The 70,372-nt window shown below is 49.0% G+C and overlaps 3 protein-coding genes across 4 annotated transcripts; all 3 read right to left on the bottom strand.

Moving 5' to 3' along the window:
- Window positions 1–16,073: 16,073 nt before the first annotated feature.
- Window positions 16,074–43,534, bottom strand: LOC113423557 (uncharacterized). The gene is given in 11 exon segments (XM_087947285.1): window positions 16,074–18,198; window positions 20,949–20,959; window positions 21,178–22,063; window positions 22,793–23,025; window positions 23,750–23,820; window positions 28,349–28,462; window positions 31,084–31,190; window positions 33,031–33,147; window positions 34,090–34,216; window positions 36,687–37,079; window positions 43,407–43,534. Coding segments are annotated over 11 exon segments (3,045 nt in total). The 5' UTR covers window positions 43,449–43,534; the 3' UTR covers window positions 16,074–17,254.
- A 2,862-nt stretch (window positions 43,535–46,396) lies between these two features.
- On the bottom strand, window positions 46,397–56,743 carry LOC113428786 (zinc finger protein 777-like). The gene is given in 10 exon segments (XM_087946006.1): window positions 46,397–46,866; window positions 46,869–46,919; window positions 46,922–46,948; window positions 46,951–47,865; window positions 48,202–48,456; window positions 48,742–48,819; window positions 48,822–48,854; window positions 49,538–49,664; window positions 52,170–52,565; window positions 56,602–56,743. Coding segments are annotated over 10 exon segments (2,073 nt in total). The 5' UTR covers window positions 56,623–56,743; the 3' UTR covers window positions 46,397–46,696.
- A 3,406-nt stretch (window positions 56,744–60,149) lies between these two features.
- Window positions 60,150–66,893, bottom strand: LOC148128728 (zinc finger protein 212-like). Of its 2 annotated transcripts, XM_087946002.1 has the most exons (6): window positions 66,746–66,893; window positions 65,139–65,286; window positions 64,272–64,662; window positions 63,238–63,349; window positions 62,451–62,564; window positions 60,150–62,369 (listed from the first exon to the last, which is right to left on the bottom strand). In XM_087946002.1, exons 2-6 carry the CDS (start codon window positions 65,144–65,146, stop codon window positions 61,462–61,464), a joined length of 1,533 nt encoding a protein of 510 aa, XP_087802128.1. In that variant the 5' UTR covers window positions 65,147–65,286; window positions 66,746–66,893; the 3' UTR covers window positions 60,150–61,461. The 2 variants fall into 2 exon arrangements, with proteins under 2 accessions (XP_087802128.1, XP_087802127.1); XM_087946001.1 differs by lacking the exon at window positions 66,746–66,893 and having other exon boundaries at window positions 65,139–65,429.
- Window positions 66,894–70,372: the final 3,479 nt, after the last annotated feature.

Below are 70,372 nucleotides of genomic sequence, written 5' to 3'. Positions count from 1 at the left end.
ATTTTATTGGCAGAACTCCAACAGAATTTGAGGCCAGTAAGTTTAGCACCTTGAACAGGCCATACGACTAAAATAAAATAAAGTTCTAAATTAGGAAGATATGTAAAAATACCACAAAATCCAAATCCGATATTTTGGAGGGAAGTAACCATTTAATGACGAAGCAACTATTAAAAACATTCACAAGAGCGATGAAGTACTTGATGGAGGCAAGTTGACTGATAAAGTAGCTTCTTCAGTCGAATCAACCAACCCAACCACCATCAACCTGGAAAAAGTATAGTTTGGTTTATTTCTCAAATGAGGAACAGCTTTTAGGAAAATTAATGGATCAAGAACAAAGGAAATCATGAGCACACAGGGTAATCTTTTAGCATACAATAAATTGAAACCTCTTAGTGACTGCTTCAGGGAAAAAAAATATAACAACTCCAGAAGTGAAAACACTAATATATTCTTCCTGATGTGGAGTAAAAAAATAAAGCCACCTTCTGCAACCTGAAATCCTCAGGATATGTTGGATTACATCACATACATCCAGCCCACTTTGCTGTTGTCTAACACATATGGAAAAGCTCAGACCAAGGAAAGCTGAAACATAGCATAGGAAGAATACTGAGTATAAATGTGCAATTGCGAAATCAGAAAATATTTCAGAGATTATATATCCAGATTTAGCTTGCAGCTTGTTTTTCAACCATTTACTGCCTGACCATTGTGAAACTTTTCAGAATATTCTTTCTACAATGACTATGGTTATCTATCACGAGAAAGTCCCGATAGACAAGTGATAAGAATCTTCTACAGCAGGGGACTTGAGAGTGAAAACAAAAAGGTGATTTGGATAAGTGGATGGCAAAAACAGCAGTCCAATTGCCACAAGCTCCTCTCCAATGCATGCCTAACAAGCAAACCTATTTTACAGATAGCAAAGCAGCCCTTACACAATGCAAGAGGTTGCAATTTCCAATACTTATTCAATGGTCAAAAGAAGAAAACTGCCCACCTGATCACAAGAAAAATCAAATTTGGATGTACTGAGGGAGATTAAGAGACTGCAGGTAAGAAGTTAAAGCATCCTCTACATTCCATTGCTAAAAGGAGCAGGAGGTCTTATTCCACAGCAACAACACCCTTTCTGGACAAATCCAATGTTGCCTAATCCTCGAGAATTAGGAAGACTTCCATGCTATCACCATATATCCAAGTGCATTCCTTCACTTTTCTTTACTGCCTTAAAGAAGAGGAATCCACAAAAATAATCTTTGCATTTGACTCAGTATACAGCCTAATGAGGGCTAAGAACTACCTTTGCCTGGCTTCTTTGCATTTTTAACACTCATAGTCACTGAGTCAGACCCCTGAACCTGGCAAGAAGTATTACACTTCTTGCAGTGATACAACTGGGCCCCAGTATGCTTCAGCAACCCCTTGTAGGACAGCCATGAACCACAGATATGGCAGCGGCGACTCCTTGTCCGGCTATGATTCTGAAGATGTTCCAACAGTAAGCCCTCATGGACAAAAGTTCGGTCGCACTGAGCACACCGGAAAGGCCAATCTTCTGAGTGCATTCGCTTGTGTTCTGCCAAAGCTGCTGGATCGGTAAAGTAAACGCTACACTCCACGCACCGGCAAACCTGGCCTGGAGCATGAGACAGTTGGTGCTGGTCAAATGCTGCCGTGTCCAAAAATGTCCTGTTGCATGCAGAACAGTGCAGCGGCCAGTCCAATGCATGAACACGCTCATGCACAGTAAGCGCCTTCTGGCTTGAAAAACACAAATTACATTCAGTACAATGGTACTGTGTCCCAGGTACGTGTATTAGCAAGTGTTGGGACAGCTGTCCCTCAAAAGCAAAACTTCTGTTGCATTCTGTGCACTGGAATTTTCGTTTGCGGCTATACTGGTGATCAGTCAAGGTCTCCTGGTGTGTAGAGTTCTTAGTGCATCTGCCACATTGAACAAGGCATCCTTTTGCATATGCTTCTTTCTGCTCAGGGTCATCTGTGGCATCATGCAGAAGAGCATTCCTACAGGCCATCAAGGATGTTGGAGTCTTCTGTCCCTCTTCTTCTTCAACAGACTGTAGTAGCACTGAGTGCCCAGCTAAGGCAAAAAGGAACCACTCTTAAGGGGAAAAAAATCCCTATCCACAATTCAAAAGATTCCAGTTTAGAAACCAAAGTCTGAAAAGAAGATGTTCTACAATTCATCCTTATCCTAAGGACAAATAACAGACTAAAATCACTTGCAATGAAAACATTTATTACAAGTACTCCTTGGGTTGTAACGATTGAGACTGGAATTCTCATCACTAAATGATAAATTGTAACATCACTTGACCAAATTATTAAATAACAGCAATCCCAGCAGTCCTGATTGCCATTGTTACTCCAGGACTGCACAGTTAAGTGGGAAGAGGTGGGAGACACAGGCAAGGACGGGTGGGGGACAGCATGGGTGCCCCAGATTGGGAGCATGAGTGGGTTGATGGGGATCACAGGCAGGCAGGTGGGTGGAGGGGTGCTGCAGATGGGCATGTGCTTGGAATGCTATGGAGTACAAGATCCCTGGGATCTCCATAATGGGGCTTCTCAGGAGAAATGTGGCAGGAGTGACTTAAAGATACAAACTGTGACCTTCCCTGCCGGCTTCCCCATTGACTTTGCTTGTGGGAAGCCAGCAAAGAAGCTTTCCAAAGGAGATTGTGTCACCACAAGATGCTGCAACAGCTAGAATTTCAAGGACCAGGCTAAGTACCAGTTGCTCAGTGTCTGGTAACTTCAAACAGTCGCTCAACAAGGTCATAATCCAAGGACTACTAGTGTTTCCCCCAAAATAAGACCAGATCTTATATTAATTTTTCCTCCGAAAGGGAGGAAAAAGGCTTATTTTCAGGTGATGTCTTTTTCTTTCATTTATAACAGCCATGTCAAACACAAGGCCAGTGGGCCAGATGGGCTTATATTTGGCCTGAAGGGGTGCCCCAGAGTTGGCAAGGATCCAGCCCCCTCAGCCCTGGAACAGCCCTCTGGTGCATGCACAGGAGGCAGCAAGTGTATGGTAATCGATAGTGTCCGGCAGCAGCTGTAGCCTGCTGGCACTGTGCAACCCATGGAGTGCAAGTGAGTCCGAGCGCTGTGACCAATGGGCCAGCCCTCCAAGCAGCAGGCACCCACCCACTCTGTCCCACTGTCTGTCTTTATTTATGAACTGACCATGCCCCCCCTCTCCAACTAAGGGCAACCACAATGCTGATGCGGCCCTCAATGAAATCGAGTTTGACGCTCCTGATGTACACCAATCTACATTTATTCAAATATAGTCATGTCATCTTCTTCTGGAACATCGTCATAACTCTCCAAACCTTTAATTCCAGCCTGAATTTCTTGCGACTCCATTTCCTGTAGAACCATTGGCCCCAACCTGTCATGTCCAGCAATAGAGCTCTCCTTAAATGAGCACTTCTTGTCCAAGTAGCCTGCTCGTAGTGCATAGGCAACACAGCTGTCAGTGATTTTATCCCATGCATTCTTCACCCAAGTCACGACCTCTGGCAGGCTAGGCTTCACAAAGTTTCCACGCTGATTTCTCTCCATTCTATTTTCAATGTAATCATTGATTTCCATGTGCAAATGGTCCTTGAATGGCTTGTTTATTGCAATATCAAGAGTCTGGAGATAGGCAGTCATTCCTGCAGGAATCATTATTTGATCTATTCTTCTCTCTGCAAGGAAATTCTTCATGTCTTTAGCGCGGTGAGTGCTGGCTGAATCCCAGACTAGCAGACCTCTTTGACCACCTCGCAAAACAAGTGGTAGCATTAAATCGACCCACTCCCTTATAACTGCTTGTGTGCACCAGGGTTTTTTAGTTTCAAGAACGTAAATGCCTGAAACGCATTCAATCTTATTTTTCTTGCCCTTAGTAATGATTAGAGGTGGGGCTTTCTTTCCATTCAGACGAATTGCCAAAATACACATAATACGTGCACTTTCGTAACCAGTGGAGGGAAAGTAGATTGACGAGGCATCCCTCTGATCAATTGTCATTTGAGATCCTTGGCCCATAAACACTGCAGTTTCATCCATAGCAATCATGTTGGAGAGTTGGTATTTAGAAAAGTTGATGCTATCAACAAAGGACTTGAATGCAAGTGCACGTTTAATAATTTCAGTATTTTCCAGCTTGAATAGTGTGGTCGATTTTCTTAGAGACAGTTCATATCGCTGAAGGAAGTCATCCAGCCAGCGTTGTGATGCTTTGAATTCTGGGGATATTTCTAAGTGTGGTGCCATTGCAAGAGCAAATGCTTGAATATCAGCCCTGCGCACAACCAAAGCTTTTGCTCTCCTGTCAGCAATCCATTCACAGATGATGTCTTCCAGTTCAGGAAATAATGGTTGCCGACCTGATCCACACTTGCGCTTCTTAGCATTTCCCTTGTCCAACTGTTGACTGAGGTTATTGTACTCTGCTCGCCATTTTCGGACCATTCGGAGATCCAACTTCTTCTCATTGCAAAAAGCGGTAAGATTCTTGCCCCAAGAGTCCTCCACGATTCCTTTCTTGAACTCGACGGAATAGCTCTTTCTTTTTGCACTCATCTTGTCTGGGGGTGAAAATATTATTCCTTTTAAATCTACCATTAAGTCAGGGGTGTCGAAAAACTCAATTTCATTGAGGGCCGAATCAGCATGGTGATTGCCCTTGGGGAAGGTGCGGCTGTCTGCCTCATCACAGTTGCGGGCAAGCAAAGACCGACAGTGGGACAGAGTAGGCGGGCAGCCACCTGCTGCTTGGAGGGCAGGCCTGGTGGTCACAGCACTCACTCACTTGTGCTGTGCGGGCTGCGCAGCCTGAGCGCATCAGCCAAGGGGCTGGCGGGCTGCAGCTGCTGCTGGATACCGTCGGTCCCTGTGTGCTCACCGCCTATGTGTGCAGTAGGCGGATGGATGGCTGAGCTGGGCTGGGCCCGCAGTGGCCAGTCCTCAATATCTCCAGGGCAGCCCCATGGACCAGATATGGGCCCATCTGGCCTGCAGGCCTTGTGTTTAATATTAAATCAAGTTTTAATTGAAGACTTACGAGACAGGAGTGGCAACAAAAATGACAGTTAAGAATGATGCTCCACACAAAATGATGAAAAATTGCAGGCACGAAAATTTAGAAAACATTTATTTCACACGAATGCATTAACTATGTCCATTACAGCACATGTGCATGTGTCAGTACACTGATTGGTCATTTGGCAATAAGTCTTGACTTCATCTTTTTACGTTAGGTGTTCACCTCTCATCCAAAGGCACCCACTTGTGTATTTACAAATACTTAATTATAATTTATATTATCATTTATTTTAAGTATTAATGTCAATATTATTATTTTCTATTTAATTATATATTATTTTATATTTGATCAATACGTCTGTCGTGTGTTGCAACGGAGATATTAAATGTGTACATCCGGCTGATTATCTTAACGGGCTTATTTTTGGGATAGGACGTATATTACGAGCATCCTAAAAAATCATGCTGGGGCTTATTTTCTGGTTGAGTCTTATTTTTGGGGAAACACAGTATCTGTATTTGGGCTTAACAATGTTTTCAAGGTATGTAACCAAAAAAATGTTATACTTACCACGTGGAATTCATTCTCTACATCATTAAAGACTAAATACTCTTTCAATTTTAGGAAAGCCTGGTTATGCTAAATTGCTGTACTTTGCCATTATTATCCAGCACTCACCAAGTGAAGTCAAACCCCCCTGATCGACACACAATTCCTCTTCTTGTTTAACGGTTACTGCAGCAGGAGGATCTGTGCACAAGAGATACAAATCAGAAAGTTATACTCTGTTCCACCTCCCCAGACCCCAGTACAGCAGGCAGGCAGGTCTTCCACGAGTTCTCAGTAGAAACCAAAGTAGCTTGAAATGCTTGTAGGCTCCACTTTCTTCCCTGCCACAATTTAAATTAAATGTCTGAAATGCCAAAGCATCACTTTTCAAGCCATTCTTTGTCCTCCCACTCCACATCTTTAAAATAGAACACTATGAAGAAAATGGCAAATCAATTTCAAAGTAATCACATACGAGTATGTCAGGCAGTAACGGACAGCAATTCAAATTCCCGGAATATTCCACTCAGATTCCCAGAAATACCAAAAATGTCCACTTTATTATTACACTCACATTCATCACTGCCAGGGCTTCCAGGAGACCATGGTTCCTCCTTAATATGGAGCTCTTCTTTTTCTTCCTTGATATTATGACGAACGATCTGATATTCTTTATGAAATAAAGAGAATCAGACCCCAAATGATTTCAACCGGGAATTAAACAATACCTTTCTATTTGATATAATGTACAGTTTACCTAGTACCAATGTGCATAAAATATATTACTATGATATTCTGGGATCAAATTAGATTTCCTACCTCAAGACTCTAAAAGAGCTGCCTCCACTACAGTTTGGCCTAAATGCTTAAGGAAGAAATAGATCTGTATAAAGTCATTCCTCTAGTAAGATTCTGACCTAAAAGCAAGACTATGTGGTAGACAAATTGGTAAAGACCAAATATTTTTAAAGCATGATAAATCATTACTTGATAAAAACATGTCTGCCTGGCCAAGCAAGAAAGAAAATGTTAGCACATTCTTCCATCTGTTCAAGAAGCAAAGCAGGTATAACAACGTACACGAAGACTGGATCCAGCTAACAACTACCGTATTTTTCGGACTATAAGACACCACAAAGTATAACATGCACCCAGGGATGGGTTTCTACCGGTTCTGTCCACCTCTGTAGAACCAGTAGTTCTGAAGAGCAGCAGGCATAGAACCGGTTCTATGCTGCTGTTGTGGCCCACCCCCGGCCTGGGTTCTTACCTGACCTTTATTTCCTGCCTTTTCAACTGCAGCTGCTTTGCGCGACACAGCTGTGGTTGAAAAAGCAGGAAGAAAGAGGCTTTTCAAAGGCTGTGCACTTGCATGCAGCATTGCTCAGCTGTCTGGGCAGCTCAGCAGGTTGTAAATTGCACTTACATGACTTGTGTGACTCGTGCATGCGACGCTAATAGACAGATCCGGTAGTTATACCAGTCGGATCCCATCCCTGGATGCACCTAACTTTTGTGGAGGAAAACAAGAAAAAAATCTGCTTCTGCCTCTCAGCAATTTGCCTCCTTGCAGCAAACAGGAAACAGCTTGGTCAGCTTCAGCACAGCCTGATTAGCACAAGCAGCTGATTGTCAGCTCCCGACGATTAGCTGTTTCAGGCTACAGGGATCACCACTGCCTATTGCCACCTCCACATCGTTTTTGGCCTCTGTGTGCGCCGTTTTCAGCTCATTCTGATCCCCGCCACCTGAAATGGGCTGAAAATGGGCTGACAAGGCTGTTTGCTGTTTGTTGCAAGGAGGCAAATTGCTGGGAGGCAGAGGCTGAAGGGTGTGGACTGGTGGGTGGGTGGGGTTTTGTCAACATTTGCTGTATGAGATGCACAGACATTTCCATCCACTTTTGGGGGGAAGAAAGTGTGTCTTATACATTGAAAAATACAGCAAAACGGCAACTATCTCTTGGAAGCTTGCAAGCAAGCAGACAAAAGAATGACAGCCTTCTTCCATTGTTGTTGTCTGATAGTTGTTACCAAAAATATGGCATCAGTGGGCAGCCATCGGTCATCAGATTCTCCATTTCTCCAATCTTTTAGAAATAACTAAGTGGTGGCTATTGTCATATCCGATGACAAATTTCATAATTTGATCTTGGCCACCTGGCAGGTCAACACATGAATACATATTACCAGCTTTGGGGACAGGATCCGGTAAACTTGCCACATCATAAGTGGATTTGTGTACGATTTGTTACAATACACTGCAAAAGGATGTGGGTTGATGGCTGAGGTTCAGCGGGCAAATATTACGGGGGGAAAACTCACCAAGGCCAGCGCTATCAATGAAGCTCATTTCATAGCAATTCTCCTGATCGACGAACAGATTACTTTCTTCTTCCGCTTCTCCATCTCCAGAAGAAGCATCTGCTACGTCAACAAACAGATTAGTTTCTTCCTCAGCTTCTCCATCCCCAGAAGAAGCATCTGCCACATCAACAAACAGATTAGTTTCTTCCTCAGCCTCTCCATCTCCAGAAGAAACCTCTGCCACATCAACCGGGGAAGCTGCACGCAGAGAAGGAAAACGACAACAACAAGTAAGGTTAGCAAATAGAAGAGAATATATCCAAGAATTGTTTAGTCCTTGGTTGTTTTCTTGCAGAAGTTTATCTGACTAGGTGAAATCATTGGTACTGGAAACGTTTGCTCTGTTTACACAAGTAGTCCATAAGCAGGTCACTATGTGGCCCCTCCCGATTTTGCAATCTTTTTTTTTCTTTTGAAGCAGCTCTTAAGTAAATACCATAATCACATTGCAAATGCCTCAGTCATGAAACAAATACATTTTACTCAATGGGCACTTTTCAGGAGTAAACACTGGAAACCAACAAAAAAAAACAACCAAAAATCACCATAAATGCAAGCTGGTTGCCAAGTGTCCAAAATAAGATCTTGTGTGATCACAGGGAAGGCACAGCCATTGGAACTCCAGAACCAAACTGGAAGTAGCTCTGAAGAGGTCCGTCATAAGAGAGTAGTCACCTGTATAGGGAAGCTTCCCCAGTCACTGTCAGTAGGAGGGGCATGGTTTTTCCTAATTGAAGAAGTACAAAGGGCAAAGCCCCTCCCACTTCTGACATTGCAAGGCATATTACTGTATATAAACAGAGGGCGAACCCCATTCCCTTTTAGCACTGATGATGTACCCTAGTTGGGTCATGAAACGTCTGCAAGAAAAAAAGCTCAGAGAGCACCAAGCATTCCACAGTCGTCCTCCCATACTCTCCTCCCTTCTAGAACTGATAACGTTATCTAGTTGGGTCACGAAATGATTGCAAGAAACAAGCTTGGACAGCACCAAGAATGCAACAGATTAAAAAATGTATTATGCTGTCAGGTTCTGTGATTGTCCATTCCATCAGAAGCACAGGGCATTCTGAACAAGGGGCACTTTTTTTTTTATTATACCTTCTGTCTCTCAATGCATGTGTGCCAACATATCTAAGTCCATAGTCTGCAGCAATTGGAAAGTAAACAGTCAATAATGGAGTAATAATAATTAAGTAAAATACAAGTTGAGGCCCTGATATAAGAAAGCAGCAGATATAAGGAAACTGCAGTCCAGGAAGTGGTATGGATTGCTCTTTCTCTTCCCACAAACAACAAATCCAGCAATAAACTGGAAAGACCATTTAGAAATAATAAAGCTTCGTCTGTCAGTGCCATTAACATACTGGTGCAGCTGGGATCTTTAGGTATCTCCCTATTCTCCAAGACTTCTGACTCCTCCATGCGGACTTCCTCCCCTTGGTCCATCTGGGATAGGATATCAGGCTTGGAAATGGCATGATCTGTACCATAGGAAAGGAGACAGGTTGTTAGGAAACCAGGCCATTTCAGCAACCCACAGAGAGGATAACTCGGTCAATGTACAGACATGAGATCAAAGTCCTCACCCAATGAGACCAGCATGTCGTAGTTGCTCCTCATGACAGTTCTATAAAGCTCTCTCTGCCACTCTTCTAGCTTCCTCCATTCCTGCTCATTGAAATGGACCGAAGCATCACTGAAGTTCAAGGGCACCTAGAAAAAAAAAGATAGCTAAAGAAATCACTGTGCATCTTCCATCAAGTCAACCCCATTTCCCTTCTGCATTTTCAAATTAGATCCTGAGTGAAATCCTAATCTTCACTTCAGTTCTAAAAACTCAGAAACCTCTAGCTGGCAAAGTATTTATGGATATATTTAGAGAATTTGTGTGGCCAACTACTCACTCTTACTGACTTTGGGTAGCTTTTGGGCAAAATTAAAATTACCAGGCTTTAAGCAAGCAGTTTGTTCTTTGACGGACTATGGTTTACAGGTGTGTTAAACTGGCAGCCCGCGGGCCAAATGCATCACATGCAGGCCACACCCTGCTTCGAGAAAGCAAGAAAGATCACAAAATGTCACATGACATCAACATGACAGCGTGAGTTTGACACCCATGGTTTACAGCTACAGAATCTGAAGATGCCTAAAATTTAAAATAACTCCATCTGTCGTCATTTTTTCCTTCCAGTCATAAATTGGAGAGTGGATGATCTTCCTGTTTTCAACTAGCTAATCTGTCTTGTCCAAAATCAAGAGCAAACTGAGATTCACTGCATAGATACCCTGGCTTCTCATCGTAATTTGGGAGAGATAAACCATAATGCTAACTGAATTCCATAGTTTCGTTCGCAGTAAGGCAGAACTAAAGTTTATGGATGATGGTTCATCTACAAATCCTGTCATGCTTTTGTAGCCTCCTCCCAAACCATTTTTGCTGAGTCCCGACTCTTCTCTGGATCAGGTCACTCCAGTGGGACAGAGGTTACCTTAGGGACTTCTCCTTTAAATCCTGGAGGAAATCGCAAGATCCAGAAGTTCTGGTTCTTCAACAGGCTCTCAAGGTTTTCCAACCTGCGCTGCAACACACTGTTCTCCTCCAAGATGGTCCCCAACATGGCCAGTTTGCTCTCCAGCTGGCTCCCCATTTCCATCACGGTTTTCTCACAGCCCATCCACTTCTGCTCGGCCGCCACCATTCTCTGCTCCAGATGGAGCAACTGGGCATTGGGGGGATCCATTGCGGCCTCCGTGGCTTCTCCTGCAGACATGGCGGACCCAGATGCTTCCGAGTTCCTGACCTTCATTTCTCCATCCCACGCTGGTTTTGAAGTCTCTTAAGGTGGAAGGGAGGCCAACCCAGAGGTCTTGAACCCTGCTTTTCGGGCTAGAGGGAAAAGAGAAATTCACACACCACTCTTCTCCACCAAATTCACACATGCATCATTTCAAGAACTGCAAAGTTCAACTGGGCTCCTTGTCACCCGCTGCTAAGATTTAACCATCTGCAATCTGCTTGAGAAGTTTGTCATCCAACCCCCGCTGCCTGCGTTTTCCAGTTCCCGCTGTTTAGACCAGGGGGTCAGCAACCTGCGACTCTGGAGCCGCATGTGGCTCTTTCATCCCTCTGCTGTGGCTCCCTGTTGCTGGTTGGCTCCACAATTGATAGGGCTTTCTGTTAGGAAAAAGGACACTGTGCTAGGAGACTCTATGGTGGTGGTGGGACCCCTGGTTTAGACAGTTTCTAGTCCTCATGGCTGGACATTTTCTCATTAAAGTTTAGGAAACATTAGAAAAGGCATATTACCATGGCCACATAACTATACATCAAGTTTCTAACCCTCTTCACTCAGAAAATACACAGTCTAATTATCTGACCCCACCCCACCACTGGCATGCTCTCAAAGACTGGGAGACTACAACTCCCATCGGCCATCCATTACAGCCAATGGCAAAAGACTTGAGAGCAGTTGCGAATGCTCTGCTTAATAGACTAGAACAGGTTACTCCACGGGTGTCAAACTCGCGGCGCCACGTTGCCGTCATGTGATGTTTTGCAATGCTTTTTCCCCTTCATAGAAGGGTGGCCTGCATGCGACACATCTGGTCCGCGGGCCACCAGTTTGACACCCTGCCAATACCTTCATTTAGCCAAGTGTGATTAGATACACAAGGAATTTGTCTCTCTCTCCCCTCCCCCCATGCAACTTATGTTGACAGAAAAGGCCCAGGGAGATCCGAGTTTAACTTCACTCCCTCATCTAGCCTACGTTACAGGATTATCGGAGGGGAAAAACTGGAAATCACCTAGGATATAAAAAATAGCCCACAGACGAATGATACCTACCTCTCTTTCTAGCGCAGATCAACCCGCTAATGGAAAGGATTGCGGAGCAAAAACCAAAGGGCACCGCCGGGCGAGACTTAGACCTTTGAGCTGTTTGTTAAATGGACACAAGAAGAAAAAAAAAGGCTGAAAAAACAAATCTGTATTTTTTCAGGAAAACCCTACATATGACCCTCCTTTTCTTGGCTGATGATCCATCAATGTGACTGATGCCTCGGCTCAACGACCAACCCCCCACAAAAAAAACATTCCCAGGGCAGATCATTTACAGAAGGCTAAGCCAGGGAGAGACTTTGGAGGTCTTCTAGTCCAGCCCCGCCCTTGGAAGAAACATTAGGACAAACCCTTTTCTTTAAAAGCTTGAAACCCTCTCCCCCAAAAAGGTGGGGGACAAAGGAGCGCAGGACTCCCGGAAAAAGAAAAAAAGGGGGGGGGTATCTGGATTCGGACGCAAAGGCGAGGACCTGCGAAGCCAGGCGAAGAAAAAAAATGTCCCCAGCCAAAAATGGGAGATTTCCGGGAGAGGCCACGCCGCCGGGCACAATCGGGCAAGACGCGCCCGGTGGATTCGGCGCAAAAAGGCACCCGGGGACCCCTCGAGGTTTTCTACAAGAGCCCCCTCCCGCACTTTTGGGGGGCGGGGGGCGGGTCTTGCAGGGGAAACAACACCCCCAGTTCTTGTAGACTGGCTTAACCCTCGTTACCGAAGGGCATCCCCCACCCCCGCTCTGTCCGCCGCGGAGGATTCTGGGAACACAGACGGAGGGCGCCCGGTTGCCGAGGAGAGACTGGCTCCCGATCCGTAGATTTTGTCCCCTCTCCCCATTCCTCCCTCGGGACTCGCGGCCCCCGTTTTCCCAACCCTTCTTCCCACCCCCGCGCCCCCGTTTTTGCGCTACCTGGCCGCGCCCGCCCTCCCCCGCCCGGACGTTCCCGCGGGGCCCGCCTTTGTCTCGGCTGCCGCAACGCCGCACACTCGGAAGGCTGGCCGCGTCGCGCGCATGCGCCGGCCCGGCCCAGCGAGCCGAGGCGCAGCGGTTAGAGCGTCTCTGCGGGAGACCTCCGACCGAGGCGCCGCTCTGGCGGCCGGGAGGAGCATTGCCTCGAACCAGATAACGTCAGATAATCCTCCACGTATGACTTATGCTAGATAGTCCTCAACTTACCACCGAAAATGGTTGTGTTGTCCTTAAGCGAGACAGAGCTTCATTCCAGGGTTTTGTGCCATTTTACAACCTTCCTTGCTGCCTCGAACCTGACTTGAAGCACTTAGAAAAGATAGTCCTCAACATACGACCGAAAATGGGTGTGTTGTTAAGCAAGACAGACCTTCTGTTGCGCAGATTTTGTCCCGTTTTACAACCTTCCTTTGTCGCCATTGTCCACAGCAAATCACCACGGTTGATCAAAGTCAAGATCAACGGTCATGAAGTTGACTCTGGTCGCCAAAAGGGATTGCGTTCCCCCGAGGAACACAGCGACCGTTGTAAGTCCAAACCAGCGTCTTGCGTTTCGATCCCGTGAACTTACAAAGGTCATAAGTGGGAGTCATGGTCCTCTGGTGACTTGTTTTTGGTGCCATTGTGACTTTTGAAATGGTCACTAAACGAACCGTTGGAAGTCCAGGACTTCCCGTACATGCATCCAGGCATCTTGCACTCACCTCACATGAACCCGGGATGTGGAGGGACCGTCGTAAGGATGAACTGGTTGCCAAGCATCTTTGAATTTTGATCCCGTGACCATAGGGCTGCTTACCAAGCCCGTAAGTGTGAAACTTGGTCATAAGTCCCCCCGGTGCCTTTGTGACTTCGATCGGTTGCTAAACAAACCATTGTAAGTCGAAGACTACCTGTTCGTGCCTCCGGGCATCTTGGCGGACTCCTCCCTTTTTTTTTAAACAGATTAACAGAGTTGGAAGGGACCTTCTAGATCATCTAGTCCAAACCACCCCCCTTACACCATTTCTGACAGATGGGAGTCCAGCCTCTTCTTGAAAGCCTCCAGGGATGAAGCTCCCACAACTTCCGAGGGCAACTTCTATTCCATCCGTTGACTGTTCTCCCTGTCAGAAAGTTTCTCCTTATTTCCAGGTTGAATCTCTCCTCCATCGGTTTCCATCCATTATTCCTTCTCTGGCCTTCAGGTGCTTTGGAGAATAGCTTGACCTCCTCCTCCTCTCTGTGGAAGCCCTCAAATATTGGAAGACTTCTCTCCTGTCTCCCCTGGTCCTTTTGATCATTAGTCAGATTAAAGTCAGAGTTGGAAGGGACCTTGTAGGTCATCTAGTCCAACCTCCTGCCCTCAAATATTGGAAGAACGCTATCCTGTCTCCCCTGGTCCTTCTCTTCACTAGACTAGCCAGGCCCAGTTCCTGCAACCGATCGTTGTATGTTTTATCCTCCAGTCCCTTAATCATCCTGGTTGCTCTTCTCTGCACTTTTTCTAGAGTCTCAACATCTTTTTATAGTGTAATGACCAAAACTGGGTGCAGTACTCTAGGTGTGGTCTTACTAAGGCTTTACAGAGTAAAGTATTAGTACTTCCCTTGAGGTACTAATACCTCAAGTAGTATTAGTACCTCCCTTGATCTTGATTGTATCCCTCTGTTAATGCAATTTAGGATTGCATTGGCTTTTTTGGCAGCTGCTGCACACGGCTGGCTCCTATTTAGCTGGTTGTCCACTAAGACTCCAAGATCCCTCTCACAGTTACGGCTATCGAGTCTGGTTTCACCCAATCTATATGTGTCCTTTTGGTTTTTCTTGCCTAGATGGAAGACTTTACTTTTCTCTACATTGAATTTCATTTTGTTAGATAGGGCCCAGGGTTCTAGTCTGTCGAGATCCATCTGGATCTTGAGCCTATCTTCTTGGGTGTTAGCTATTCCTGCCAGCTTAGTATCATCTGTAAATTTGGTAAGTTCCCCTTCTATTTCCTCATCTAAGTCATTAATGAGGTGTTTCGATCTTGTTTCATTCTTAGCATTTGGATTGTCAGTTTTGAAGGGTGGGTAAAGGTCTTTTAGCACAGTGTGCCCGTCAATGGCCGATTTTTCTAAGTGTCAAATGACCAGAAATTCTCCAGTGTTTCGGGATGTAGCTTAATCTAAACGACTCAAGTTTCCCACTTGAAACTATGGCAGAGTCTGTCCATGTGTTGTTTAATTGCTATTATTATACTTACAGACCACTCAAATAAATTCACTGCCCTCCTTCCTTCTTCTGTCTTCCCTGTAACTAACTTGAATTTTGTATCTTGTCTGATCTTTACTCTCTGGGAGATAGCCCCAGATCTAAGGCTGCCTTCCAAGCTCGACAAGGTGGGCCATCAGTGGTCAAAATGGGTGGCCACAGAGCAGTTGGCCAAACAGGGAAGACAGAGATTGAAATCCATGGAAGCTCCCTGGATAAATCATGGTCTTTCAGGCCACTAGCCCATAGGACTGCAAGAAAAAATAAAACCCATAGCAAAAGGGGCCTTGAATGCAACAATGAACTGGGGTTGAAGCAGTATATAAATGAATTAGCTGGATACCCATGTTTTGCTACGAAACTATGTGGTTGGGCTAAGTTTTTGGGGAGGAAAAGAAGGAAAAGAAAATTTTGCCTCTGCCTACCAGCATCCATCGGTATTCATCTGGCTAGCATCCTGTCAGTGTGTGAGAGTTGAGGGCTGTTTGGAAACTGAAACAGTATTTGCTGGGTGAGCAAGGAGACAGCAAGGAGCCTGGGCGTGGCTTAGCTCAACTGCTCTGTACTAAAGCTGCTTGGTGCTGTGAAACTAAAACTGAAACTGAAACTCCTCTGCTTGTGTTTTGCCGTGGGAACAGATTTCTTTTCAGGTGGGGAGGGGGAGTAGAACTCCTTAGCATCAGAGTGTGTTAATTGCTGTAGAAGAAATACTAATGAAATACTAATGATTCAATGGTCATTTCGAAAAATCCTTTCTTAGTGAGCCCCTAGAAGCCTAGAGGAACATCCGGGCCAAATGTCAAGTTTGTAGGCTTTACGGTTCCGGAGATTTTGTGATGATGCGCGAGTGGTATATTTCGCTTTTATATGTATAGATAAATCCAGCAGGGCTTCACTGGATACAATATTCGTTCTCCAGCATTTTAAGGTTCTCTCTTCTTTTTGTGAAGATTTGATTTTTGACGGCCTGACCAAAGTTCGGGGAGAACAAAACAAAACAAAAAAATTAAAAACCCTATCATTTCCTCGCATGCACGAGCTCATCTTAACTTTTTAATCAAGGGAAAAGAGGAAGCACGGAAAACAGAGACTTTACACAAATTAAAAAAGAAAAAGAAGGAAAAAAAAAAAGCAAAGAACACTTTTCTTTCGGCCACCCATCCCCAAGTTTCAGCTTTTTGGGGAAGTTTTCCTCCGAGAGTTACAACAGCGCTTATAAAACAGCATAGAAATTGAGCATAATGGAAAAAAACCAACATAATCCTAGTCACACTTTGGCTCCTCCTCGGCTCCTTTCTGTGTCTCTCCCCATCCCAACAACCAAGTTCCCACACAAGGTCTCGGAGGCGACGCAAGCAGCTGAGACACAAACGGCATCTTTGGGCCTTGAAATAAAGAGGGGTGGGAAAGCTGCAGAGAATTCAGGAAGTCCAATGGTGATCCGATCAAAATCCTGTCTTGTTCTGTTTACTTGGGAATTGCAGAATAACGAGAGTCAGAAGGGACCGCAGAGGTCTTCTACTCCAAACCTCTGCTTGAGCAGGACACACTGTCCCATTCTGGACAAATGGAGGTCTAGTCTCTTCTTGGAAAACTCCATTGATAGAGCATCCACAAGTTCTGGGGCAAGCCATTCCACTTCTCAAACTTGGGTTTCCGAGCAGACAGGCCCAGGATCTGCCTGGGGGAAGCCAAAACAGAGTCCACGACAACCAGGGAATTCCTTTCTTGATCTAATAGTCACATCTTCACGACGATGAGCCTCCAAGGAAGCCTTCAAAAAACAGCAGCCTCTGCCCTGTTCACTTCCAGGTCCACCTCCTTTTGGGACCTTCTTAAACAATGAAACGCAGAGTTGGCCACAGACTGAATGAAGATGAAGGTGATTGGTCAACCACATTTGACCCAACGCTTAAGGACCTTCCGATCAAAGGCTGACTCAGGATTGTCAATAATTGATCAAAGGGTGATAGAGGACCTTCCAGGGCTGATCAAAGCCTGATTCGGGACCTTCAAGGGATGATCAGTGTTTGTTTGTTTTTCTGTCCAACCGAACAGAATCTTCGCCAGCCTGACTTCCCTAGAAACATAATCCACAAAGAAGGGAAGCTACATGGCACCTGGAGAGTTGAATTTCTGTATCTGAATGACGGTCAAGCGGAACTACAATGGCCCCAGCAAAGGGGGTGAGGTGGGGCGAAGTCCCGGTTGCGTCAGTGGGTCAGGAAGCGGGCGTCCCTTTCAGGAGGGCCAAGGGCCGCCCGGCGGTTTCAGCGGGGGGCACCGGAGGCAAGGTGCAGCTGTGCTGCAGCAGGCGCTGCTTGCAGGCGAAAGCCTTGGGGCACAGGCCGCACTTGTAGGGCTTCTCCCCTGTGTGGGTGCGGAGGTGTTTCTGCAGGTGGTGCTTCTGCATGAAGCTCTTCGGGCAGAGCGGGCACTGGTGGGGCCGCTCCCTTGTGTGGGTGCGCTGGTGCTTGGCCAGGTGGTGCCGCCGGACGAAGTGCTTCCCGCAGTCTGTGCAGTGGAAGGGGCGTTCTCCCGTGTGGGTCCGGAAGTGATTGGTCAGCTTGCTTTTGTCTGTAAAGCTCTTCTCGCATGCCGGGCATTGATGAGGCCGGGCGCCCGTGTGGCTCATCTGGTGACGTAGCAGGTGATCTGAGCGGCCGAAACGCCGGGGACAGTAGGGGCAGCCCAGTGGGTCCTTCGGCACAGGCTCGGCAGGCGCTTCCCGGTGGGTGTTCTGATGGAGCAGCAGGTGGACGTGGAGTCGGAAGCGTTGGTGGCACAGCGGACAAGCCCACAGCTTCTCTCCCGGCGGACCGGCAGATGGCTGCCCTGTCTCTTGAGGTGACATCAGAGGGCTCCCATTCACGAGTGGCAAGGAGAGATTTCGCCCCGAAGGGGTGAGACTTCTGTAACTTTGTGGGCGCTCTTGGCGGCCAATCTGACACTGCCGGCGGACATGAGCAGCTGCTTCTTCCGCCGGACTGCCCTCGTAGTCGGCTGTCTCCCCTGGAGAGTCCCTTGGCCACATACAGGAATCGAAGTCCTCTTCTTTCTTTATAATTCTTTCCACAAATGTCTCTCCCGCCATCATCCAGGTCTCATGGGCTGCAGAGTCGTCGTCTGGCTCCGTTTTGATTAAGATGTGGTTTGTTGCGAGGGCTGCAGGAAATAAGGACAGCATAAACCCAACATTCGTCATGGTTTAGTCCCACCACACATAGGAATGCACAGCACACACACCCAAACCAGTCTTTCTCAACCTTGGCAACTTCAAGACGGGTGGACTTCAACTCCCAGAATTCCCCAGCTGGAAGTCCACCCATCTTGAAATTGCCAGGGTTGAGAAAGACTGCCCCGAACCCTACCATCTTCTTTAAAAAAATGCTTTGTTTATTTAACAATTCACATCAATCGGCCTTTCTCAATCTCAACAACTTTCAAATGTGTGGCGTGCAGCTCCCGGAATTTCCTAGCATGCCTAGTCAGGGAATTCTGGGAGTTGAAATCCACACAACTTACAAGTTCCTGAGAAACAATGCTGGGGAACCATCAACAATCCTTTACTGAGATATGACGTCAAGGGACTCAACAAAACCCAAAACTCTGCAGTGAAAATGGAAAAGACCAAAGAGAAGAATTGGGGTGAATGAAAAAACAAACAAACAAAAAAAAAAACAGGCAGGCATTTAATTCCACATTAGAGGATTCTGAGCGAAGGATTTAGGGGGTGTTTTTTGGAAAATAGCGCTCTCGAATATACAAGACCCGGATACTACAAGGCTGAATGTAGATCACGCCCAGCAAACACAAGTGAAAAGGCCTTCCCAATTTTACAAGGAACTTAGGATCTTGTGCTTGACTTTTATGGATGGTGGCGCACGAGGACCGCTGGATGAATATCCTCAGACTAGGACAGCTCGTTTGAGGACCACAATAATAATTTATTACATTTACAGGCCGCCCAACTCCGAGCGGTTTACAAATTGTTACAAAAAACACTTGGAACGTTTGAAAACATGTAACAATACAAAAAAGGAAAAGGCAAAAGATGGTGAGGAAATAAATCCAGATCGAACAATCCTAGGTGATCTCTGGTTTGGTGGTTTTCTTGCAGACGTTTTATGACCCAAATAAGTAACATCAACAATGTCAGAAGACTTATGTTAGGCTTCTAACACTGATGCTGTTACCTAGTAGGGTCGTGAAACGTCTGCCACAAAACACCCAAACTCAGAGAGGATCGAGGACCCCATAGTCATCATTGCCCTCCTCCTCCTAACCAACACCCTCCTTCCTTCAAGCACTGATGTTGTTCCCTACGTAGGTCATGAAATGTCTGCAAGGAAACCCCCAAGCAAGTGGGGCACTCGGAGCTTATATTGTTTCCGAGTTTGTCTCCCATCCTCCAGAACCAACATTGAAGGACACCAGAAAGTTAAAGGAGCACCAATTTTGGTGGATACAACATAGGCATTTAAGGTCCCACTTTGGCCTTTTGAAAACGATGGACGCAAAGATTTTTCAGCAAATCAAAAGGTTCATTCAAAATACACAATTTGCAATTATTTCACTGGCTGGAGTCACGCTGCAACTCGCATGTGGCTCTGCTCGCTAGTTTGGGTTTTAACTACCACAGGGGGCTGCAACCTTAAACTCTCAAAAGAGCCATTTGGACCCGTTTCCCACAGAGAAGAAACACCGGGAGCCAATAATTTAACAACCGGTGTGACTGGGTGGGCGTGGCCAACTCAACCGTCACTCACTCCCACCCAGTCACCTCCTGCTTTGGAATATGGAGGCCAGGCCAGGCCAGGCCAGGCGAGAAGTGACGGGGAGGGGAGGGGCCAGCCAGTGGTAGGATCAGCCAACAGGGAGCTGCAGCAGAGGGGGAAAGAGCCGCATGTGGCTCCGGAGCCACAGGTTGCAGACCCCTGAACTAGCAGATCCCAGCAATTTGGGGAGCCAAGGAAAGAATGTATGGCTTGTTTAGCCAGTAATGCAACCAGGACTCTAGCTTCCTCTGAGAGGGACAAGCCAGAATAACTGGTTTGTACAACGCCCTAAACCTTTCAGACCAAACCATTTCCAAATTTGCCAGGCTGAAAACATCAGTAGGAAAAATAATGTTACTTTATGACTGTCACATTATGGCTTAATTTAAGCCATTTCCCCCCCTATCCCGCCCCCCCCCCCCAAAAGGACAGTTTTCCTTAAATTGTTTCAATTTGTTTTAAATACATCTATCAGGAGTTGGTTTTTTAAGTGTTTAGAGAATAAAGCGCTTCGTTTATTTTGGAAAAGGATCCTAGGGTAGTTATAAGATGCTCCTGTTCAAGTGGTACAGTGGCCTATAGGGTGGAGCTCTCGCCCTCACAATCAGGGGGCTGCAAGTTCAATCCTAAGTAGAGGCAGATATTTCTCTCTCTGGGCACAATGAGAATATATCTGCTGAACAAAACTCCGGCGACAGGAAGGGCATCCAGCCATTAACCACTTTACTAGCTCCATTCAGTTGCCCAGACTCCACCCTGCAAAGGATGGGGGGGGGCATTAAATTATGATGATGATGATGATGATGATAAGATGCTCCTGTTCATCTAGGTATGTTTACATAATCAAAAAAATTAACACACATGCCCCCCCCAACTCTGATTCACAGTCGGGGGGGGGGGGGAAACAAGAGCCATACACAAAGCCATTTCTTCACATCTCTAGTTTATTTCTCAGTTTCCACAGAACAACAAAGAAAAAAAAGAAATCCAGAAAATATACGTTTAAAAAAAATGTGTCCTGCTCAGACCCATTTGAGTTCACCCAACAGCGAACCGAGAGATCGCCTCTGTACAGTCCCCACGTCTCCAGGACTTTGACCTGGAGACCTTGTGGTTAGGGGAAAACACAATACCTACAGTATTGTACACTGCAAAGAAGACCGAAACGGCAATCCTGGAAGTCCTTGGCTACTACCCCTTTTTGTTAGCTTTTGCCATTCGGAAGCATTAGCTAGAAACCCCGTACAAAAATGTCCTTGCTACGATGGAGCGCCAACGTCTGGGAATCTGAACTCCAGGCTAGAGAGGGGGAGTCCGTCCAGGACATGCCTTTTTGAGGTAGCCTGGCGTCCTCGCAGGACTGGACTAAATGAAGATGGCGTCCAACAGGGCTTCCCGGACAGCTGTACCCATCAGCCTGTTCTGCTCACGCAGGTGGATTTTCTGGTGCTGGAGAAGATGTTGCTTCTGGGTGAAGCTTTTATCGCACTCGTCACAACGGTAGGGCCTCTCTCCGGTGTGGATGCGCTGGTGCCGGACCAGGTCTGAGGGATGGCTGAAGTTCTTGCCGCAATAGAGGCAGGCCAAGGAGCTGCCGCCACGCCCAGAGTGGAGCCGCTGGTGCGTGACAAGGCTTTTCTTTTGGGAGAAACTCTCCGGGCACCGGCTGCAGCGGTACGGTCGCTCACGCCCATGACTCTTGGGGTGCTGCCGATAGGATGATTTGACATTGAAAGTCTTCATGCACTTGGCGCCCCGTACGGTTTGTCTGCTCCCGGCCCCGAGGAAGGGGCTTCAAATTATGGCTTTGCTTAAAGGTCTCCTCACAGGCCACCGAGGTATACCCTCCGCCCCGGTGTGGATGTGCTGGTGCAGGGTGAACTGCTGCTTGTAGGTGAAGCTCTTTTCGCAGGCCGCCGGTGCTGCAGCATGGCTTTTCTGGTGGCACACGAGGCTCTTGTAAAGGCGGAAACGTTTCCCGCAGTCAGGGCAGACGAACATTTTGTCCTCCGGGCGGTCACATGAATCTGTCGGGGCGTCAGGACCGTCGAAGCTGCCTTCTCCGGCCAAAGCCTCTTCTTCCTGCCCGGGATTCTCGGTGTGTCTTCGTTGTTGTACAAAGTACCGGCTGCCGACGGAGGCTGCTTGCGGGTGAGCGTGGAGGAGCGTCTCGTCCGTGCACTTGAGCCCCAAGCTTTCACACAGCGCTCGCTGAGCTTGGAGCACCTCGGCTTTGAAGGCCAGCCCGTCATCTGGGGGGATTGAAAGAAAAGGTCATGGGGCATGCTTCTCCCAACGGACACGGCCTTATCCACCCAGCGGGCTGCCCTGGTCAACGGGCTAAGGAGGACCCTCTTTGTGCACGGCTGAAAGACCCTCCTGCGTTCCAACCTCGCTGCAGCACCGCCTGCCCACATGCTACACGAAGGAACCCAGCCAATTCCCTGCCCTGCAGCGAGCCTGGTTTGCTTTCCTTCTGCACAAAGGAAATGCAGCCAGTTCTGGCTCTGCACGATGGGAGGGAACCGAAGTAGCCCTTTCAAGAATGGGAGCCAATTCTGGGGGGCGCGGGTGCACCCTGCTGTGTTGAATTCTGAACGATTGCTCACGCCAAAATAACCCAGCAGGGAGTCAATTTCAGCCAACCATTCCCAAAGCTCCCTTTAGTGTTGAGAGTTTTGCTTTTCAAAAACTGTTGGATAGACAGGTAGTCCTCAACTTGCGATCGTAATAGATCCTGCATGATGGACGTTAAGTGAAGCACCCACGTGATCGCCTCATAGATGACCCTGCTTGCCATGAAACAACCATGTGATTTGCTAAGCCGAGCACGTGGTAGGTGCCTTGGGAGCTCTAGCACAGGCCTGCTCCAGGCCTACCAAGGACTTCTACAGCTGGAGGAACCCCATGCTACATTTCCCACCCCTCTGGGTCCTTGCAGGGGAATCCCACCTTAGGGTACTCTACACCCTACTCCTCACCATGAGTCAGCCGTTGTCCACTTAACTTTCGATGATCTCCGGAGCTACGATTCGCGAAGCAAAGCGAACCACTCTGTTCCTGGGCCGCAAGGCGCGTTTTCAGAAGCAGCCGCATTTTCGGATCACTCCCAATCCACTTCCCTGTGGAGGCCGCTTCCTGGATCACACCACACGGCCCAGCCGTGGAGCAGCCTGTCCTCCATCCCTGACCTGAGCAACGGAGCTCCAGAGATTGTCAAAAGATAAACTGGGGAAGAGGAGGGTGTAGAACTACATTGGGTGGGAAGCAGTTCCTACCAGTTCCATCATGGGAGCGCGCTTCGCTTTGTGCACAGACTTGAAAACCGCAGGACTTGAACACCAGGCTCTGTATCAACGCTAGTGAGGTGAGCTGTTTTTTAGCTCAGCTGAGGCGCGGCAACCTGCTCGGCCACGTGAATCAGCTGAGCTAACAAACTTTATTGCCACTTTAAATGTACCTGAACTGGCATACATTAAAATGAAATTTCGTTGCACACAGCTCTCAAAGGGTCACCACCTCCAGCATACACAACCTAAACATGACAAAATAAATAAATACATAATGCATATCCCCGCATATATTATATGACAGATATAAAGGCCACAACTGGACTTTCTTGCTTTCTTTCCTTTAAAACTTTTGCTTCTCATCCCAGAAGCTTCTTCATTTCGCTGAACTTCACTTCCTTCTTTGGTTCAACCCTCAAGAATCTTCTGGGATGAGAAGCGAAAGGCTTTCAAGGGATTAAAACAAAAACAAAAAAACCTCCAGAAAGTCAAGTTGCCTTTTGGAAAAATGACATTTCTGGAATAACCCTGACGTGGAGGACTGAGGCTCTCCACTAAACACCGCTAGGGTTATAAGTCGAGGTACTTGTAATTCATAAAGGATTCACTTTATGGGCACATCGTTGGCATCACTGTCTGTCACCTCACCCTGGATCATCGTACCCCACCCGGTCTGGGAACGTGACTGTGTTCCCAGAGAAGAGGGCAAGCAAGTAAGCCTGTTTTAGAAAGTCTCAAATAGGGGAAGATGAAAGGGAGAGAAGCAACGTGGCCGTCCTCTGCCCCCCATCCCAAGGCACCTGGGGGGAAACGTCCGAAAGGGGATTAGCTTTCTCCTTACATGAAGTTCTTTGCTCTCTCAGCAACTCCTTGACCTGCTCCTCCCAGCCCAGGTCCAGGTGGGCTCTAAACCAGCCTTGCCCAGTCTCCGAAATCTCCACCTTGGAGCCTCTTCGGCCATCCTTGCCTCTGGCCCCTGCCACCCTCCGGGGCCATCAACTCCCGCTTGCTCTGCCCTGAGGACACGCCCAAATGTCCCTGCTCCCAAGATGAACCTGCGTTCGGGGTCTCCATCCCAGGGATCGGTTGCCCCCACCCCAAATCGAATGGGGAGGGTGGCTTAGCGCAGTGGTCCTCAACCTTTATGGTTTCAGGAGAAACCTCCTGTGTCTGCTCACAGGAGTCAAGCTACATGCGCCTGCATCGGCCGGCCACTCGCGCAAGTCGAGCTGCGTGCATGCCAACCAGCCACTCATGTGGCCCAGTTCCAAACAAACCACAGCCTGGTAGTGCGCCACAGCCTGAGGATTGGGAACCCCTGGCTTAGCAGGCTGGGACAAAGCCATCTGAATGCATTTATGGTTTCATTTTGGCTGTAATTATCGTGAGAGTCACTCGACTCTCTATTTATTTAATAAATAATGTCAAACTAGCTCGATACCCATGCTTTGCTACAAAACTATGTGGTCAGGCTTAGTTTTTTGGGAGGAAAATAAGGGGGGGGGATTCTGCCTCTGCCTACCAGCATCCATTAGTATTCATCTGGCTTAGCGTCCTGTCAGTGTGTGTGAGTGTTGAGGGCTGTTTGGAAACTGAAACAGTATTGGCTGTGTGAGCAAGGAGACAGCAAGGAGCCTGGGCGTGGCTTAGCTCAACTATTCTGGACTAAAGCTGCTTGGTGCTGTGAAACTAAAACTGAAACTCCTCTCCTCTGCTTGTGTTTTGCATTTGGAAGAGATTTCTTTTCCAGTGGGGAGGGGAAGTAGAACTCCTTAGCATCAGAGCGTGTTAATTGCTGTAGAAGAAATACTAATGAAATATTATATGCTCCGATGGTCATTTCGAAAAATCATTTTTTAGTGAGCCCCTAGAAGCCAAGAGGAACATATGTACCAAATTACAAGTTTGTAGGCTTGACAGTTCTGGGGATTTTGTGATGATGCATGGGTGCTCTTTCACTTATATTTAAAGATTTAATAGATTAGGATACAGCTGCGTGACTCATCCTGGGCCCAACAGATCAGGGTTTATATTTTACAAGGAAGCTTCACAAGATGTCAGAGGAGAGAAAACGACAGGCAAAGGAACACTTGTGGGGTCTGAGTGGGGAAACCCCATACTCACGTTGGCTCAACCAGTGGAAAATATTCAGGGACCACTGGACCCAAATCTAGGCTCTCTTCTCCACAGGTAGCCATAGCAGCCGAAGACAAGGGACTCCCCCTCAACCACAGCATCTGAGCAGCAAAACCACATCAAAAATAGCTCAGCCCAAGGCAAGGGGCCGCGGGGTAGCAAGGAGTGGCAGAAATTCACCCTTAAGTCAGAAAGCGAATGTGGCCAACTCCTGACGACGGATGTGAACTCCAAGAGGCTTCAGTTTCTTCCATGAAATTTAAAGGATTGAATGAAGACAATGGGGGAGGGGGGGATCCGGAGCGGGAGGGAGAATCTTCAGCTAGAGTAGAGGAAGACTACCGAAGCCTCTCTCTGCCTCTCCCCACGTGAATGCGGTCAGTCTGGCAAGATTCTTGTCAAAAGGCAAGCAGCAATCAACAAGCAGCTTGGACTGTCTCATGGCATCGTTCCGGGTTTTTTTTGCACCCAACTTAAACCCGGATAACAAGATTGCCTTTTACTAGCTTGTTCTTGGGAACGCAGACCCACTCCTTCCTCCGTCCTCACCTGGTCTCGGGGGGGGGGAGGAAGGTAAATACACTCTGGGCATAATGTGAAAGTAAGTCCACCCTCTTTGCTTTGGACTGCCCATCAACACTAAAGCTTCCAAGGTAACTGAATCATCACCATCTGTTGTGCCTCTTGAGGGTTAGGGGCATCGTTCCCCAACCTTGACGGCCCAGTGGGGAATAGTTCCTTGTGAGTTAAAGGTGTGGGCACGCAGTTACATTTGAGCCAGTGGTCAGCACTCGCAACTGCTGCTCAAGCAAAGGGAGCCTCCGGCGCTTGCACTTGGGCAAGGGGGAGCTTGGCAGGCGAGATCAAGCGGTGGCTGCCGCTCGCTTGAAAGAGCTTCGTACGCGTGCATGCGCTTGCCTGCCGCCTGTGCGGCCCAGTTCTAAACAGACCGTATCCCAGCAGTGGGCCGTGACCCGAGGGTTGGGAGACCCCTTGGTTAGGGAGATGGCCACACCTCTGGACACGAGTTCTAAACATCGCGATGGGCATCCCAGGAGCGACCGCCGGGAAAAGAGCACCCAGAAAGTTTTAGCCTGTGCAGGGACGCCTCGACTTATGAGTCCAATTGGGACCAGAATTTCAGCTGCTAAGCAAAATGGTTTTAAGACCTTTTGGGCCGTAGTTGTCAAACAAATCACTGCAGTTGTTAAGCAGGCCATGCGGTTATTAAGCAAATCTGACTTCCCCCATTTCCTGTTCAGAAGCCAGCTGGCAAGGTCGCAAATAGGCAATTCTGAGACAAACCCCTCCCCCCACCCCACGGGATGCTACAACCGTCGCAAATACATGCTTGAATATTGATCACACGACCGAGAGGATGCTGTGATGGTTGTAAATGAAAGGACTTTCGTAAGTCACTTTTTTTTTTTGAGCGGTCACTAAATGGATGGTTGTTAAGTCAAGGACTCCCTATATCCAGAGGAAACTAGCGCAACCCGAGCTTGCTCCCACGAATTCACATGAAAGAGGAAAAAGCCGGCAACGGACCACAGAGACAGACAGACACACCAAGGACGGGGACGCAACCAGGCCAAAGGATTCTCGCCTCCCGAGTCTTTGGTCTAGATAGAAGATGGTCAGGAGATGGGGGGGTCAGGATGGGGGGGGGGAGAGCTCCTTGAGGGGTGGGAAATGGCCTACAAAGCAGCAGAAAGAACGACTGCCCTCTGCCTTAAGCCCCAGAGACCACTCTCCACAGCAGACGGACAGACGGGCGGATGGACAACCTGGAAGGAAGAAGTTCAACGGTGACAACCTAAGAGGAAAATCTGCCGGCTGGAAAGAGGAAAACTGCAGCTAGCCTCAAAGCATCAATAATCAGACCCCCAGGCCACCCCCAGATTGGGGGTGTGTGAGGAGATGCAGCCCCGCCCTATGCCCAGCAGCTGAGTGGAATACAGGTAGTCCTCGACGTACGACCACAATGGAGCCTAAGGGCAGGGTGGGGTTTACATCCCATTTTATGACTGTTCTTGCCACCATTGTTCAGTGAATCCCTGCAGGAGTCCAGGTGGCAATGAAGGTTCCCCTCACACATACGTGCTAGTCGTTTCCAGCTCTAGGGGGCGCTGCTCATCGCCGTTACAAAGCCGAAGAGCCAGCGCTGTCCGAAGACGTCTCCGTGGTCATGTGGCCGGCAGGACTAAACGCTGAAGGCGCACGGACGCTGTTCCCTTCCCACCAAAGGGGTCCCTATTTTTCTGCTTGCATTTTGACATGCTTTCAAACTGCTCGTTGGTAGAAGCTGGGACAAGGTAATGGGAGCTCACTCCATTACGCGGCTAGGGATTCAAACCGCATCCCTTTTAGCACCAAAAAGCACTTAGCAATAGCACTTAGACTGATATATCGCTTCACGGTGCTTTTACAGCCCTCTCTAAGTGGTTTACAGAGCCAGCCTCTTGTCCCCAACAATCTGAGTCCTCATTTTACCCACCTCAGAAGGAGGGAAGGCTGAGTCAACCTTGAGCCTAGTGAGATCCGAACTGCCAAACTCCTGGCAGACGGTGATCAGCAGAAGTAGCCTGGAGTACTGTGTTCAAACCCCTGTGGCACTGTAGGCAGGAACATGATTCTTAAGTGACTCTGGCATCTGGCTGGTCAGAAGATCGCAAAAGAGGGACCACATGATCCCCAGCCAGGACGCTACAACCCGTCATAAATAGGAACCCTTGGCCAAGCATCTGAATTGCAATCCCATCGCCCCAGGGAGGCTGCGACCGTCGTTGAATGTGGAAAAACTAGTTGCAAGTCACGTGTTTCAAGGCTGTCAAAACTTCGGTCACAAAAACGAATGGTCGTAAGTCGAGGACTGCCTGCATTCAGGAGCGTGCCCGCCCGCCTAAAGGGAGGTTTTTTTCAGAGTTCGAATGACAGCCAACGGGTCTCAGTTTTAGCCTGGGAACCCTCTAGTGGTTCGAGCCCGGCGACGGGGTGGGGGTGAAATATAGGGGCACAAAATGAAAGGCAGGCAGGATTTGAGCTGTCCTCGGTGTTCTTGCATCCCTGGACATGAAAAACAATCGTGGTTCCGTCCAGCGAGAAACTCACCCATGGTTGGCGGGACGTGAAGCTCGCCTTTGTCCGAGATGTCTGGGGCCTCCATGGTCCTCTCCAGATCTCGCTTCCCTTGAGACCTGAAGGACGTCTGGGCAACTTCGTCATCTGTTCGACCAAAGAGAAGGCGACACTCGTCATTTGGTTTGGGATCATCCACCTCATCCTGCCGAGCACCCGCATCCTTGCGCGCATCCCAAGAATAAAGCAAGGCTCTTCGCGGCAGCCTCCCTTAGCAGGAATCGGATTTTCTAACTACCAAACAACCACAACTGAACGACCGCAAGTGAACTCATTTTCCCTTGCTAAGCGAGACAGTTTTTCAGGTAGTTCGCCCCCCCCGCCGCTTTTACGACCTTCCATGCCACACTTGTTAAGTGAATCACTGTAGTCATTGCGGTCAGCTGCTCGCTTAAGGAGGGTCTCCCTCCCTGTGCGCACCCTCCCGGCCCTGCCACAGCTGGCCAGGGGGTTATGAACGGAGAAGGAGGGGGAGTAGATGGAGTGTCGCCCAAAGAAGAAATAAAAGGAATAGCCAAGAGCCCCAAGAGAGCTGGCTTGGCCCAGCCGCGAGAGAGAGACACACGGAGAGAGAAACAGAGAGAGAGGGGAGAGAGAGAGGGAAAGATATAAACACACACAGAGTGATATACAGAAAGAGGGGAGGGGGGAAGATGGGGAGAGGGGGAGAGAGAGTCATACAGAGAGAAGGGGAGACAGGTAAAGACGGGGGAGAGAGGGGCAGAGAGATACGAGACACAGAGATACAAAGAGATACAGAAAGAGGGGAAGATAGAGAGGTGGGAAGAGAGGGGAGAGAGAAAGGGAGAAAAAGGGAGAGAGAGACAGCAAGGGAAAGAAAGGGGGAAGATAGGAAGAGGAGTAGAGAGAAGGGGAGAGAGAGAGAAGAGCGGAAGGGGGAGATATAGAGAGGGGAAGAGAGGGAGAGGGGAGGGAGAGATACAGAAAGAGGAGAGAGAGATAGAGAGGGAGGAAGATAGGAAGAGGAGTAGAGAGAAGGGGAGAGAGAGAGAGAAGAGCGGAAGGGGGAGATACAGAGAGGGGAAGAGAGGAAGAGGGGAGGGAGAGATACAGAAAGAGGAGAGAGAGATAGAGAGGGAGGGAGGAAGATAGGCAGAGGGGAAGAGAGAAGGGGAGAGAGAGCGAGAGAGAGAGAAGGATTTTGTGACTGAGTAGGCATGGCTAGGGAGGGGTCATGTGATTGGGTGGGAGTGAGTGACATCAAGTTGGCCACGCCGACCCAGGTTTTGTGGCTTCTGGTGGTTCCCCCGGTCCAAATGGCTCTTTTAGTGTTTAAGGTTTCCGACTCCCTGTGGAAGAGCACCTCATTTCATTGCACCCGCTAGCGAGTGTAATGACAAATAAAATAAATTCTTATGTCTTATGTCATTAGTCCCACAGCTGTTAAGCAAATTGGGCTTCCCGGGAGACCCTGGCAGCTGTGGTAGATGAATTTTGATCACGTGACCATGGGGGAGGCTCCAGTGGTCGGAAGCCTGAAAACGGTCGCAAGTCCCCTTGTAACTTTGAACGGCCGTTAAACCAACGGCTGTGACTCTGCCTTTCTTCAACCGCCTTTCTTCAACTACTTCAATATATTTGGTATTCCATGTTTTTCTGACATTGTGAAAATTGGGATGCCGCTGTAACTTCGAACAGACATTAAAGTGAATGGTTGTAAGAGGAATACTACCTCTTACATACTACCGTAAGTCCTCAACTTACGACTACAACTGAACTCAAAAAATTATGTTGCTAAGTGAAACAGTGGTTGAGTGAGTTTTGCCCCCTTTTACGACTTTTCTGGCCACTGGCTGTTAAAGCGAATAACGGCATTTGTTAAGTTAGTCACACAGTCGTTAAGTGAATCTGGCTTCCCCATTGTCAGAATGTCGCAAATGGGGACATACTGTGACTGCCATCAATATGAACCAGTTGCCAAGCGTCTGAATTTTGATGCCTGGACCACGGAGGTGTGCTGCAATGTTCGTTAAGAGTGAAAAACAAGCATAAGCCACTTTTTTTTACTGCTGCTGTAACTTCAAACGGTCTCTAAACCAACTGTTGTAAGTCGAGGACGAGCTGCATTGTAATATATTTTGTGTTCAATGTTTTTCTAAAACGGAAAGCATGTTTTCTTTCGTTTCCAGCTCTAGGGGGCGCTGCTCATCTCTGTTTCAAAGCCGAAGAGGAGCCAGCGCTGTCCGAAGACATCTCCGTGGTCATGTGGCCGGCAGGACTAAATGCCGAAGGTGCAGGGAACGCTGTTCCCTTCCCACCAAAGGGGTCCCTATTTTTCTACTTGCATTTTGTATGTGCTTTCGAACTGCTAGGTTGGCAGAAGCTGCTGGGACAAGGAACTGGAGCTCACTCTGTTACGTGGCACTGGGGATTCGAACAGCCAAACTGCCGACCTTTCCGATCGACAAGCTCAGCGTCTTAGCCTCTGAGCCACTGCGTCCCTTTCTTATAAAAGGGACTTTTTATTATTTTATTATCCCTTCTTTCTTATACCATTTCCTTCACTCCCACACATCCAGAATTTTCCCATGTATCGCAAAATCTTGATCAGCGAGGGAAACCCGAAAGGAAGATTTTATTCGGCATTCGGCGAGATTCTTGTTGGCACAAAGCCCCTTTTTGGGCCTGCAGACCCCCCCCCCCCGCAAAATACCTCAACTTTCCCAACGCGGTTAGCTGCCACTTACCGACGCTGGATGCCTGTGGGACCCTCCGTCCTTCTCCCTGTTCCCCTTCTTGGCTGTGACCCCTTCTTCTGCTGGGGAGGAGAGGCAGGGTCGAAAAACCAGGATTTCTGTGTTGGATGACGTAACAGAGAGGTTGTGACGGTGAGCCGGGACAAGGCACGAAGGGCACCCAGCCAGCTGAGAGGTCAAACTTCCCTTTCATGCTTAAACTCCCCGGCCCCCAACGCTCCCATGTTGTGCAAATCCCGTGGTGGGTTTCGACCGGTTTGCACGAGCGAGCAGTTCTAGTGAACGTTTAGCCCTGCCCACCCCCTTATTCTTTGTTGTGTTTTATTTCCTGGTTGTTTAGCACACCTGATTCACGCGGCAGAGCCTCGGCTGTTTTACTCACTGGGGCTGCAGTAGAAGGTAAGTATTAAGAGTTAAAAATTGGCTTTTTTTTAAGCCCTGAGCACGCGCGCTCACCAAATGTTGTTATACCACACCACTGTGCAAATCCCAGAGCAAAGCTCTCTCTCTCACACACACACACACCAGCCTCTGGCTACACGCAGTCCAGCGAACACTGCTAGTACAAAACAAGAAGTGCAGCAAGGCAAAGGAAAAAAGAAATGAAACCACAAAGCAAGGAAGCAAGCAAGCAGTTCTCCAAATGCTAGATGTCACCAATGGCGCACACACAACTCTACAAATTCCATGTTTGTTCCTGACAAATGCCCCGCCCTGCAGCACCTCCTTAAATCTCAGCCCCCAGGTGTGTCTTGTGAAGAGGGGGGAGGGGGGCACTCTCCTCCGGAGTCGTTGGGTTGGCCTCCACTCAGGGGTGGGATTCTCGCCGTTGGAACCCATTCAGGCGAACCCCTCCCTTCGATCAGCTGGCCGCCAACCGGTTTGCTCCGGTAGCAGGTAAGTGTCCTTAGAAAGCTATTCCTGTGCGTGCGGGCATAAAGCCTGCGATCACTGAACCAGTTCTTACACTAGCAGCCTCCCATCCCTGCCTACGCTGTTCCTGTCTCCTCTCCACTCTCCATGCTCAGGAATCACGAGGGGGCGATCCTTGTCCAATGCTTGAACTCCGCTGCGCCTCATTTTCACTGCTTGCTCTCTCTTGGTCGTCCTGCCCCTGTGCCTCCCTGCTGGCAAGCCATCCCAAGCCAGAGGGGCTCGGGGCTGCCTCGTCCTGCTCTTCCCTGCATTCCTTCAAAGCCAACAAGGCCGTTTGATCGTAAAACTCACTGCAGGTATTCTTTTATGGGTAGTCCTCAACTTAGGGCCACAATTCAGGCCAAAACCTCTGTGGCTAAGCACATGAAGTGAGCTTGGCCCCATTTTACGAACGTTCTTGCCACGGTTGTTAAATGACTCAAAAGCACTGATTAAGTTAGTCGTGCAGTTGTTGAGAGAATCTGGCTTCCCCATTCTTGGTCGCAAAAGGGGATTGCGTGACACCCGGGACAGTGCAACCATCATAAAATTGAGTCAGTTGCCAATTTTGATCTCTTGATGGCGGGGATGCGATGACGGTTGGGTGAAAAATTGTCGTGCGTCCCTTTTTCCAGTGCCGTTGTAACTTTGAACAGTCACTAAATGAAGGGTTATAAGTTAAGAACTGCCTGTAGATGCCCGTTTGGGGCAAAAGCCTTGTAAATTTTGGTCCCAGGACTGCAGGTCAGGTGCTGAGTGCCAAAAATGCAATCGTGCATACAATTCTATGTATGACTGACCATCAAAACCGGGTTGTTCGCATACTTTGCCAAGTCTGCCATCATTCTGCAGTTGCTATGCAACCGGTCGTGACGCTGAGGACTACCCAGACTTAACAATCCTGCCTCCTGTTTTGCACCGTTTGCTGGGTTGAGCCGAGAGGCTGGCCAAGGAATTCTGGGAGTTGAAGTCCACTAAGCTGCAAGGTTTGGAGACCCCTGATTCTAGCCCCTTCCATCTTACCTGGGCTGGGTTCCGAAGGTATCACTCTGTCTGTTGTTGCTGCCTCCTCTTCCTCAGCGCAGGGACGTTCTCCTTGTTCGATCCGGGACAGAAGATCTGGTTTAGCGATGGCATAGTCTGTTGGAAAAAAACCACATCCTTCGCAAGATAAGCTTGATCGGAATGAAAAATCTAAGTTGAGTTTCCTGTTTCCCGTAACAATAAAAAACAGTTGAGCAGTAAAGCACATGGTGACAGTGCACTTCATTTTCTCTGGTCACAAAAGGGAATCATGTGGCCATTGGTCCAAATTTGGATCACGCAATCACGGAGACCCTGCAATGATTGTTAAGTGTGAAACAGGTTCCTAAGTCCCTTTTTTTTTCAGGGATGTTGTAACTTTGAACGGTCACTCAATGAACTGTGGTTAATTTGAGGACTAGCTGTAAAATAAAAACCGAACCCTACAAGAAAATCCAATAGGAACTGAGAAGGTGGTTCAGGCACAAGAAGGAGGAATCAGCCCATCCCTTGCTTCCTATCGTCTTACAAATCCCTCCTCTGAGATGCCGAAAATTACAATTTCCAAATTGTATTCAATTTCCAAATTGTATTCAATTGCAAAAACGCCGAGATGTTAAAATAATTTCTGATGGGCAATCCCACCCTCTCGTTTGTCAAACTTCACATTAAGCTCCATTTCCTCCCCAACAGGTCCTCCTGATTATGACTTTCTCAACAAGTTTGGGAGTTGAAGAGCTGTAACAACCCAGGATAGAGCTTCAAAATGAAACTAAAAGCAGAACTGGACACATCAGATTGGAAATCACGGCAATGTTCTCCAGATGTTCTCCTGAGGGACTTCTAGGGACCAGTCTGGAAGGAGGCCGTCATCTGGACCAGGGGGCTCTTCAACCTTAGCTACTTGCGGACCTCAACTCCTAGAATTCCATGAGCCGAAGTCCGCAAGTCTTAAACTTGCCAAAGTTGGAGATTTCTGATTTAGACAATACCTCAATCAAGGAAGCCAAGATTCATGTTTACAACCCACGAGGAGCAAAAGCTGATTTTGTTTTTTACCCAAGGACACCAGCGACTCGTAGTTACTCTTCATCACGTTCTTGTAGAGTTCCTTCTGCCATTCCTCCAGGTTGCCCCACTCCTGCTCTGAGAAGTAGACAGCGTTGTCCTCAAAAGTCATGGGCACCTGAAAGCACATTGGTTAATGGGGTTTGGATCTTCTAGAACGAGCTATTGGTGCTCAGATGGATGACCCCGGACTCCAAAAATTGGCATTGTGCGGAGGGACAGGTTGCCCATCTCCTCCACCTCAACTAAAAGGAAGTACACCTAACAGGGGTCTTCAGCCTTAAAGAGCCATTTGGACCTGTTTCCCACGGGAAACACCAGGAGCCACAAAACCTGGGTGGGGCATGGCCGACTCAATGTCAATCTCACCCAGTCACATGACCCCATCTGCCACGCCTACCCAGGTTTTGTGGCTCCCGGTGTTTTCTGTGGGAAATGTGTGTGTGTCAGGATTCTGGCACTTAATCTCATTTAAATCATGAGTCTCGAGCAAAACTTCCAAAGGATTTATTGGGAGTTAACACGTCTGGCACTGCCTGGATGCAGCCAACTCTGAGACACATAATTCATTGTCCCCCTTGACCCTGGTTTTCCCCTCACCCCCTGGGTGTATCATAATTAATATCCTCCAATGGGACACATCCATAGCCAAGAGTCATCAATCAGGCTCTCCAGTTTGCATTTTGCACGGCAGAAACTTCAGTCGCCTAGTTACTATCTTTGAAAACATTTATGGAATGCACTTTCGATCTGCAAGCTGCCGCACTGCTTCCCCCTTTCTGCTGGCAACTCTAAAAAGTCCAGAGAAGTATTTTATCAGTTGACAGCATGTGTGTGTCTCTCCCTCCCTCCCTCCCTCCCTCCCTCCTTCTCATTTCTGTTTTTTTGTGTTTTACCTTCTCAGGCCAGGCGAGGAGTGACTGGGAGGGGAGGGTGAGGGGCGGGACCAGCCAGTGGTGGGATCACCTAACAGGGAGCCAGAGTAGAGGGCCCAAAGAGCCGCATACAGCTCTAGAGCCACAGGTTGCTGATACCTAGACTTAGGAGAACGTCTCATCAGATGGAGGAATCTCAATCCCTTGAAGGCAAAAGTTCCTCAGATACTCAGGTGCCACTAAGTCTACTTAAGCAGTGACCTTCACAAGCTCCTGGAATATTTCAGATGGAGCAGACCTCAACTCAAGATCAATGATGGGATGAGACTGAACGCCAAACCGGCCAACATCTCAAACACACAACTTGTCAGATTGAATACAACTTGTCAGGATTGGACAAAAGCCACCGTAAGCAGAGGGGCTGCCGTTTTGCTCCCCTCTGTGCCCTTTCGAATGACCCTTAAAAGCTCCACAACTGGAAACGCCAGTTAGAACATGGCTGCTGGGACATGTCACGTGTAAAAAGCTTAACACGTGTTTGGAGTTTGGGAGTCACACAATGGGCAAGTTTGGCCTATTAAAACGGATACTCTCGGTTGACACCTTGGCATTTTGGGTTTAAGCCAGCCAGCTGTGGCTTATTCCAGCAATCATCTTCTTTAACGACCCCATAATTCCTTGGGGGGGAATCTGGGCAACTGAATGGAGCTCACAGAGTGTTTACTGGCCGGATGCCCTTCCTGTCACCAGTGCAGAGTTTTGTTCAGCAAATATTATTCTCATTGTACCCAGAGAGAGAAATATCTGCCTCTACCTAGGATCAAACTCCTGATTGTGAGGTGAGAGCTCCACCTCTAGGCCACCTTATTCCAACAATCTAGGCTTAAAAGAAGCCTAGCTTAGCATGACCTATATATACAGCAGCCCAGGCCGATGTGGAGGAGGGGGGCTGGGCTTGCTTTGTCACAGAAATCTGAAAACGGAAAGAGGCCATTTTGTTTTGGGGTCCAAATGGACGCCCACGATTAAGGCTTTGTTAAATTCTGCTGGAGGCAGTTGGGTATCTTTAAAAAAACTGGCTTCCAAGTCAGATTTAAATAACCTCTGGCAAGGCAAGTACTAAATATCAAATGGGAGTAACCCTCACACTCACTTCACTGATGATGTCAACTAGTTGGGTCATGAGACATCGGCAAGAAAACCACCAAGCTCAGGGAGCACCAAGGACCTCCCCCTCCCAATCTCAATTCCTTTAAAAAGGTAAAGGTTCACCTCGCACATCCGTGCTAGTCATTTCCAGCTCTAGGGGGCGGTGCTCATCTCCGTTACAAGGCCGAAGAAGAGCCCATGCTGTCCAAAGACGTCTCTGTGGTCATGTGGCCGGCAGGACTAAATGCCGAAGGCGCACGGAGGAACGCCGTTATCCTCCCACCAAAGAGGCCCCTATTTTCCTACTTGCATTTTTTTATGCGCTTTTGAACTCTTAGGTTGGTAGAAGCTGGGACAAGGAATGGAAGCTTACTGTTGCATGGTGCTGGGGATTCGAACCACCAAAATGCCGAACTTTCTGATCGACAAGCTCAGAGTCTTAGCCACTGGCCGGCCACGTCCCTTTTCAACTCCTCTAACCCCCTCCAAATTAAGAAGTTCTCCCATCATTGCAAACTCTCCCCTGCCAGGAAAACCGAGCAATTCCCCTCCCAATCCTCCCACCTTTGGCGTCTCCCCCTTGGATCCCGGGGGAAGCCTGAGGATCCAGAAGTTCTGGTTCTTCAAGAGGTTCTCCATGTTCTCCAGCCTCCTCTGGAGCAGCCCATATTCCTGGATGAGGGTGCCCAGGGCTGATAGCTTGCACTCCATCTGGTTGCCGAAGTCCACCACGGCGTTCTCGCAGTCCACGTATTTCTTCTCGTTGGTCATCACGCGGCGCTCCAGGTTGAGCAGCCGGCTGGCGTGCGCATCGACTTTCCTCTCGACCGCTTGGATGGCGGCCACGACGGTCCAGAGCGAAAGCTCGGCCATGTTTTGCTTGACTTCCCGGTCAAAAGTCTGCTCAGGGAGAAGAGGGGCCTGGGGCGGGACTCCATTGCGCGATCCGGGGGGATTCTTTCCTCAGGAAAGAGAGAAAAGGCCGTTGAAGGGGTATCAAAAGGAGAGAACATCGGTCACTGTGGCTGGGCTTGGTGGGTTTTTTTCCCCCATAGACGTTTCATGACCCAACTAGGGAATGTCACCAGGTCTAAGAGGGAGTGGAGTTGGTTCATTTTTTTAAAAAAATGAAAAAATAAGAACAAACTCCACTGCTTCGTAACACTGATGACGTTTCTTAGTTGGGTCATGAAACGTCTGCAAGAAAACAACCAAGCTCAAGGAGCACCAAAGACCCCCACAATCCTCCTTTACCTCTATGCAAACCCCACTTCCCTTGTAGTCCTCTCCACCCTCCTCCTCCTTCTCTCCCCTCCTCCTCCTCTCCACAAACCCCCTCCCTTGTAGTCCTCACCACTCACCTCCTCCTACAAAAAACACTCCCTTGTAATCCTCTCTCCCCTCCTCCTTCTCCTCTACCCTCCCCCTCTTCACAAACCCCTCCCTTGTAGTCCTCTACCCTCCTCCTATCCACCCTCCTCCTCCTCCTCCAAACCCTCCTCCCTTGTAGTTCTCTACCCTCCTCCTATCCACCCTCCTCCTCCTCCTCCAAACCCTCCTCCCTTGTAGTCCTATCCACCCTCCTCCTCCAAACCCTCCTCCCTTGTAGTCCTCTACCCTCCTCCTATCCATCCTCCTCCTCCTCCTCCAAACCCTCCTCCCTTGTATACCCTCCTCCTATCCACCCTCCTCCTCCTCCTCCAAACCCTCCTCCCTTGTAGTCCTATCCACCCTCCTCCTCCTCCTCCAAACCCTCCTCCCTTGTAGTCCTATCCACCCTCCTCCTCCTCCTCCAAACCCTCCTCCCTTGTAGTCCTCTACCCTCCTCCTATCCACCCTTCTCCTCCTCCTCCTCCTCCAAACCCTCCTCCCTTGTAGTCCTCTACCCTCCTCCTATCCACCCTTCTCCTCCTCCTCCTCCTCCAAACCCTCCTCCTTGTAGTCCTCTCTACCCTCCTCCTATCCACCCTCCTCCTCCTCCTCCAAACCCTCCTCCCTTGTAGTCCTATCCACCCTCCTCCTCCAAACCCTCCTCCCTTGTAGTCCTCTACCCTCTTCCTATCCACCCTCCTCCTCCTCCTCCAAACCCTCCTCCCTTGTAGTCCTCACCACCACCTCTTCTCCACAACCCCCCTCCCTTGTAATTCTCGGTACCTTCCTTCTCCTCTCCACAAACCTTCCCTCCCTTCTAGCACTGATGATGCTCCCTAGTTGGGTCATGAAACACCTGCAAGAAAACCACCAAGCTCAGAGTGGACCAAGGACTCTACAGTCCGTCTTCTTCTTCCTCCTCCTCCTCCTCCATTCCGCAAATGCCACTCTCTTTGACCACTGATGATGTCACCTAGCTGGATCATGAAAGGTCTGAAAGAAAATCAGCAAGCCCAGAGAAGAGCAAGGACCCCAAATTAAGTAGAATTGTTTTGACTTGCTTCGGGTTGGACCTCCAAGATCCCTTCCAACTGTTATTCTCTTATTCTGTAAGGGTCTCCTGCTTGAGGAGGGGGTTAGACTAGAAGACCTCCAAGATTCCTTTCAATTCTCCTATTCTGAATGGCGTCGGTCTCCTTGAGCTGGGGGTTAGGCTACAAGACCTCCAAGATCCCTCCGAACTCTATTAATGATTTTGTAAAGGTCTCTTGCTGAGCAAGGGGCTGGACTAGGAGACCTCTGAGGTCCCTTCCAACTCTGTTATTCTCTGACTCTGTAAGGGTCTCCTGCTTGAGGAGGGGGTTGGACTAGAAGGCCTCCCAGATCCCTTCCAGCTCTATTCTGATCGATTCATTCTTCCCAGAGATGTGTATTTTTAATATATACTACCATATAAAAACCAAGTGGAAAAAACAACCAGCACCTGATACTATAATATCCCTAAGGCCTTATTTGCAAACAGGAAGGTACAAAATAATATTGCATAACTGTAAGCAAATTATAAGGTTTATTAGAGTGCCAAGGGGAAAAATTTAAATGTATGCAGATTTTCTTTGCTCTTTTTAAAGTCCTTTAGGGATTTTTTAAAATCACATTTCGGTTATTTTCACCAATAACATCCAGATTACATAGGATAGATAGAAGATAGACAGAGATTGAAAGATAGATATGTAGATGGATGGATGGATGGATGGATGGATGGGAGACAGTGGTATATATATAGAGAGAGATAGATACAGAGAGAGAGAGGGGGGGGGAGGGCAGCATAGGGAGGGGCCAGCTGATGGTCGGAACAACCGGTTCGCTACAACCTGTCCGAGCCGAAAGCAGCCATCCATTGGCAACACCATTTTGGACAAATGGTAGAAAGTTTCCAGGGATAAAAGTGCCACAATTTCATGGGAATTAACCCGAATTTCTTAATTTCCTAATTTCCCCCGGAACAGAAACACAAAGATAAAATTTTTCATTGTGATGTACAACATCGCAAACACACACACACACACACACATAATTTGAACTCCGTGCCACAAAACATAAACCTACAAAAGCACGAAATGAGATATGGTTTGTTTAGCAACCATTCCAAGCTACCACGGCCCTGAAAAAAGGTGACATATCGCCCCATTTCACAGTTACGACCTTTGCAGCACTCCAAAGTTGGATGTGGGGCAACTGCTTCGCATTTATGACGGTCACAGCTTCCCGGGGTCCCATGATCCCCTTTTGTGACCAGATTCATTTCACAACCAGATGACGAAACCATTGACGGCAGCGAGTTGCTGACTGAGGGCAACACGAGTCGTCCAATGGGACCAAGCTCACTTAATGACGGAAATTGGGGGCATCCCTTGTGGTTTTCATATCAAGAGCCTCGGGGGAGACACTTCCTAAAAGTCCATTTTTTATTATTCCTACGTTGGTAGTCCTCGACTTACAACCGTTTGTTTCATGACTGTTTGAAGTTAGAACGGTAGTGAAAAGAAAGGGGACTTTAAGAACCGGTTTTTCACACTGACGACTGTTGCAGCATTGTCACAGCCACGTGGTCAAAATTCACACGTGCGGCAACCGATTCTTATTTATGACTGTGGCACTGTCTTGGTAGAGGAGTTTTTTGCTAACTTAACAACCACAGTGGTTCACTGAACGACGGGTGTGAAAATGGGGGCGAAGCTTGTTTCCCATCTTGTTTCGTGAGAGTTGGGCTACGTCGTGGTTGTAAGTCGAGGACTCTCGGTTCCCACTTTTAAGTGAAGTTTACAGACCGTTGGGTAAGAAAGACTGAAGTTTAGAAGGAAAAACACCTGTTTTGTGTTGGTTTTTTGGTTATTTTACCTCAAATAATTTATGGCGACAAAAAAAAATAATCTCCAAATTGTGTTAACCATTGTCACTGTCCCATGCCACAACTATGTTCTGTTACACAACCGGTTTGCCACAAAGGAAGAGATGAGACATCCATCGTCTCTCGGTTTGAGGGCACCTATTGGACTGGCTTGACCCAGGTCCTCGAAGAGTGACGTTGACGTGGTCGCTGTAAGGATGAGGAAGCAAGGGGGTGAGCACGTGTCTAATATTCCTCCTATTTGCCTGACAACCCTGCAAGGTGGGCTGGGTTGAGAGGGAGGAACCGGCTCAAAGTCGCCCAGCTGGCTTTCAGGCCTAAGGCGGGACTAGAACTCACTATCACCTGGTGATTGGTGTAAAACCACCCAGCTGGCTTTCATGGTTAGGGCGGGACCTAGAACTCCCAGTCTCCTGCTGATTAGCCCAAAGTTACCCAGATGACTTTCAGGCCTAAGGCGGGACTAGAACTCCAAGTCTCCTGATGATTGGCCCAAAGTCACCCAGTTGGCTTTCATTCTGAGGTGGAACAAGCTCCCAGTCTCCTAGTGATTGGCCCAAAGTCACCCAAATGAATTTCATGCCTGAGGCGGGACTAGAATGCACTGTCGCCTGGTGGCTTTCATGCCTAAGGAGGGACTAGAACTCCCTGTCTCCCAGTGATTGGCCCAAAGTCACCCAAATGAATTTCATGCCTGAGGCGGGACTAGAACTCCCTGTCTCCTGCTGATTGGCTCAAAATCACCCAGCTGGCTTTCATGCCTAAGGCGGGACTAGAACTCCCAGTCTCCTGCTGATTGGCCCAAAGTTACCCAGATGACTTTCAGGCCTAAGGTGGGACTAGAACTCCCAGTCTCCCAGTGATTGGCCCAAAGTCACCCAAATGAATTTCATGCCTGAGGCGGGACTAGAACTCCCTGTCTCCTGCTGATTGGCTCAAAATCACCCAGATGGCTTTCAGGCCTAAGGTGGGACTAGAACTCCCAGTCTCCTGCTGATTGGCCCAAAGTTACCCAGATGACTTTCAGGCCTAAGGTGGGACTAGAACTCCCAGTCTCCCAGTGATTGGCCCAAAGTCACCCAAATGAATTTCATGCCTGAGGCGGGACTAGAACTCCCTGTCTCCTGCTGATTGGCTCAAAATCACCCAACTGGCTTTCATGCCTAAGGCGGGACTAGAACTCCCAGTCTCCTGCTGATTGGCCCAAAGTTACCCAGATGACTTTCAGGCCTAAGGTGGGACTAGAACTCCCAGTCTCCTGCTGATTGGCCCAAAGTTACCCAGATGACTTTCAGGCCTAAGGCGGGACTAGAACTCCAAGTCTCCTGATGATTGGCCCAAAGTCACCCAGTTGGCTTTCATTCTGAGGTGGAACAAGCTCCCAGTCTCCTAGTGATTGGCCCAAAGTCACCCAAATGAATTTCATGCCTGAGGCGGGACTAGAATGCACTGTCGCCTGGTGGCTTTCATGCCTAAGGAGGGACTAGAACTCCCTGTCTCCCAGTGATTGGCCCAAAGTCACCCAAATGAATTTCATGCCTGAGGCGGGACTAGAACTCCCTGTCTCCTGCTGATTGGCTCAAAATCACCCAACTGGCTTTCATGCCTAAGGTGGGACTAGAACTCCCAGTCTCCTGCTGATTGGCCCAAAGTTACCCAGATGACTTTCAGGCCTAAGGTGGGACTAGAACTCCCAGTCTCCTAGTGATTGGCCCAAAGTCACCCAAATGAATTTCATGCCTGAGGCGGGACTAGAACTCCCTGTCTCCTGCTGATTGGCTCAAAATCACCCAGTTGGCTTTCATGCCTAAGGCGGGACTAGAATGCACTGTCGCCTGGTGGCTTTCATGCCTAAGGCGGGACTAGAACTCCCTGTCTCCCTGTGATTGGCCCAAAGTCACCCAGCCAGCTTTTATACTTAACAGGAGACTAGAACTCCCTGTCTCCTAATGACTTGGTCAAAATCACCCAGCTGGCTTTTCTACCTAAGGCACCACTAGAACTCACAGCCACCTCTTCCCTAGGAGAAGAGCAGCCAGAATAGGGAACAGCCTCAGAACCTCCCTTCAGCCCAGAACTCCAACTCCCATCATCCCCAACCAGGGCAGGCCAAGCCTTGCTAAGCCCTTAAGATTACCCACCCCCCCAGTTTTGGGGAGCCAGCAGCCCTCCCCCCCCCAAGTCTAGGGGAAGGTCCCCCTGGGACAGAACTACAATTCCCATCTTCCCCCATGGGGGCAGGGCAGGCCTTGCTAGGCCTTTAGGACCACCACTACCAACTACAATTGAGAGGGAGGTTCCCTCTGGGTCAGAACTACAATATCCACCATCCCCCAACAGGCCAAACCAGGCCTTGTTATCTCCACTTTTAGGGGAGCCGGAAAGCCCCCCCTACCTGCGTCGAGGGGCTAGAACTAGCCTACCCATCATCCCCCATTGGACCAGACCAGGCCTACCTAGGCCTTTGGGACCCAACTTGAGAGTCCCAGAACTACAACTCCCATCATCCCCCAACCAAGGCAAACCAAGCCTCGCTAGGTCTTCAGGACACCTCCCACCCAGAACACCAACTCCCATCATCCCCAACCAGGGCAAACCAGGCCTCACTAGGCCTTTAGGAGTCCCCCACTCGAGGGGCACAGAACTCCATCTCCCATCATCCCCAACCAAGGCAAACCAGGCCTCGCTAGGCCTTCGGGACTCCCCAACCCCATTTCGGGGGAGCCAGAACCCCCCAGACCGAAGGGGCGGGTCTCCCCGGGGGTCAAAGGTCAGCCGAGGGGGCCCCTACCTGCCCGTAAGGACGACCCCCTCCCCACTCAAGCCCGGCCTTTGTTCCCCAGTGAGGAGAAGGGAGGGGGAGCGCAGCCCCTCCCTTCTCCCAAACAGGCTCCACCCCCTCAGTATCGACTCCGGGAGAGGCCGCTCTCGAGGGGCGGAGGGGGAGCGGCGGCGGCGGCGGCGGCGGCGGGAGGTGGGGGGTGGAATGAGTCCCGCTTACCCACCGGAGGCGTCGGGAGAGCGGCGAGGGGCGGGCAAGCGCGCATGCGTGGAGCCGCGGCCTTGCCAGGGAGGGCGGGGCGGGGCGGGGAGGAGGCAGTCAACGCGATCGGAGAGAGAGAGAGAGAGGGAGGGAGAGGGGAGGGAGAGGGGGAGAGAGGGAGGGAGCGAGAGCGCATGCGCGACGAAAGTTTTTTTCCCTCCCCTCTCCTTTGGAGCGCGGCCGGCCGAGGAAGCAGCGCCCCCTGCGGCGGGAAAAGATCGCGCCTGCGCGGGGGAAATCGGAAGTCGGAACTCGGCAATCACGTCGGAGTTCCGGAAACAAAACAAAACCGCAGGGAAAATTAAACACTTCCGGTGGCGGGATTGGCGTCATAGGCCTAGTTTCTGCCCTAGAACACCCCTCCCCTGCCTAAGGTCCACCCCAAAGACACCCCCCTGAAGCCCCTCCCCTTTCTTAAAGGCCCCCTGAAGCCCCCTCCCCTTGCCTGAAGGTGCCCCCCTCGCAGATGGGGCTGGAAAGCCCCCTTGCACCGTTCCTAAGAGATGCTCCTCAACTTACAGCCATCCATTTTGTGACGGTTCAAAGTCACAACGGCACTGAAAAAAAGTGGGCCGCGTCTCCCACTTAGGGTGTGTGCAGCATCCCTGTGGGCGCATGGTCAAAATTCAGAGCGCTTGGCATCTGCCTCGTGTTTATGACGATCAACTAATCTTAGAAGAGTAACTAAGGTGATTAAAGGCTCGGAGGCTAAAACACACGAAGAACAGTCGCAGAATTTGAGTTTGGCCAGTCTGGAGAGAAAAGAAGGATTAAGGGGGAGGGGCGCGGAGGGCCTAATAGTGGCCTTCCAGTCTTTGGGGGGGGGGGCTGCCCAAAGAAGGGGGGGGGCGTCAACTTAATTTTCCAAAGCACCAGAAGGCAAGACAAGAAACAACAGATGGAAACTAATCAAATTAAAAGAACCAACTTGGAATTAAGGAGAAACGTCCTAACTCTGGGGACAATTAACAGGTGGAACTGCTTGCCACCGTAAATTGTGGGTGTGCCAGCGCTGGAGGCTTTTAAGAAGAGACTGGAAGCCAGTTGTCTGGAAACAGTATAAGGCTGTGAAGGCGAGCCTACGGCACGTGTGACGGGAGTGCACGCAGAGCCACCTCGTCTTTGTGTCCGCGTGCCTGCCAGAAACAAGAAGACCAGGTGACCAGTGCGCACACACACGTATAGAAACCGGAAGCTCAGCTCAAGAGTTGCTCTTCCCTTTCCGGCGCTCCCACACACGCACGCACTCCCATTTCGGCACTCAAGTGTTAAAAAGTTTCACCTACACTGGTATAGGATCTCCCGTTTGAGCAGGGGGTTGGACTAGAAGACCTCTATTGGAGCTCTATTCTGATTGATTGATTGACACGCAGGAATCGTGGTTTCCTGGGAACTGAGTTGAGATCAAAAGTATCATGCAGCCAATAATGGACATAATCATGCAATAAAAGCATCACTTTCTGAATCACTATTGAATGTCTTTAACTTTCAAGATCCTCCAAAGGGCGGGATCAGAGAAAAGCACTTGGTGATTCCACCATCTTTCTGGAACAAAGAAAGAAATGGCTGGCTGGGGAATTCTGGGAGTTGAAGTCCGTATGCGTTTTAAGGGGGCCACCTTTGGAAAACATCGATTCAAAGGGAATGTTCCACATCCATCTTAGCTACAAAATCCTCCTCCCTCCAGAGAAAGGATATTTTTTAAAAAATAATATCTAACCAATGTACCAAAAACAAAATATAAGCAAGCCAGAGGCCTTCTATTGGCAAACCCCTCCCCCCCCGAAATAAATAAGTCTTCAACTTCATTTAGTGACAGTGGTTACAATGGTACTGAAAAAAGTGAGTTATGACAGTTTCTCACACTTACCATCGCAGCACCGCTGTGGTAACGACCAAAATTCAAACCGAGTCAGTATCCCCTGTGGTGACCTTGTGACAAGCAACGCCAAAAGTTGTGGATGCTCCCAACGCTGGAGGTATGGAAGAGGAGATTGGGCAACTGCTTCTTGGAAATGCTTCAGGATGTCCAGCTTGAGCAGGGGGCTAGACTAGAAGACCTCCAAGGTCCCTTCCCACTTATTCTATAAGGGCCTCCTGCTTGAGCAGGGGGCTAGACTAGAAGACCTCCAAGGTCCCTTCCCACTTATTCTATAAGGGCCTCCTGCTTGAGCAGGGGGCTAGACTAGAAGACCTCCAAGGTCCCTTCCAGCTCTATGATTCTGTTGAAGTCAATGGGGAAGCCAGATTCCCCGAACAACTGCAGGGATTCACTTAACACTTGGGGCAAGAGGTTGTGCGATGGGCAAAGCTCTCACCCCTGTCTCCCTTAGCATCAGAACCTTTGGGCTCCCTTGGGGTCGCAAGCTAAAGGCTACCCATATCATGCACAGAAGGAAGCTAAAATAAGGAAGGCTGGGCTGTATCCTTTCCTGTAGGAGTCGCTGAAGACTCTGGGATTCTAGGAATAAGCTGTTCAGGGGGCTTCCCCACAGCCCATCATCCCCGCTACCAAAGGCTCTGCCCTTCCCGCCAGTATTTTGGGGAAAGGTAACAGGTAAAGGTTCTCCTCGCACATCTGTGCTAGTCGTTTCTGGCTCTAAGGGGCGATGCTCATCTCCATGACAAAAGCCGAAGAGCCAGCACTGTCTGAAGACGCCTCCCTGGTCATGCGGCCGGCACGACTAAATGCCGAAGGTGCACAGAACACGGTTCGCTTCCCACCAAAGGGGGTCACTATTTTTCTACTTGCATTTTTTTTTTTACACGCTTTCGAACTGCTAGGTTGGCAGAAGCTGGGGCAAGGAACGGGAGCTCCCTCCATTAAGCGGCGCTAGGGATTCGAACCACCGGCCCTTCTGATCGACCAGCTCAGCGTCTTAGCCACTGAGCCACCATGCCCCGCCCCCCTTAACAACCAAAGGAAAGAAAGCCAGAGGTTTAAGCAGATGCTTAGCAAATAAATCAGGCTGCACATTTATTATCAAAAAGAACAGAAGGGGGAGGAAGCAAAGGAAACCAGAAGCTTGGAGAAAGTTTGTGTCCATCAAGGTTACGGTGCTAGGAAGAGATGAGGGTTAGTTGAGCCAGAAACCCATTACTGGCTTGGAGTGAGAGACCCCGATTTAGTGCTCCAGTGGGCAGAGAGGTAGGTATCTCTGCAGGACGCCCTTTATCCTCTCCCTGATTAAGTCCTCTCTCCCCGAATACCGGGCTGGCTTTTGGGGAGGGGGCAGGAAAGAGGGACGCCCCTCACTCCCCCATGTGTGTCCGCAAGTGATACTTGAGCGACTGCTTGTAGCGGAAGCATTTGGCGCACTCCGCATGGTACGGCCGCTCACCCGTGTGCGCCCGCTGGTGCTCAAGCAGGTGATGCTTCTGGGTGAAATTCTTCCCGCACTCGGCACAGTGGTACGGCCGCCGCCCGTGTGGATGCGCTGATGCTCGAGCAGGTGGTGCTTGCGGATGAAACCCTGCCGCACTCGCTGCAGGCATGGGGCCGCCGCGAGTGTGCACCCGGTAGTGGTTGGTCAGCTTCGACTTCTCGCTGAACGTCTTGTCGCACTGGCTACACTTGTACGGCCGTTCACCCGTGTGAGTCCGCTGGTGTCGCAGCAGGTGGGACGGCCGACTGAAGGCCTTCCCACACTGAGGACAGATGAAGGAGAGCTCAGTTTTGCCGGTGTGCACCCGCTGGTGCATGGCCAGTGAGATCTGCAGCCGGAAGCTTTTCCGGCACTCACCGCACGAGTATGGGCGCTCGCCGACGTGTGTGATCTGGTGCTTACTCAAGCTCGACTTGTGGCTGAAGCTGCTGTCACACTCGCTACACTTGTAGGGCTTGCCAGGCGGCAGGGGCGGCTGAGGCTGTTGCTTGAAGTTACGCTTGTTAGGGTACGTCTGTCCGCGGCGGGGCGGAGGAGCTACCCCACGCCGTGCTGTGTGCAGCCGCTGGTGCAGGAGGTATTGCTGCTTGATGCGGAAGCTGAGGTCACAGGCGTGGCATTCATAGGGCCCCTCCTTGAGGTGGTTACGCTGATGGATTATATAGTTGATCCGCAGAATGAAGCTCTTGCCGCAGTCCGGACAGATGTACGGCCGCTCACGCGTCCGGTTTCGCTGCTGCAGTGTGACCGGCCGCGTTTCAACGCTATTGTCTCTCTCACAAAGCGGGGCACAGATCCCCACGGTGGGTCGGGTTGGCTTGGTCACCCTCTGTTCCTCCCGGAGAACCTCTACATTGCAAGCCAGCGAGCAGGGTGGCTCGGCGCGGGACGAAAACAACCCCCGGTTCTCCAAACTGACGGGGTCTTCCTCCTCCTCCTCCTCTTCTTCCTCCTCCTCTTCTTCCTCCTCCTCCTCTTCTTCATCCTCCTCCTCTTCCTCTTCTTCTTCCTCCATTTTGATTACGATCCCGTCATCTTGCAAGAAAGACAGAAAAGCAAAACAAAATCAGTGGGTTTCACGCAGCAGCACGCGGTGAAAAGAAAGACCATTTTTGGCTCAAAACTTCTCGCGGTGGGCAGGAGGGCAAACCGAGGCGGTTGCCATCCTCAAACACAGAAACTGTAAAACATTCCAGAGTCTCTCGGGGTTTTTAAGTACTGGTAGTCCTCGACTTATGACCAAAGCATGCCGGATGGGGAATTCTGGGAGCTGAAGTCCACCTCTTTTAAAGCACACTGGAGAATGCTGAGAATTGAAGTCCACCCCTCTTAAAACACGACCCCTGGGGAATCCTAGAAGTGTCTACTCACCCGTGCAGTTGCTGTGCTGCACAGTAACTCTCTTGATCTCGCCGAAGTTCACGTCGTACTCGCTTCCTTCCTCCAGGTTGTTGCTGGGGAAGTTTCCCAGTGGGGTGGCAGCGCTGTAGGGGCTACCACAGGGAGCTTCGGGGTCCAGACCCTGGAAATCGCCCTCCGAACCGCCAGACATCTGACGTGGCTCCACGTCTCCAGGACATTCGTCAGAATGCGGCTCTTCCGTTTTGATCACGACCCTGATGCCGGCTGCAGGGAGGGAAAGGTCAGAAAAGCTTCGCTTCGACCGTCCCAAGTTACAAACGGCCCTGAACAAAGGGACGTAGGGCCTGTTTGCATGCTTAGGACCCTTCTGCGGAGGTGGCGAATTCTGGGAGTTGGAGTCCACCCCCCTTAAAGCATGCCGGCTCAGAAACTCTGGGAGTTTAAGGGTGAAATGAGATTCATCTCATTATGGATCCATCTCTGCCTGAGTTAAAGATAATTTCATTTAATTTCTTTGCAGATCTCTTCCCAAGGGAGGCCAGAACTCACCTGCTGTGGCATCAGGAAGTCTTCCCTGCTCCTCCGAGTCTCGGTCGTCTCCGTGACACGAGTCACTCGCTCGCCGGTCTGGGACAACACACCTGGCTTGGAAATGGCATAATCTGGGGGAGGGGAAGGCAGGGGTCAGCCCTTGGTTTTAGGGCCAGGTGACCAGACTCGGGTTCAAAATGCACCGGAGGGATCAGGTACGGGGAGAGGGCAGGAGCAGGGAAGTATAAGGTGTGCTTGAGGAGAAATTAAAGGAAATGACACTGAGATGGGAGGGGGAAGGAAGGAATGGAAAGAAAGAAAGGAGAAAGAAAACAGAAAAAGGGAAAGAAGAAAAAGAGAAAGAAAAAAGGGAAAAAAGAGAAAGGGAAAGAAAGGAGAAAGGGAAAGAAAAAAGGAAAAGAGGAAAAAGTAAGAAAGCAGAAAAAGGGGAAAGAAAGAATGAGAAAGAAAAAGAAAGCAAAAGGAGAAAGGGAAAGAGAAAGAAAGAAAAAGAAAGAAAATGGGAAAGAAAGGAGAAAGAAAGGAGAAAGGGAATCTAGTCCGACCCCCTGCCCAACCAGAAGCCCCTCATAGAATGACAGGTTGGAAAGGAGTTCGGGGGGCCTCCAATCCAGCCCCGCTGCTGGAGCAGAAGACAACCCCAGACCATTGGAGATGAAGAACCCACAACTTCTGGTGGCAAGCAGGTTAATCATCCTCGCGGTTAGGGAGTTTTCTCCTTTATTCCCCGGGAGGAGTGGGGGGGGAATTGCAGCCCACCCAACCTGGAGGACAAGCGGCGCCTCCCCCTTACCCAAAGAGACCAAGGACTGGTGGTTGCCCTTCATCAAGTTCTTGTAGAGTTCCTTCTGCCATTCTTCCAGTTTCTCCCATTCCTTCTCGTTGAAGTAGACCGACATGTCGTCGAAGGTCACTGGCACCTAGAACCACAAAGGGGGCATGCTCAGCATTGATCCCTGGCAGCCAAAACTAAAACCTACCTACCTACTTCCTTCCTTCCTTCCATCTTCTTTCTTCCTTTCACATCCATCCATCTTTCCTTCCTTTCTTCCACATCCATCCTCCTTTCTTTCACATCCATCCATCTTTCCTTCCATCTTCCTTCCTGCCATCCATCCATCTTCTTCTTTCCTTCCTTCCTTTCACATCCATCTTTCCTTCCATCTTCCTTCCTGCCATCCATCTTCCTTCTTTCCTTTTCACATCCACCCCTCCTTCCTTCTTTCCTTCCTTCCTTTCACATCCATCTTTCCTTCCTTCCTTCCACATCCATCCATCTCCTTCCTTTCCTTCCTTCCTTTCACATCCATCCATCTTTCCTTCCATCTTCCTTCCTTCCACATTCATTTTCCTTCTATCATCATTCCTTCCTTCCACATCCATCCCCTTCTTTCCTTCCTTCCTTCCTTTCACATCCATCCATCTTTCCTTCCATCTTCCTTCCTTCCATTCATTTTCCTTCTATCATCATTCCTTCCTTCCTTCCTTCCACATCCATCCCCTTCTTTCCTTCCTTCCTTCCTTTCACATCCATTCATCTTTCTTTCCTTCCACATCCATCCATCTTCCTTCCTTCCTTCCACATCCATCTTCCTTCCATCTTTCTTTCCTTCCTTTCACATCCATCCATCTTTCCTTCCTTCTTTCCACATCCATCTATCTTCCTTCCTTCTTTCCTTCCTTTCACCTTCATCCATCTTTCCTTCCTCCCTTCCACATCCATCCATCTCCTTCCTTTCCTTCCTTTCACATCCATCCATCCATCCATCTTTCCTTCCTTCCTTCCTTATCTATCCATCTTCCTTCCTTCTTTCTTTCCACATCCATCCATCTTCTTTCCTTCCATCCTTTTGGGGGTGGTGGCCTAGTCCCTGTGCGCCTGTGTGCACACACAGAAGCACCCAGATATTTGCAGCGACGCTCATATGAGTGGATCCGTGAGCACCCACCACGATGCTCAGGCACGCGGGGCTGTGTGCTTGTGCCGAGGAGCATGCACTGCTTGCCTCCTCATGCGACTCAGTGGCGATTACAGGTTGGGGACCCCCGCATTAGTCCAACACACGCAAACACACACACAGAGGCAGCCCAGCTTCTCGCCGAAGCCAAGTCCTCGAGAGGACCAAGGCTGATTCTGGTGGGGTCAGTCACACATTCCGTGTGGCCCTTCATCTCTCCTTGAGGCCCTCTCATGTCTGGGAACTTCCAACATTTGGGGCACTGGTTCGCTTCAGGGTGGTTTTACCCCAGACCGGGCAGAGGGAACCATAGTTTCGTAGGCTGCTAGGTTCCTAAATGTGTGCCGATGACTTTGCTCGTTTTTACAACCTGATTCCTGACGGGCTGCGGATGGGTGCTGGGCTGCAGACCGGTGAAGGGATGAGGACTGGTGCAGGGTTACGGATCGGGGCAAGGCTGTGGACAGGGGCAGGGACAACGGCCGATTCTTTTGTGGCCCACCGGCAGTTAGCAGAGCTGGCAGCAGAGTCAGACAGTGAGGAGGTTGGGTAGGAACCTGGGCCAGTCCTGGAGGCTGAGAAAAGCTCGGACGAGGGCTCTGCGTCAGAGGCAGAGATGGGGTCAGGGCAGGCTGGCAATTATCAGCTGCCTTCAGCAGTGAGGCGGGGGAGCAGCTGGAGCCTGCTCCCAGTGTGCGCATGCGCAGAACTGCCAAAGGAAAAGAACAATGACAAACTAAGGGTCAACGTGGGAGTAAAGCCACAGGTGGACGCTGTATGGCCCCTTCCATAGGTATTAAAAGGGGAGCAAAAGGGGAGGGGCTTTTGCAGGAAACAATTCGTTCGTTGCAGCAGTGTGAAGATCTGTCTGTGGATCTCAGAGACTGAGCCGAGTCCTTCCTTGTCAGCACTGCGTTTGGAAATAGTTACTTGGCAGCTCTCCCGGCTAGATCAGGGCTGTGCTCTGAATGACACCCTTGAAAGGCTGTTGGCCAGGCCTTTGGCTGAATGCGAATGCAAGAAATTTGCCTTCGTTTAATAAAAGGGGTTTTGCCGGGACAAAGAGTCAGCTTAGAGCTTTTGGGGGGAAGCCGAGGTCAGAACAGATTCAGGGATGAGGACCAATACCAGGCTGCAGATGGGTGTCAGGAGGAGGACTGGTGCTTAGCTGTGGACTGATGTAAAGACGAAGACAGGGGTAGGGTTACGGATCGAGTCAGGGCTGTGGACTGGGTCATGGATGAGCACCGGTGCCAGGCCACGGACCAGTAATGGACTGCAGACCAGTGCCAAGGCTGCGGATGGGTGCAGGGATGAGGACTGGGGCAGGGCTACGGATTGGGACAGGGTTGTGGATCAGTACAGGGCTGTAGACTGTTGTGCTCCAGCTCGGGAGTTGGAAACTCCCGATCTAATTCTCGTTGCGTTCGAGTCCCGGGAACGAACAAGCCCAAGAGCCGAACCTACTTTCGGCGTCTCGCCCTTGGAGCCCGGCGGGAAGCGCAATATCCAGAAGTTGCGGTTCTTCAGGAGGTTCTCCATATTTTCCAAGCGGCGTTGCAGCAGGCCGTATTCCTGAATGAGGGTCCCCAGAGCAGCCCATTTGCTCTCCAGCTGGCCTCCGATCTCCCCCGTTGTCTTCTCGCAATCCAGAACCTTCTTCTCCACCGTCCCGGTTCTGCCTTCCAGGTCCAGCAGGCGGCTGGTGTGTGAATCCACCTTCTTCTCCATGGCTTGGAAGGAAGCCACCAAGGTCAGGGCGATCTCGGCTGCTTGGTCCTCCCGGTCGAAGATTTGGTCGGAGTCGGTGGGCGTCGGCGGAAGACGATGACGAGCGGGTGCTGCATCCCGTTGCGATGCCTGCTGGGGGATGATTGGAAAGAAGAGGACAAATTTAGGAGGATACTGCCAGTATGCCGCTGCTTGTGGCACCGCCATGCCTCCCGGGACTAGTCCTTGACTTATGACGCTTCGTTTAGTCGCTGCTCAAAATTACAACCACCCTCCCCAAAAGGGTTTTTTCTCACTCTTACAACCGTCAAAATTGGGCAACCAGCTCATATTCACGACGGCCGCACAGCCCCGTGATCGCCTTTTGTGACCTTCTGATAAAGCTGGAAGCTGAATTGGTTTACCCACCACGTGACTCACTTAACGCCGGTGCAACAATTCACTTAACGACCACGGCAGGAAAGGTGGCAAAATGGGGCAAAATGCCCTTTAGCAAATGTATCGCTTTTTGACCCCAGAAATTTTTTGGGGGGGCGGGAGGGCCTCGATTGTGGTCATAAGTCGCGGATTAGCTGCATTTGGAAATGAGAATCTTCCCAATTTTAATTTCATTATTAAATTTATTTGCCCTCCATTTCCCTGGAAACAAAGAGAGGCAATCCTTGACTTAATTACTTAAAAATTCACTTAATTACTTTAAAACCTGCATTCCTTTTCTTTCTTTCCTTCCTTTTTTCCTTTCTCCTTTCCTTCCCTTCCTTCCCTCATTAATTCATTACCTCCTTCTTCCCTCCCCATTCTTTTCCTCCCTTCCTTCCTTTACTTCTTCTTTCCTTCACTTTACTTCTTTTCCTTTCACTTCCCTTTTCTTTCCTTCCTTCCCTCCCTTTTCCATCCTTATTTTCCTTCCTTCTTCCCTCTCTTCCCTCTCCATTTATTTTCCTTCCTTCCTTTCTTTTCCACCCTTCCTTCTTTCCAATTGATTCACTATTTTCTTCTTCCCTCCCTTCTTCCCTTCCTATTCATTTCTTTCATCCTTCCTACTTTCCTTCCTTCCATCTTTCCTTCCTTCAATTCATTCACTATTTCCTTCTTCCCTCCCTTCCCTTCCTTCCCTTTCTATTTTTTTCCTTCTTTCCTTTCTTCCTTCCTTCCCTCCCTCCCTCCCTCCCTCCCTCCTTGCTCTCTGATGGTTCAAACCAGAAAGCTTCTAATTATATTCTCGTCTTCCTTTGGACCGAATCAGGATTATTTTCAATCCAGGATATAAAACCACGGTTTTCAATCACAGTTAATTATCCTGGCTTATTCCACAAAATGGTAGCCACCGTTAAACTACCAGGGGAACCTTGGATTAACCCGCCGCTTCTTCGGGGACGCTGAAACGAAAAAACAAAACTTAAGCCAACATGGATGGAAAAATCCCTGGATCCAGGAGGAGGGAAAAGTTTGACAGCGACCACTACAACCTCGTAAAACTTGAGTCCATTTCCCAGTGTCTCAGTGTTGATCCCATCGGCCCTTGGGAAGCCATGGTCGTCAATCTTCAATGACACCTGTGAGTCATCCATGAATGACAGGCGTCTGAATTCCCCGCCCCCCCAGGTTTTTTGTTTGTTTGTTTTAAATTCCCTCCTCGGAAGAGAAGTCAATCAAAATGGCGCTGTTAAAGCGGCACTAAAGCAAATCAAGTTAAACGACCGTCATAAATACGAGTCGTGGGAATTTTAGAAGCCGCGATGATCGTTAAGCATGACATAAACGGTCCTCAGTTCCCCCATTTGGGGGGGGGGGGTGTAACTGGGAAAACAGTCCCAGGAGGAATGGTCGTAAGGATGTGGTGACGTCATAACTTGGAACGGTCCCCGAATAAACCAACGCAGGCCGCCGAGAATTTTTTTTTCAATCAAGTTTTGATAGGTTTTTGATCAGCTTGCCGAATAAATTGGATAAATAGATATAAATACTTGTGACGTAACAATGGGGAAAGAAAACATAAGTTTCCATGATGGAACTGAAATTTGGCCTTTTTCTTTCCTTCCTTCCTTCTTCTCTCTTTTCCTTTCTTCTTCCCTCCCTTCCCTTCATTTACTCCTTCCTTCCTTCCTCCCTTCATTCTTCCTTCCTTTCCTTCTACCCTACCTTTCCTTCCTTTTTCTCTTTCATTTCCTTTTTTCCTTCCTTCTCTCCCTTTCCGTTTCTTTTCCTTCCTTGTTTTCCTTCCTTCCCTCCCTTCTTCCTTCTTTCCTTTCCTTCCTTCCTTTCTCCATTCCTTCCCTCCTTTCCCTTCCTACATTAATCCATCATTAATTCAATACTTCCTTCTTCCCTCCCGTTCTCTTCCCTCTTTTCCTTCCTATTTTTTTATTCCTGTTCTCCTTCCTTTCCTTCCTTCCTTCCACCCTCCCTTTCTTCCTTCATACATTCATTACTTCCATTTTTCCTCCTTTTCCTTTCCCTTTTTCCCTTTCTTTTCCTTCCTTCCTTTTCCCCTTCCTTCCTTTCTCTCCGGGTGATGGGCTCAAAATCCAGACGCTGGCCAACGGACTTGTATTTACGACGTGATTTCCCTCACACGACTTTCTGAGGAGCGAAGTCGGATTCACTTAACAAGCGTGTGACTACCAACAAAACAGGCAGCGAGTCACTTAAAAACTGTGGCATGAAAAATCATAAACCGGGAAAACTCCTTTAAACAAATGTTTCACTTTGCAACATGAAGTTGGGGCTCAACTCAAGGACAGAACAGAATAAAGAACAGAATATGATTAGAATAGAATATAGAATAGATTTAGAAAATCATACAGAACAGAATATTAAAATAGAATATAGACTAGAATACAATGGAATAGGATAAAAATAGAATAAAATAGAAAGAATAGAACAGAATAGGAATAGAGTAGAATACAAAATAGAATTAGAACAGAACAGAATACAGAACAAAATGATTAGAATAGAGAATAGAACAGAACAGAATAGAATTAGAAAGAATGAAATACAACAGAACAGAATAGAATCAGAAATAGAATAAAATAAAAAGTACAAACAGAAATACAAAGTGTAGAATACAGAATAGAAGAACAGAATACAACAGAATTCGAACAGAATGGAATACAGAACAGAGTATGATTAGAATAGAATAGAGGACACAACAGAATAGAAATAGAACAGAATAGAAACAGAATAAGAATAGAATAGATTTAGAAAATAATACAGAACAGAATATGATTAGAATAGATTAGAATACAAAACAGAATAGAATTAGAACAGAATACAGAACAGAAAATGACTAGAATAGAATAGAGAATAGAAAGAATAGAACATAAATAGAACAGAATAGAAATAGAAATACAATAAACTAGAAAGAACAGAACAGAATTACAAATTGAGTCTAATACAGAACAGAAGAACAGAATAGAATTTTGAACAGAACGGAACAGGAATAGGAACAGAATGACAAAGTTGGAAGGGGCCGTCCAGTCTCCAAGCCAAGCCCCATAGAAGGGTGGCAGGCAGTAGCCCAGCTTCAAAGGTGGAGGGGCTCAAACCCCATCCCAGAGACTGCCCAAGGACCTCTCCCCATATTTATGGGGGGTGAGGGTGGGGGAGTTTCTCCTTAAGCCAAAGACAGACTCTTGGGGGTGGGGTGACAGTCCAGTCTCCAAGCCAAGCCCCATAAAAGTGTGGCAGGCAGTAGTCCAGCCTGGGGAAGGGGGACTACAAAAAGGGGGGTCCAACTCTGGCCCAAGGACCCCCCCTATATTTAGGGGTGGGGGTCCTTCAGCAAAAGCCCCTCCCCCCCAACAGTCTCCCAGTTTCCGGGCAGGACAAAAAACAAGCAGCAGTCCAGCTTTGGGCACTTTGCCCCAGCGGCGGGAGTGGCATCCCCAGGCGGGAACAGCGCTCTTACCCCCCACGCCCGCCTGCCCGCTCGCCCGCAGGCGCTCTTCCCGGTACATCTCCCCCCTCCCTCTCTCAGCGCCGCTCTTCCCGGTCAACCCCCCTCAGGTATCTCTCTCTCTCTACGCGGCTCTTCCATCTACCACCCCCGCGCTCCGTTGTCAGACGGGCCTTCTAGGGGGAGGGGGCGGCTGAAAGGAGGGGGGAAGAACCCCCTCATTTCCTCCTCCCCTTTCTTCCCCCTCGTCCAACCTCCTCCCCTCCTCACCTGGGCCGGCGCCCCCTCCATGGTCCTTTGTTGCCCGCCCCCCCCGCGCGACGGGGCGCAGCGCCGCACAACGAGGCTCAGCCGGGCGAGGAGGCGGGAGGGGGACGAAGGGAAGGAGGAGGGAGGAGAAAGCGCCGCGGGGTCCTGACGCCCGCCGGATGGCCTTTTTTTTTTTTTTTTTTGCCGGCCGCGCCTGCGCAGAACGAGCCCCGCCGCTGCTGCGTCAAAACCCCGGCCGTCGCTCTGAAGAGTTGAGTGTGGACTACGATCCGCCCTCACGGGCGGTTTTTCCCCCACGCGCGGCCAATCTATGTTTATGTAGATGTTGGTTTTGTGTTCTTCGCCCAGGGGAAGCCGGCCAAAAGGGAGCCGGGCGGTTGTAGAAATAGAATCAGAGAATCACCGCGTTGGAAGGTACCTCGGCGGTCATCTAGTCCAACCCCCTGGCTCAAGCAAGACACCCTTACAGAAAGTTTGAAGGGACCTCGGTGGTCATCTAGTCCAACCCCCTGCTCGAGCAAGACAACCTTACAGAAAGTTTGAAGGGACCTTGGCGGTCATCTAGTCCAACCCTCTGCTCGAGCAGGACACCCTTACAGAAAGTTTGAAGGGACCTCGGCGGTCATCTAGTCCAACCCCCTGCTCGAGCAGGACACCCTTACAGAATCAAGAGTTGGAAAGGGACCTTACTGGTCATCTAGACAAGCCCCTGCTCAATAGAATCAATGATTGATTTGATGGATGGATGGATTGATATCGTCATAGTCCCCCATACGAACCATGTGTGACAGGAATTGAATTGAATAAAAAAAAAATAACAAGGGTGCCGAAATATCAAATCAACATCAAACCAATTTGACTACTACCCAATTTTAATAGTTCAATTTCATAATAAATAATAGGAGGAATTTATAATTCTACTTAATGATTGCTGATAATTTACATCTGAATTATATAATTTAACTTGATTCTTTAATTGTTCTTAAATACAAATGCATGTCATTCCTGTAGGGTTAATATTAAATACGATGCATATTCATTTATGATTAATAGTCATTCAATTCATTATTGTGCATTTTAATCACTCATACTAGAATTAAATTAAATTATTAAATATTGAGTGTATTATTAATAATAAATGAATAACCTGCATATTTAATAATTTAATATAACACATGAAGGGTGTTACGGTACTATTTGTGTATTAATAAATTAAATGGTTCAATATTATTTAATTAGTATTACTATTCATGTAATTAAATTATTAAATATTTAATAATTTAGTTTAATAATACATGGATAGTACTAATTAAATAATATTTAACAATTTAATGAATGGTAATACTATTTATGTATTATTAAATTAAAAATATTAACTATTATAAATAATATTAAATATATTAAATATTTAATAATTTAATTTGATAATAAATGAATTGTAATACCAATTAAATATTTAACAATTTAATGAATATTAATCAGAGGAGGTATTCAGCAGGTTCTGACCAGTTCTGGAGAACTGGTAGTGGAAATTTTCAGTATTTGGAGAATCGCAAATACCACCTCTGGCTGGAGATTCTGCAGTCTCCGTCCCCTACCACTCCCACCAAGCCATGACCACAGAACTGGGAGTAAAAAAATTTGAATTCCACCACTGATAGTAATACTATTGATGTATTAAATTAAATTACTAAATATTATAAATATATTAAATATGTCATATTTTAATTTAATAATACATGAATGGTAGTATTACTATTCATTTATTATTAGACTATTAAATATTACTGGTAATTATTATATTTTTGGGTTGTATCAATACAATAATAAAATAATGTAATATTATAATTATATATTAATATATTACATATATTACATATTTTATATAACAAACAACATAAATATAATTTATATGATTTAAATGAAAACAAATTAAATATTTGACTTTTATTAAATTTAAGATATTAATATTAAATTATTGGTACTATTAGTACTAAATATTAACACTATAAATATATTAAATGTAATCAAATCTTTGATTAAATTCAATAAATATTCAGTGTTCTTTACTAAATGAATATTAAATATATGACGTGGGTTTTGGCACAGGGAGGGGAACAAATCCCACCCCAATTCTGGTAGAGCGGATCTCCAAGCCCCTCTTGCAAGCCACGCCCCTCTTCTCATGGTCGATGGGGAGCCGGAAGTGTCCATGCAGTTACACCGGAAGCTGTCCTCTTGGGGGAGGAGAGTGTGGTGCAGCGAGGAAGGAGGACCCCCCCTCTGGCCACTGGCTGCAGCGCCCCTGTCGAACAGAGGGGAAATTGCAGAAGGGGAGGTCTGGGGAGAACCTAACCAGAGGTGGCCTTCACATAAGTTAACAACTGGCTCGCCTAGTGCAGAACCGAAAATGTGAGCGAGCGGCTTCCAACACACAGCAATTTCATGCCCGTGGCTTCCAGCACAACTCCTTGGGCAGCCACGGGAACCAGTTGGGCTGTGTGGGAGGGGCGAGCGAGCCAGAGAGTGAGTTATATAGGATGGGACAGCAGCGGGGGCAAGTGGTTGGAACAACCGGATTGGGCGAATCGGTCCGAACCGGCAGCAGTTCACTTCTGAGTAGCTGCTTTTTCTACCTCTGAGTTACCCCCTTTAGCATCCTGCAAATACTTTGGTACCTACAGGCAGTCCTCGATTTACAACCACTCATTTAATGACCGTTCAAACTTACAGCAGCCCTGAAATGACTTTCGACCGGGTTTCACACCGACAACCAGTGTCACGTCATCCAAGACTCTTCGCCCTGGGCTAGCATTTATGATGGTCGCAGCGTCCCCGGAGGGGGGCACCCGATCCCCTTTTTGCGACCGACGAGCAAAGAGACAACCAGGAAGCCAGATTCGCTTCCCAACCCCGTCCCTGACTGAACGACTTTGGTGATTCGCTTAACGGCGGCAGCGAGAAAGGTCACCCAATGGGGCCAAAACTCATCGAACACCTGTCTTGTTGAGCAACAGAAATCCAAGGCCCAATTGTGGTGGTAACTCAAGGACTGTCTGTAAGTTAGGTCTTCACATCATGTGTCCGAATAATTTTAGCCACACATTCCTTGGATTTTATTCTTAAATGATCCCTTAATTTGTTTTCTGGATTTTTCGCCAGTATGTCCGAGTCCAAAATATTCTTCCCGTCGGGCTTCTTACCAACACATTGCAGGATAAAATATGGAGAGTGTGCAGGAGTGGGATTCAACCGGTATAACAACAGGTTTGGTACACGCGCGCGCAGAGCATTTGCAATTCACCTTCTGCTGCAAACCCTATGTATAAAAACAGCTGATCATCGGAGCAAACCGGTTCGCTCACAGCTGATTGTTGAAGCTACTGGTTCACCCAAACCAGGCCAAACCAATAGAATCCCACCCACCTCCACCCCCAATTGGGTGAATTGACCTGCAACTTTGTCCCTCTCAACACCCTCGATTAATTAAAAGCAGCAATTCAGCTTTGCAGGATTGTTTGTAGCAGTATTTGCAACATATAATGATTCATCTGTTCAAATGAATTTTATTTCCTTTATTTTATCACTATAATTAGGAACAGTCTGAGCAATGTACAATTACATGTACAATATACAGTGACAATGTAGGCAGGCCTTGACTTACAACAGTACATTTAGTGACCTTTCAAGGGCAGTGCGATGGCCTTTTGGTAGAACCTCTCGCTTCACCATCACGAGGCTGTGAGTTCGATCCTAGATAGAAACAGATTATTTCTCTCTCTGGGCACATTGAGAATAATATACCTGCCAAACAAAAACTCAGCATCGGCGTCAGGAAGGGCATCCGGCCAGTAAAGGCTCTGCCAGCTCCATTCAGCTGCCCAGACTCCACCCCTCGAGGGATTATGGGGGTCGTTACACAAGGATGATTTAGCAACTGTTCAGGATGTCAATGGCCTTGAAAACAAAGAATGACTTGGGACCGTTTTTTCACACTTATGACCGTTGTAGCATCCCACGTCAATGTAATGAAAATTCAGCTGTTTTGACAGCTGACTCATCTTTTATGACAGGTTGCTGCATCCCGGGGACACACTTAATGATCGTTGTGGCATCTCTGTGTTGACGTACTCAAAATTCAGATGACAACTGACTCCTCTTTATGACTTTCGACCAGCAAATGTCAACGGGCAGGCCCGATTCAACCATGTTAAGGGCTGCGGGGATTTGCTTAACGACAGTGGTAAAATGGGCACAGCTCACTGAACAAGTGGAGAGGTTGAGCTAGATTGCGGTCATACGACAAGGACTCAGCCAGTTTAGGCACGAGGGATTAAAGCGACTTGGAATTTAAGACGTGGTCCTGATTCTTTGCGCCTGACCTTAGGCAAGTTAAAGCTGGAACTCCCAGAATTCCCATGTCCTCCCTCCCACAGAGGAAGTTAACCAGGGATGAAAACAGAGAATTAAGAATTCGATCTCCAGGAACTGAACGCAGCACCGGTAGAACCTCCTATCGAGTATCGGCAAAAATAGGGATTGGGCTGGTGGCCATTTTGACTTTTTTGACCCACTCCACATCTCAGTCTCAGCAAAGCTCAAGGAATCAGTCACGTAAGAAGAGATTGGTCCAGAATGGGACAGGGTCTTCTGATTGCGCAGGGGGTTGGACCAGAAGGCCTCCAAGGTCCCTTTCAACTCCATGGGCCTTATGCCCCAGATCTGGCCTTCTGCCTCCAGTTCTGGGGAGCAAGGCTGTGACCAATGACAGTCCTGTGCTTGGTTCAAGATGGCTGCCTAAACTCTGCTTTCAGGCCGCCATCCTCTCATCTGGTTCTCCCTTGGGATCTGCTGAACAGTTTACGGGGGATACGTCTCTTGTCCGAGTCCAGGCTCAACATCGTCTGCCCGGACCCCGATTCCACCCCGTTGGCCATGCCCGTTCATCTGAGTGGGGTGTTCCTCCAGCCAGATCGCCTCCCCCTCATGCAGCCGCTGGTGTCCCACCAAATGCTGCTTGCGGGTGAAGCTCTTTGGGCAAAGTGGGCACTGGTAGGGCCGCTCGCCTGTGTGCAGCCGCCCATGGGTGGCGAGATGCTCCTTACGGATGAATGTCTTCCCGCATTCCCCACAGGTGTATGGCCGCTCCCCGGTGTGGATCATCTGGTGCCGTAAGAAATTCGAGTGATGGTTGAATGTCCGGCCGCACTGGCTGCAGATGTACAAGCCGGTTTTTTTGGCGACCGCATGAGTACGCTCGTGAAGGTGCAGATTGATTTTCAGTCGGAAAGTCTTCTTGCACTCAGCGCAAGTGTGAGGCCGATCGCCCGTGTGCCAGAGGCGGTGTTTGCTCAGGCTGGCCTGGTGGGGAAACCAGCGCCCGCAATCTGGACAGGTATACGCCCTGACCTCTGGCTGGGGATGTTGTGCAGGAGTGTCTCCACGGTCAGGAGAGACTTGGAGATGGGATTGCTGGTGCAAGGCGCATTGTTCCTCATACAAGAAGCTCCTACCACAATCAGGACACACGTACGGCGCTTCACCAGGAAGTACTCCTTCCTGGACGACGATGGTAGTAAAATTTGCGATGTCTCCTCCAGACTCAGTCGACGGTTGCAGTGCACCCGTCCGGCTGTCCACTGGCACCAAGCCCTCCTCTGAGGAGGGCGATACGTCTTGCTCCAAAGATGCAGGCAAGGGACTGAACTGATCCAGGTTTCCAGGCTCTGTGTCAGCTACGGCGCCAGTCCGCAAGAGGACAACAGTTTCTAGGGAATAGATAAGAAAACAAAGCATTTGGGAATTCTTTTGGAATTGTTGGCTGCGGGAATGGGTCCCCTGCAAATTACCTGTTCTGTCTTGCTGGATGTCTTCTGCTTCCCCAGAGGTCCCTTGGTGCTTCCCACTTAAAGGTGCCCCTCCTTTCGTTGGGGATAATGAACCAGGTTTGGAGGAAGCACAATCTGGAGGGGGTGAGAAAAAGAGAGGGAGGGAGGGAGAGGGAGAGGGAGAGGGGGAGAGAGAGAGAGAGAGAGACTGTTATAATGGTTCTTCCTGTTTTTATTGTTTTCTAAATGTTTTTAAGACTGTAATTGTAATTTTTTAAATTGTAAACAGCCCAGTGTTGTTTGCTAAGATAGGTGGTTGTAGAAAATCAGAGAGAGAGATGGGGGCAGGGGGATATAGATCTGGGCACAATGAGAATATATCTGCTGAACAAAACTCCGCATTAGTGGCAGGAAGGGCATCTGGGCAGTAAACACTCAACTCCATTCAATTGCCCAGATTCCACCCCGCAAGGAAGATGGATGGATGGAGAGAGATACACAAAGATAGAGATAGATAGAGATAGGTGGATGAATAGACAGACAGAGAGAGAGATTTAATAGAGATATAGTGATTGCGGGGGGGGAGGCGGGACGGGACTTCCCAACCGTCAAGCTTAGCAATGAATGTTTTGAGGTCACTGTGGTTGTGAGCTGAGGACTAAAAAAATTTTTTTTCCTCTGGTTGCTTAAGTTGAAATTTTGTCTCTTCTCCTCATTCTTCCCAACGCATCCAGCCCAATTTATTTCCGTCACCTCCGAGATTTGGGCCAACCCCCTTTTTCTCAAAATCCCTCTGGATTCCCTTTACCAGTTGAAACCAAGGACTCCTTGACCTTCTGGCGCGTTGGTGCTCCCGAGTTCAAGTCCTCCCACTCCAGTTCTGAGCAGTAAGCTGAGGCGTTGCCGAACTTCACAGGAACCTGGAAAACAGAAGCCAGGAGATCCCGGATCAGCTGGGGAGGGCGTGGTCTCCTCCCAAAATGCGCCCCGCTTCTGGGACCACCCACGCCATATCTAAGACACACACAGAGAGAGAGAGAGAGAGAGAGAGAGAGAGAGAGAGAGAGAGAGAGAGAGAGAGAGAGAGAGAGAGAAACAGAAACACACACACACACACACACAGGCATTCTAGCCACTTGGCAGGGAGAACACCTCTCTGGCTTTGTGAGTCTCCTTGCATTCGTCCTCTTAACACATTCATTCGTTTTTTACATTTTTTTTTAGTGTTTTCAAATTATTTTAAGGCTTTAATTGTAATTTTTTTAAAAATTGTGAACAGCCCAGGGTTGTTTGCCAAGATAGACAGCTGTAGAGATACAAACATACATACATACATACATACATACATACGTACGTACGTACGTACATACGTACAGCATATATACGGGGGAGAGAGAAATATGAGAGATAGCTGTATAAATATAGATAGATATGGATGGATGAGAGATAGAGTAGGAGATGAGAGAGAGATTAGAGATAGACAAACAGACAGACAGATGGATATATATATAACAGAGAGAGAGAGAGAGATGGATGGATGGATAGATGGATAAATATAGATGGATATTTTATAATAAATTATTGAAGATAGATAGAAAGTGAGTGAGAGAAAGACATACAGACAGATAGACAGATTACAAATCTAATATATTGTTGTTCTGGATTCAAGCAAGGAACAGGTTCGAAAACCTCCTCACCCCCAATCCTCCCTCCCCTCCCCTGACGCCCTGGCCTTCTCCTGTCCCCAACCCTGCCAAACCGAATCAGTTTTATTGCCCAAGCAACAATTAAGCTTACGACTACAGGTCCCGCTAGAATTGTCTCCATCCCCGTCCTTCTGACCTGCGGGCTTTCCCCTCCGGCGCCTGGTGGGACGTTCAGCCCCCAAAGGTTGGGGTTCTTCAATCTCTCCTCCACCGTCTCCAGCCGCTTCTGCAGCTGCTCATAGGCCCGGACCAGCGTCCCCAGTGCGTCCAGGTGGGGCAGAAAGTCGGTCACCGCTTTCTCTGTCGCCGAGAGCTTGCGCTCCGCCAGATCGACCCGCCGTCGAAGAGTCCGGATCTGTCCCGAGTGCACATCCACCTTCCTCTCCACCGCCTGCATGGCTGCCAGCAACGTCCAGAGGGAAAATTCGGTCGCTTGCCGGTGGATCGCCGCTGGTTCGCATCCGGGTTTGGGGAGAGTCCAAAAGAGTCCCGGGGCGTACCAGCGGGGGCGGGACGGCTCGGTTCCACTAAGGACAAAAACGGTCAATAAAACCACCCAAACCAGGGGTGGGATGCAAATATGTTTACTACCAGTTTGGTGGGCGTGGCTAGATGGGTCTAACCATGTGACTGGGTGGGTGTGGCTTCCTTTCTTTTCCCCTCCATTTTGTTTGCCTCCGGGCGAAGCAGGAAGACAGCGAGGGGCATCCTGGCACAGCGGATCGTCGGTGGGGTGGGGGGAAATACCATAAGGACTGACTGGGCGGAGAGGGGCGGGGCCAGCCAAGGACACGATTTTCCAGTTCTCCCAACTGGGCAGAATTGTAACAACCGGTTCTATAGAACCGGTCCAAACTGGTAGACTTCCCCCCCCCAACCCTCATCCCCTGTTCTCCATCTGGGAGCTTCTACGGCAAATCCTAAGCAATATTTGTTTCACGGCTGTTCGGCAGAGGAAACAGGTCCTCACACTTAGGACCGTCATCACATTTACGACCATCACCTGAACATCTGGGTACTTGAACGTCCAAATCGGGGTATGGGAAGTCCTCGATGTACGACTTCAAGGACCACTCCCCCAATTTCTGTGGCTAAGTGAAGAGAGTCGTGCAAGTGAGTTCTGGCCCCGTTTTTGACGACCGTTCTTCCCCCTGTCATTAAACAAATCCCAGCGGTTGTAAAGTCGGCAACTTGGCTATCTATGAAATCAGGCTTCCCCACCGACAGTTAAGCAGATCAGTCCGGATGTTAAAGTCAATCTAGCGGTCGTTAAATGAATCCGGCTTGCCCCTTTTGATGTGGTTTGTCAGCAAGTGGTAAAACAGAGACCGCGTAACCCCAGGACACTGCAACCGTTGTAAAATCCAAGTCTGCCACAGTTGTAAGTGTGAAAAAGTCATAAGACACTTTTGATAATATCAAACAGTCACTAAATGAAGTGTTGTAAACCGAGGACTACCTCTATTAGGCAACATTTTGGTGTCCCGGGGGTGTGTGTGTCACGTGATCCCCTTTTGAGACTTCCAACAACCAATGTCAAAGAAGCAAGTCAGATTCACTTAACGACTGCACTGATTCACTTACCAATCATGGCTAAAAACAAGGTCTAAAACTTAACCATTGAGCCCAAAATTTGTTGCTAAGTAAAACATTTCTTAAGTGAGTTTGCTCCATTTTACGATTTTTCTTGCCACCATTGTTAAGTAAATCATTGCAGTTGTTCAGTCAGTGACCCGGTCGCAAAGTGAATCTCGATTTCCCCCTTGACTTTGCTCATCAAAAGGTCGCCAAAGGGGATCGCGTGACCCTGGGATGCAGCAACCGTCATAAATACGAACTGGTTACCAAGTGTCTCAATTTTGACCATGGGGAGGCAGCAACGGTCATAAGTGTGAAACACGGTCCTAAGTCCCTTTTTTCAGCGCCGTTGTAACTTTAAACGGTTGCTAAATGAACTGTTGAGTTTTCCGCTTACAAACCATAATTCCTGGTTGAGCAGGGGAACAGTGATTTCCAAAGTCCCCAACCAGAAACCATGACAAACTCCACTTCCACTTACAAACCACAATTCCTGGTTTAACAGGGGCAACAAACCACTATTTCCTGGTTTAGTGGGGTGGGAAGAACAGCCCTCCCCAAAAGTCCCCACCTAGAAACCGTGACAAAACCCATTCCCACTTACAAACCACAATTCCTGGTTTAGCAGCCATTTAACAAAAAGAAAAGGTTGGGAAAGTAACCAACCAGAGTTCGTTTGTTTGTTTTTAAAAAATGTCAGAATTACTAAGTAGCAAATCCTGAAATCCGATGTCCCGTTGGCTGACACCAGGGGAAAGAAGAGGGAGGAGCACCTCTTTCTGTGTGTCCCTCTCCCGCCCTCCCAATTTTCGGGGGGCTTTTTTCTCCTTGGGAGGAGCAAGATCAAGCCTCTGAGCGTACGCAGAGCGCCCGCATGGTTCACCCTGGACTAAAGGAGAGAGAGAGAGAGAGAGAGAGAGAGAGCGTTGCTGGAGTAAAGCGCCTATCTCTCCGGATCGGGACGAGAAGAAGGGATGGGCGGATGCGTCTCCGGAGCTCTGAAAAAGCTGCGGCTCAGAAGCTTCGAAATACCTGCAGATTCGGCGGTTCCCACGGTGTTGCCATTTCTTTCCCACGGTTGGGCGGTGGGCTAGGACGACGCCAAGGCTGCGGAGGGGGCGGCGGCGGGGACGGGGACTGGGGAGGGCTCCGAAGGAAGAGGAGGAGCCGCGCACCCGCAGCAGCAAGCCGACGCCCCCCCCGCTTTCCCCCTTCCATCCCAGCCAGGTCGCACCTGGCTGGGGTCTTTAACATGCACCTGGGAGCGCATTTAAGGGCGGAGGGGGTGGAATATCTCCGCTTTTAGGGTGGGTGGGATCGGCTGGGGTAGATGGCCCGGGTGGGCGGGGTAGAGGAGGTTCCTTCCCGAGAGCCTGGCGGGGGTCTCGAACGAGTCTGAGGAAGGGAACTCGAACGCGAAACGAGGCGGAGCCGCGGAGGCGATTCTCCAAGTTGAGTCAAGAGCTCCCCCCACCCCCCAGATCAGGAGCCCTGAAGACCCTCTGATCTGCCTCGCTGAGCTGCTGGTGGGAGGGGGGAAGAAGAGGGGGTTCTTGCAGACGTTTTGTGACCCGACTAGGGAACGTTATCAGTGCCCGGAGGAAGGGTTGTGTGTGTGTGTTTTTTTTAAAATAAGACTGGTATAGTCTTCTGGTCGGGTGACGTTCCGTCCCCTTTCTCCTCCATTTTTTCCATTCTCCTCCTTTTCTCCTCCCCTTCTCTTCTTCCTCTTCTCCTTCCTTCCTTCCTTCCTTCCAGCACTGATGATGTTCCCTAGTTGGGTCACGAAACGTCTGCAAGAAAAAAACCCCCCAGCTCAGAGACCCCCAAGGACCCTTCATTCCAACCTTGAGCCACAAATATTCTCTTTTATTGGTTCTGCCTCTTTTGGCTGAAGGTTCAAGAAAGGAGGGGGACGATGGGTTGTCAATTCAGAGAAGGACTATAAAAAAATTGGGGTGGAGGGAAGTAACCTCCCCTCCGAGAAAGCTGGTCCTCCAGTGCTTCTGTAAGGATCTGCTGCTGGAGCTGGGAGTTGGGATTGGATGACCTCCCAGGTCCCCTTCAACTCTTGTCATTCTGTCATGCTGTGAAGAGTCTGGAGTAACAAGGAAGCGGGTTCGCAAGTGACAATCGGGAGGGATTTGAGGCCCCCACCCCAGAAGAGATGGTGGCTTGCAGCCAGCAGGGGCTGGACTGGATGGTCTCAAGAGTCTCCCTTTCAACAGTCGATCAACCTCCATTAGGGCTCAAAAAGGGAGGGACCCTCCAGGCCAGGGATCGGCAAACCTGAACGCTCAAAAGAGCCATTTGGACCCATTTCAACTGCACCTCCCTCCCTCCCAGCCAGCCCCCTCCTGCTCTGGGATATGGAGCCAGTCTCCCCCCCCATCACCTTTAACCTTCCCAGGTCAGGTGGGGAGTGACGGGGAGGGGCGGGGCCAGCGGTGGGATCAGCCGACAGGGAGCCGCAGGTGGCTCTGGAGCCACAGGTTGCAGACCTGTTTCCAGGCAGATCATCCGGCCTTTTCAGCCTTTTTTGGGAGGGGGGAGTGGTTGTGTGTCTGTGGTGGAGAAGAAGTGAGGGGGGAAAATGGTGGACCCAAATTCGAATTCTGGCCCAAGCAAGCTCGTCTCAGCTCTTTCGGGCTGCAAGTGGCGCATCACAGCCAACTTGGAGCTGCACGAGAGGGTCTGCGTTCCTGGGAAGGCCACCTTCCACCCTGAAGCCCAGCCTCATGGGTCCTAGAGTCCCCAAGCGGCTTCCGTTCCCACCCCCTCCCCAAAGTAGCTGTTCTGGATGGGGGCTTCTGCCGCAGTGGTGGGATTCAGACATTTTTACTACTGGTTCTGTAGGCGTGGCTTGGTGGGCATGGCTATGTGGTCATGTGACTGGGTGGGTGTGGCTTTGTAGATAAAAAACCCCAAAATAACCGATATAAGTTCTCCTGCTGGAGCAGAGGGTGGGACTAGATGATCTCTGAGGTCCCTTCCAGCCCTGGATGGCTGGGCTGTTTCAAAGCATCCTCTGAAGCTGCGTCAAGTGCCAGGGTTTGTGGTCCTTCCTTCCACTCCTTTTTCTCTCCTTCCCTCACTCCCCTCTATCCATCAATCCATATCTCATTCACTTTCCCTTCCCTTCCTTCCTTCCCTCTTTCCTTCTTTCTCCCTTCCCTCCATTTTTTCTCCCTTCCCTTCCTCACTTTCTCTCACTTCCCTGTTTTTCTTTCTCCCTTTCCTCTTTTCTCTCCTTCCTCCCTTTCTTTTTCTCCCTTCTTTTTTTTTCCTCCCTCCCTTTTTCTTTTTCTCCCTTCCCTCCTTCTTTCTTTCTCCCTTCCTTCCCTTTCTTTTCTCCTTCCGTACCTCAATTTCTTTCTTTTTCTTCCAGCCCTCCCTCTTTCTCCCTTCCCACCTTCCCCTTTTCTCGCCCTTCCCTCCCTCCCTCCCTCCCTTTCTCTTTCTTTCTTTCGCCCCCACCCCCGCATCCCGTTTTGGGCCCGGGAGGCCTCCCTGCGCTTACCTGAGAGGTTCGCGGGACTGGATGTAAAATTAACATACGGTTCATGTGAACCGGCCCGAACCGGTTTCCACGCTTTCCACCACCACCCCTGCCATTACTTCTGGCTTAGGCCCACGGCAGATTTATGGGGTAGGAGTGGGAGGCTGAAGTGGGCTTCTGTGGGTATTCAATTCAAAGATGGAGCCCCTGGCTGGAAGACAGAAAGTCTTCGATTTACGACCACAAGGGAGCCGTTGTGGACCGAGACCTGTGGGGGGGCGGGGGGCATTTGTCCCATTTTACGACCCATCTCGGCAGGAGTCATTAAGGGAATCCCGGCCCTTGTTACGTTCTTCAGTGCGATTCACTGCGGTGGTTTACGTTCCTCACCATGGTCGTTAAGTGAATCTGGCTTCCATCCCCCTGAAGCGAAGGTCGCAAAAGGGGATCAGCCAGCCCCGGGACTATCGTGAGAACGAATTGGTTGCCAAGCCTCCTGAATTTTGATCCCGTGACCAAGGGGAGGCTCCCGTGGTCACTAAGTGGAAAAACGGCCATCAGTCCATTGTTTCCAACGCAGTCGTAACTCTGAGTGGTCGCTAAGCAAATTGTTATAAATTGAGAGCTATCAATGCAGGCTCAGCGTTCAAATCATATGAATGGGGGAGTTGCAACTTCGAACTGGGTTATAAGGGTCTTTGGGGATGGGGGGAAGAGAGAGTCCGCTGTAACTTTGAATGATTGCAAAGGGGATAGTCGTAAGTTGAGATCAATGGCACTGGCTGGGTCTCACAACGTGACAAAATTAGTTTAGTGATACGGGTGGGGGGAATTGGATTTAAGAGCTAATCCAGCATTTCTCAAGGTGGATGGATTTCAACTCCCAGAATCCCCCAGTTGGCATGCTTTACGGGGTGGGCTTCAACTCCCAGAATCTTTCTAGCCAGTCACTAAGTGAACCGTTGTAAGTTGAGGATGATGTGTACGACGACAATCAAGGCCAAAATTTCAGCAGCTAAAGCGAGACAGTCACTCAATCACCTTGGGACACGGCAATGGTCATAAATAGGAGTCGGTTGCCTTAATTTGGATCACCTGATCTTGGAGATGCTACGCTTCTCTGTGTGAAAATGTCACAAGTCACTTTTTCCAGTGCAGGT

Source organism: Notechis scutatus, chromosome Z (genome assembly GCF_049901735.1).
Source record: "Notechis scutatus isolate UNSWTSFEM ecotype Mainland chromosome Z, rNotScu1.2, whole genome shotgun sequence".
In the NCBI taxonomy this organism is placed as follows: domain Eukaryota; kingdom Metazoa; phylum Chordata; class Lepidosauria; order Squamata; family Elapidae; genus Notechis; species Notechis scutatus.
Note: the sequence above shows the minus strand (reverse complement) of the source record. Positions and strands in the feature narration are given on the sequence as shown.

What these genes read in the sequence shown, in the direction of transcription:
- LOC148128728 (XM_087946001.1), bottom strand. Translation starts at nt 65,293, where the DNA reads ATGACAGGGGGAAGAACGGTCGTCAAAAACGGGGCCAGAACTCACTTG. An exon ending in TCAAGTACCCAGATGTTCAG is followed by an intron (nt 64,663 to 65,138) that starts GTGATGGTCGTA and finishes TTTTGTCCTTAG; the next exon opens with TGGAACCGAGCCGTCCCGCC. An exon ending in CATCCAGCAAGACAGAACAG is followed by an intron (nt 62,370 to 62,450) that starts GTAATTTGCAGG and finishes TCTATTCCCTAG; the next exon opens with AAACTGTTGTCCTCTTGCGG.